Below are 72,089 nucleotides of genomic sequence, written 5' to 3'. Positions count from 1 at the left end.
GGTTACTGAAAATCATGTGCTGTGCAAATCAGAAATATATTACTGAAAGGTCAACTGTTATCCATTTACTAGCAATGCAGAATGACTGGGTGGGATCATTGTTCTTCATTTTATCACCAGAAATATTTAAGTATAGTATGCTTCTCTAATGGATACTACCAAGACAGGTATCACTTAGGTAACAGTCACCATTGCAGAAACATATTTAAATCTACCTTATTCTGGACATCAGACAGAAGATAATTTAATTTTCAGAGGTATTTATTTAAAAAGTCCTACACATTTTATCACAGGTCTTGACAAACAAGGATATGTATGGCCTTCTTGAAGGAGAGGGGAATAATTCAGGTGAAATGATCAAGAAAATACCAAACAAAGTCTTAAAAATGCCTTTAATCCAGTACAGTACCTATATTTTTTCAAATGAAAATACACATTTGATATAACATGCTGTGTCATATTATGGAAGGCACCCACGGTAATTCAACTAAAATAAGATATTTACAATATCTCTCTAAAACAATGACCTAAAAAAACATGTACGGCTGACTGAAAACATTTACTCAAAATTCTGTTCCTTTAGTGAAGAAAGCCATACCTCTTTAGGGATTCTTTGAGTTCTGGCACAGAGCGCAGACACTGGACAGTAGCATTCATGTAGCAAGTATTTCCTAAGTTTGTCAGTCCACTGGGCATCTCCATCTGCCACCAAAATCAAGAATTTGGTTAGTTAGTTTGAAATCACAACACAAACTCTACTAGCCCAACAGCAATGCACTGAATCATAAAAGACAGCATGCCTCTGATTGCCTGTACACAATAGCCTAGCTGCCTCAGCTGGGCAGTCAGTGTACAGTGAGTTAGGCGTGCTGAAAAGGAGAATATATATGCACTGATCAGCAGTTACACACACACATTATCAACAGTCTGTCTAAGTGAGGGTAAGTCTTAACCACCCAGCTGCTTATCCCACGATTTCCCTTGAGAATAGCGAGCAGGTGCTTACATGTGCATCTGCAAAGTTTATCAAGTCTTTTTACAATGCTTCAATGAAAAAATAAGAAAACTGCATTGTAAAAGTGTATGCAGTTTTCTTTTTTTACTGGCAGATGGCAGCAGTGCCTAAGAAATGAACTTGACACACCGGGTCATCTGTATACACACAGCTGAAAGTGAAAAGTTGATGCCTGTGTACCTACAGAGAATAAAACTAGATGATTTCTTTATTTATTCGTTGGTGTTACAGGTTGTAAGGAAGCCTTGTCAGGTTTGGTACTGGTTAAAACTATTTATTTTTTGTACCTACACTTCACAGATACTAATTCATATAACAGCGCTATACACCCCTGCCTGAAACTGGAGAAGATACTGTATATGACGCGATCGAAAATTTGTGACGCAAGTTTTGTGATGTATATGAGCTAGATAAAGACGTTAGCATTGATGAGAGTTTGAAGTGTGTCTGCTTTGATAACCATCATGAAAAAAAAATTTGAAGTGATATGCCTGCACAAATATTATAATGTTACAATATAATGCTGCCATTGTAAATAATTGTTATGTATACTTATATAATGCTGCAATTGGGGGAGAAAAAATGATGGTATATTGTGATCTATATTATAACGCTACAACTGTAAAAACATTGTTATTTAGTTATTTAAGAGTTCTACTGAAATACTGTATTTCCGCTTATCATAATCACAATAAAAAAGCATGTATTTAAAAAAAAAAAGAGAGCAAAAATTGTTTTGAAAACTGTCCAAACTGTTTATTTGAGGATGAAAAATCTGTAAAAGGCATTTGTAATGTTCCCCTTTGTTGGACAACAAAATCTCAAGAAATATTTATTGAAAGCCGAGGGACGGGGGACGGGGGGGACGGGAGCAAATTCAATTTTAAGCGATATTCTACTAAGATAATGTACAATGGCTAAACAAGTAACCACTTGAACTGCAGTTATAACTACTGGCAGAACATGGGTGTCCAGCATTGGGGGTCAGTTAGCAATGTGTAGGCTCCACATTGCAGTTACAAGAAAGCAAAACTAACTGAATAAATAATTAACAAGAGATCTCTTGTAATTCCCAGTTCACTTGCAATTAGTAATGCATTAATAATGAACAACCTGTCATTAATGGACTATGGTACTTCTTTTGTTTTAAAATCTTCAATAGCAGCGTTTAATGTCTCCATCATTTAGCTAATCTTCCACCCTCGGTCACTAGCGTTTACTTACCGCTGATGCTAGCTGTTCTTCTGTCATGTCTTCAACAAAGACTGGCCGAACTACAGGTTCTTCAGGCAGAGCCTCTGCAGAGCCCATCATTAACAAAGTCATTCCCTGGAGAGGCAGGCCACACACAGTAAGGCAAGCGCAGGGCTTAACAACTCTTCTTGAGAGCTAAAAGGAACAACACAACTCCAAACCCTTTTCTAAACAATCAATGCTGAGCATTTCTTTTTTTTACAGCATTTAACACTTTCAACACTGCAACAAGTAAGCTTTTGTTTTATGTTTTGTATAAATCACACACTACTTTGTTAGTTACCCAAGGACAGTCACAACTGCAATTCTTTCCAGAGAATTTCTGCAGCACCAGACTATTGAGGTTTTGTAGTCACGTGACCCCAGCATACACCACCATACTGGCGGTCAAAACAAGCTTGACGGCTCGTGCAAAAACAGTATCTTCCACACAAAAATGTTATGTATACAACCACACAACACACTTCTCACCTCCAGTCACATGAACTTGAAAGATATAATGATAAGTGCCAGATACTTGGAATTTGCTACCCCTACTGTGCACCCCTGGTGCTTTTTACTACCCTGAAAGACAGCGATAAACTCTTTTTAAGAAAACGTTACTTATTATCAATTAAGAAAATATACATTTTCAATAGTTTGTTTAAAAATACGGTACTAATATAAATTGCATACAGTAGTTCTATGTTTGGTAAACGTTTTACATCTTTCATTACATAAACTCGCAATCAAAACAATGTATATGGCATTCTTAGTATAGACTAGAGTATCATTTGTTTGGGTTTTTTTTATTTAAAATCAGTAACTGGAACCTGTAGATTTATTGTTCCTGTAAAATCAGCTTCTGCGAGTGACAGCTAAGCAGGACTGTACTAAAGGACTATGCTATGCAAAAATGAGACAGCATCAACAGTGGGTTAAGGTATGTCCACAAGGATTTCTGTTCAGTTTTCAAGTAGCGTAAAACTGCATGTAAATGAATACATTTTTCATTATTGTTTGTGCATTTAAACGTTATAGACTGATGGTTCCATGATTTCATATTCAGTAAAATAATTAATCTTGCTTAATGCATGGAAACCATCAATCTGTTTAAGTGTATACAATTAAGCGTGTTACACGCGGTGCCAGTGCTAGGACTTACTGGGCCCTAGTGCCCCCCCCCCCCCCCCCCCCCCCCCCCCCCCCCCCAAATAAATAAATAAATAAATAAAAATAAAAAACAGCGCATCTCAGCTCCAGCACAACATAAATAAAAATCTGAATCAAAACTTAGCCCATGTCACAAATGCATTCATGGCACTGGTTACATGCATTAATAATAATGAGAACGTAAGACCAGAACTAACTTGTGACTGAGTTGGAGTCCAGTCTGTCTTCTTTGACTTTGGTTTACAAAAATCTGTTTTTGCTGTCCTGCTAATGGCTTTAATCCACTTTGCCCTCCTGTCTGGTTCAGCAGACAGGAGGGCAAAGTTGTTCTCCTCTTGTGTCAGTGCATCCACCAGCACAACACACACCTGGCATTGTAAAATAGAAAGTTTAACGACCGTGCTTAGTTAAGTTGCCTTTGCCACCAATTCTTTTTGACTGCCAGTAGGGCCGGGCTGTGATGACATCACATGAAAATCCTCAAAAAAAGGTGGCGTACTTACATTTTTTATTTTTATGTTTCCCCACTCTTCATCCTTAAAAAAATAAATAAATAATAAAAAAAAATCAATCAACTTCAAAAGAAATATGAAACAAGGCTAATGCTCTCAAAGCCTCAGTGTGTGCTGTGATTACTGTGTTTTTCACTCCTGCTACCCAAAGCATGTGCATTGCTGTTTATTAGTAAGTCATCTTTTATTACATACAATGTATTAATCTCGAAGCTGCTTAGTATACCTTGACATCACTAGGAGTGGTGAAACCAAAACATATAATTTGTAAAAAAATAAATGAACAGACATCACTGACATAAAATCGTACTGTTCCCTGGGTTTGTACCTTCAGCGTTCCTCCTTTCACCATGACTTTCTGTCTCTCAGGCTGAACTCCTGTCAGGGCAAACAGCTGTGCTTTGAAAACCATTGGGACTTCTTCTGTGTTCAGCTCCACGGCATCAAACTTCTCTTTCCCCCATTTCACATTTACTGTGAAGAAAACAACCAATAACCACCAGAATCCCTTACACTGGCATAAAACATAAACTGTGCGAAAGTGTGTATGGCACATGGCAACTTGTCAGTACAATGCCCTCCCTAATCATGCACAGGTGGGGATTTTAACGATCAACGGAGGTTCCAAACATTAGTGTCATAACTGGGCGTACCAGTCCTACATTAAAGTAAGCATAATTAACAGACAACCTGCACCAAAAGGTATTAAGAGATTCTTTATATTTTGAAAACCTAAACTTCGTTCACCTCGGGATATACAGTGGGTGTAACTGTGGAGTGACTTGCCTGTCAATATTTATCATTCATCCTCCTTGGTGTGACTCAGGATTTTCAAAACAGATCTGCAGTGGCCCCGGGCTCCCTGTACCGATTCTCTTTGTATAAGCTGCAGTCATTTTTACCTCTATCCCTCCCTTATTTTTTTCAAATTAAAACAATTGCATAAAGCTGGAGCATAAGGCTAACTTCCCTGGCACCTCATGTTAAAAATAAATAAATAAATAAATATTAGAAAATTGCATCACACAACACACCAGCTCATATTATGTATCTTAATATTATGTACTGTATTTCATAAACAATAAACAGACGGGGAAAAATAATGAGATTCCTTATACCACAGTCAGAAGTTCTGAACGAAGGCCTCTCCTGATACAATAAAATATTTGGTATGGTAATTTCAAGATCTAGTTTTGACAAGCTTAATTAGTAATACAATTAAGAGCGCTGACACGAAATGTAAAATAACCTGTTTGTTTTATAGCACAAAACACCGATGTAAAACCACAACATTGTGTTCAGGATGAATAAGCAATTAAAATGCATTACTACGTTGCTAAAAAGTATTTGTTTTGATAAATAAATAAATACATACAAATATAACGTATGAAGCGGCAACATCATTTGACGTGGAAAATAAATAGAACCGTAAAGACTGTATTGCATCCCTGCAATCTGATTATTCATTATTGCTTTTAACGTTGTCTAACACAAACCTCTTCTTCATACAGCTGCACTAGTAAGGTTCTTGTGTTTATGAAAAGAGTACGGAATCTCTGATGATGAGGCCTAGCCGGAACCTTTCAACACGTGTGTAGCACTGGTTGCTACAAAACGAGCAAGTGATGTATGGTCCAATCAACATACCTGTAAACGTGGGCATTTTCTCGTTTTGTTATTACTAATCGCCGATTTGCTTGTTTTGATTTGCAGGTATCTCCTCTCACTTCATTCAAACAGCTCCTCACGATGATGACGCTGCAACAACACACCGAGCTCAGACAAACATCGACTGCTTCTGGCTGCAGCTATCCTGCCTGCACAGAAGAGGGAGAGTTTAGGATAAGACATACACTTGAGCCAGGATACAACGAAACATCTCACACCAATCCATCAAAGCGGCATTGTGAGGGTGCTGACATTGTACACTATTTCAGAGAGCCCAGGAGTTAGATAGGATTTAGCTTGGATGCTCTAGTTATAAATGGGTAGTTTATAACAATTTAAATTGTGTGTGTGTGTGTGTATATATATATATATATATATATATATATATATATATATATATATATATATATATATATATATATATCTATCTATCTATATATATATACACACACACACACATACTTTTGAAAGGAGCAGGAGGTATTATGCTTAAAATAAAAACTTACAGAAGAAATGTGAGATGCAAAAAGGCTGGTAGGACAGCTCTGTATGTTTTTGAGATCTAGTTGGGACTGGGATTACAGTAATATAAAATAATTCATGGGGTTATATAATGATGTTGCACTTTTACCTGCAAGATGAAGGTGTATTTCAATGGGAATAAAGGACTGCCAAGTGAATGACATTGTTTTTACCCAGGGTTCTATCAGTATAAACAAAAAAAGATTGGAAAACAAAAAAAAACTTCAGGCTCAATTGCAGCGTATCACATTTAGTCCACTTGATGCGCCCACGTTATTGCTCATCCCAATTGCAGTGCACCGAAAGTTGATTAGATCACCGGGATCATCTGCTAAACAGGTTGCGTTTAGTACTGGTTGCAGCACAATAAAATATCCACATTAAGTGGATTAATGTCCACACTACAGGGAGGTCTGGCCACAAAGTTGTCTTACCCCCAAGTTTGTTTCTACAGTGCATCACCAACAACTGAAACATGTGGAAGAATGATGATAATTGTATTTAGAAGTACTTAATTGTATTCAATACAAGTATTTAGATGTCCAGAGGACTGGTGTGAGCACCATCATTTTCGTGGCAGATACTGATCCGTCGACATGTTCGGTGCAACATTTTCCGTAACGGATCGAGTGACAGTTCTCTCTGAAGTTCTGATTTTGAATGATTTAAGTGCTTCAGATATCAGCAAGAGCTTTGATTTTGGCATCTGACCAAGTTCCTCCATAAGCCACCATTTTACAACATAAGCCTAAAAAATTGTATACAGTGAAGCTGTATTGACAGTCATTCTCAACTCCTTCAGGTGCCTATATTTGCAATGTCCATGCCCCAAACACATTGTAGGAGCAGTAAGATCCCAAGCTGACAACTTTTATCTTCCAAAACAGACAAATCCTTTATTAGGTGAGAGCATACACACACAACTCCCAAGCTGGCATGCAGCCCGCTAAAACCCCAGTCCCTTCAAGTTTGTAACATTCATATGAATTAGACGATAGTCCCGTTCAGGTTTAATCCAATAGCAAAGGCTGGGCTATCCTGGCTGACCAATTAGGGTGCCTGCAACACACCTCCTTCCTTGGTTTCCACCAGCTGAGCCCTGCATTCCCTGGGGAGCTTTTCCAGTGTGCGTCAAGGTTAGCACAGGTGTAGAGTGCACAGCATAGCTGCAGACTGCAGAAGCAACAAGCCAGCGACAAGTGATCTACTGTGTCAAGCCAGTCCCAGGCAGTGCTGGATGCTCTCACCACCCACTCTGTGACCCAGCTGAAACATCACCTCCCATAGGTAGTAGAGCACCTCATAGAAGTTGGGCGTGTGCCAGCAAGTACAGCGTTGCAGCAGAATCCAGTCCAGCACTTTCCCAGTGAGGCGTTTAAACGTGGCAGGGGCATTGCAGAGGCCGAATGGCATAACTTTAAACTGCCCCACCCCTTGACCACTGGAGAAGGCCTTCATGGCCAGGCTTTAGGGGCAAGCTCTACCTGCTAACAGCCGCTCTTCAGCTCCAGCGGGCTGAACCAGGATGACCTAGTGACCAAATCCAGTGACTCATCGATGCAGGGAAAGAAGTAGGAATCCTTGCAGATAATTTCATTCAGCCGCTGGTATTCCACACAACTGCCATTCTCGATCCTTCTTGGGGACCAGAACAACGGTCCCAGTCCAAGAGCTGTCAAGCAGTTCGATGAGGCCTGCCTCCTGCATCTCTCACAGGATATTCTCTGCTGCCTGGGTACAGCATCTCCAGTGTCAATGCTGTTTCTGGTCTGGACACATTCACTGTTCTGAAACTCCAGCAACAGCTCCCGCCAGTGAGCATTTTGCTCCAGGCTAAACCCCTCACAGCTCGGGTGCAAGGCCGCATTCACTGTTGCTGGAGTGGTGTCTCGACTGGTGGGTTGCTGTGGCGTTGCTGGGTTGGTAGGCTGAAGGGCCGCTGGCGGTGGAGCTTTTTGGTTCATGTGGAGCCACCTGGAAGGTTGGAAGTTCCAGACCCTTCTCAGGACACCAGGTGGTGGTACACTGGGAGCTACAGAGCTGAAAAGCCCCTTCCAAAGGTCCAGTTGGCCGTCGGTTAATCTTAGGAAGTCCAGTCCCAGAATACAGAGGTCCTGGAGAGCCACCATGCTGTGGATTTTAACAGGAGTTTATAATTTGTTTTCCAAACAGTATATATTGGTTCATGTTTGCAGCTTGGGTTCTGTAAAGTGAATTAAACCCCATATATTTGATGTTCAGTTTGATGAATAGTTTATGAATAGCCAAAAGTGTTTATATTCCATACATGGGTACCTCTAGTTTTATTGAGACTAAATGTATATAAAATGCAAATCAAACAAAAGATGCAGAATGCATGGTGACATAATTTGCTTGCTTGAAAAACAAACAAAAATGTAAAAACAGGACATATTTTATCAAATAATAAATGCATCTAAGTGTAATCTGAAGATAATTTAATAATGGACAACCTGCCAGAATCAAATTAACCTTTCTGTGACCCCCCCCCACTTTGTGAGTATTAATCTGCATTTAACAGCAAGGTTTGTAAACAAAACACTTAAAATGCTACTGACAAAGCCAGACAGCAGATGGCACTGTGCTTTAAATATATGTGGGTTTGTTTGTATTGGTGTCACTGTGGTAAGCACACGGAACTCCAGCAGTATTAATTAAGACTAATAAACATGAAAGCGTTCAGCTAAATGACTGATGAGGCACAGTGGCATTTGTTTGGAATCTTTTTTTTTTTTTTTTTTTTTATCACTAGAGTGGTATGGGAAATCATCTTGAGCCAGCAAAAGAAATAATCTTTTCAATTTGGCAACAGGGTTGTGCCCAAAAAGATATACAATCATGTGTTCCTTAATTTAGTAGTGTCAAAACAACCTTCCAATATGCATTGGGCCAGATGAATAAGTGCATTTGTTGCCCATTATACACCACTCAGAAACCCTGCAGACAAAATATCCTTAAAGAGATATGCTTGGTAACCTGCGTCACCTTATATAAAGTTGAGTGACTCTGGGATCCCACTACTCAAAGATATTTAACAAGCCTGTATTCTTATTGGCTCAATAAAAAAAAAAAAAAAAAATCTATAGCAATTTGGTTAATTTGTCAGTCTTCGAGAGAATGCCATTAAAAAGTTTGTATGTGCTATAATTTGGAAGTTCAAAGTAAATGCTTTTTGGTGGCTTCTGTAGGTGTGCTTTAAAAAAAAAAAAAAAAAAAAAAAAAAAAAAACCCAAAACAAGCACACGAGAGTTAAATAACTTTGAGTGTGGTTTACCATTGACTTACAGCAACCCATGTTCAATTCTGAGGTAAAACACACTGTTTTATGACTAATGGCAGTAGAGCTGCTGTATGGCTGTTGGGAGACAGGGTTGTTTTGAATTCAAGCCTGAGCATGCTGTCTTTTGATCAAGCCAATATTGCTCGTGCACACACCCTTCTGTGGTTTCTTCTACTGCTGAATTGTGTGAACAAAAACAAAGCAGCCCCAGTAACAAGAGGATGTGTCAGTCTGAACTGTTTGAAAACATTAATATGGACATGTGAAAAAGATCTGTATCCTTGATTAAAAACACTGTGGCAATGGTGCTAGAACTAGTTATTTTCCATAAAAACAGGTAACTTAGGCTAGCTCAGCCAAAGTGTCTTTATAGAAGTAGAAGCCAACATCCTCCAGTAATGTGACACTATTTCCTTTGGTTTTGTTAGCAATACACTGCTGTGCAGTATGTGGTGCTGCCGCACATTAAGACATTTTGGCTGATCTTGCCTACCTTATATGAGAATGAGAAAAGCACATCTTGAACTCATATTCAAAGCACCTTTAACACAAAAAACTCCACACAATATTATAGTTGGAATGAGAACCACTCAGAATGATTGCAAAGTAACAATGTAAGGAAAAGATAACTTTGAAAAAGTAACATGAAGCCAGTTGCATTTTAATTAAATCCCAGTTTAGGGCCACGTTGCATTTAACTGCCTGTGTAAGCTGCCTCCAGGGGTCACTTCAATACACATTTCTATACTGCAAATGACAAATTATATCAAGGCAGCTCGTCAGCCTTGGCACATGAAAATTGATTCATTCAGTTTCAGGTGGTTAACATAACATTTTTGTATGACTTATTTCCAAGGCACTGAGGGCCAGTTTTTGATGAAACGCTCCCTTTTCGTAATGGGGTCACCTGCCCCTGATTTCAATCAACCTTCCCTTGCCAGATTAGACTGAAATGCAGGTGTTCTACTCAACGCTGTCATCAAAATCAGTCAAAGCTAACATGCAAATGAGGCCACCGGTATCAACACAGACGGAAAAGGATGAGGCAAAGCATGTCACCAGAATCACAATACAGGGCAAAGGCAGTGTGCTCCCGTTCATCAAAATCAGGGGCAATCGCTTTATGCCCTAGCGTTCAAAGTCTGCCCCCTCATTAAAATCGACACTTTAAGTTGTTAAGTTAGCAATAGAAGGATTTGCTATAAATTAAAATAAAGACATTCAATCACAGTCAAGGAAGGTGAACATTGCATCCATCCTTAACAAAATAGTTATATTGTTTTATCAGCGAGTTCTTTTAAAAATGATTTATTTCTGATTCAACAAGTACAGAGTCTTAGTCAGCAGATAGATATGTTTATTGTTACACATCCATCAGTGCGTCCAATAGCATAAAAACATGCATTTCACCCTAGAAACAAATCAGATTTCCAGTGCTTTTAAAAAATAAAAATAAAATTGGATATAAACGACTGAACTGTAAAGCCATCATAAATTAGGTGTTCATTAAAATAAACCGTAACATCCATACCATACTTCCCCTCCTACAGGCTAGCAAGAGGTTAACAGCATTTACAACCCAATGATTCTCTTATGTAGAGTCTCAAATAACATACTGTAAGTGTAACAAAGATTCTCGAGTTGCATTCCATTGCTTTCTGCAGCTCGACTGCACTGCAGCAGTTCCTGGTTCTGCTTCCTATGACTGACAGTAACAGGTAGTTTATTGGTAGATTGTATTGCATTTATGAAAACACTTCAAAAGTCTACAAAAAAAACAAAAAAAAAACAAACAAAACTAAATCTATGTAAAAGTTAGATAAAATCTAAGTGAAATGTAAAAAAGACGAAAGTTGTTACGCATTTTTGAGTTTTCAAACAATATGGCAGTAACATAGTTATCCAATGTTAAGGCACTAAATGAGCCAAATTCTACTCCTGTTCAGGGTTCTATAATAATTTACATTTCAAACAGTGCAGGTTTTTTTTTTTTTTTTTTTTTACATTTTTTTGTTAACTTAATATTTTTTTTCAACAACTTAATTATTATAAATCATTGTAAGGCAATACATTACAAAACAACAATAACAACAATGACGACGACAACAACAACAACAACAATAATAATACAGAAATGATGTACCCAAAACTCAGTCAATGGTTATTTTTACTGTTAGTCTCCTAATGCCTCTACAATAACACCAGTATGGCTTGCTGCAAATTATTATTTTTTTTTTTAAATGCATACATTAAAATGATAATCTGTTCACTCCTGCATGCCCCCCTCTCCTCCTGCCTTCACCACCCCACAAAGGCTATTTTACTAAAACATGAATCAGTCATTTTAAAACATTTTGCAGAAAAGTAAGCTTTCTTTTCAAAGCTGATGGCTTGACAGCATTAAGGCAAAAAGTATCCTACAGTGAAGGCATCAAAAAAGTTCAAGTTTGTACAGCACTGCTCCCCAATGAGGTCTCTGTCTTCACACAACTGCATTTTCAAGAAGCTCCTGCTTAATTGCCCCCCACCTTCCCCCACTAAAATCTCTAAAAGCCTATCCAATAAAATTGCTTATATGAATAAAGTCAAATTGCACCAACCACTGACAAGAACTTCCCTTCCAAAAAACAAAACACAATTAAAATCCTATGAAAGAGAAGTGCTTTAATATGTGTTTGCTTGATAAGGCAAACCTAAGGTGAAAGCTGGCAGCTCTCCGGGCAGAGCTGTGAAGGAAAAGTAAGAGGAAGTGGTGCTGGTGGAGGAGGCAGGGCTTCCAAACACTGTACCCCGTGATATTCTGTGTCATTGAAGGAGTCCATTATCCTGCTGTTTTGCAGAAAGAGAAGCTCAGTTTCTTGTGACAACTAATTTTTAAAAAAAGTCCAATGGTGCACACAGTTAGCTGGAAGAGAAAACAAAATAATGTACAGCTTAAAATACAAATTAAAAAACAAAACAAACAAAACACTCTGTACTTCTTAGCAGAATATTTTTCATTTAGCCTGCTCTAGATGGCGCTCTATGACCTGTTTGATTTCCTTCGTCACCACAGAAACATAATAAAAGCTAATTAACACAGAGCCTGGCATTAAGAACTTAACAGCCAGTCCTGAAGTACACAAAGAACAGGAACCAATTAGTAGGACTGTAGACATAATAAAATAGGGCAATAATAAATAACAAAATACATTCAAATGGCTTTTGGTCCCATTTACTTACGTTCGTGAAGATAACAGGTTTATTTTAATGATCAACACAGTGGTGTATCGTAGAGTAGGTTTATAGGATTATGAGTGACAGTATCAAGATCTTCTGCTGTTTAGTTCTCTAAAGTAAGTAAGACACTGCTCTGTTACCTTGGTTTACCAGACTGGCGGAAGGACTTGTTTGCTACAACAGATCTAGTGGACAGGGTCCGAGGGGAGGCCCGCAGAAACGTTGATGGTGGGGTCTTGGGGATCTTCTTCCCTAGGTGACCAATCCATTTCTTCTGCTCATCCTGGGACAATGCCAGCAGTAACATATCCCTTGCTGAGGTAACATCGTAGTTCACTGTAAGGAAGGAACATGGAAAATTGATCAAAATAAAGAAGTGATTTCAATATGGTGTGGATCAGTACAAGCACGAGTACTAAAGGGTCTAAAGAGCTAAGACTGCTGACAATTCAGCTTATCAAATCACCTGCCAGATGTTGCCTAACGTGGATGATCCTTGTACTGTGAACAGATGCACGCATAAGTTCTAGCGAATCAGTGGGCTAAATGGAACTCTCAAATTCCAAAGCACAAAGATCAGTAAAGATCTGTACCGTTACATTAACAAACCCATACCCCAGTATTTACAAGTCTGTAAGAATTACAAATACTTTTACAATATTAGTAAAGACACAGACAGTAGATCTGAAAGAGAGCTAAAGCCTACTATATTATTTCTAAAAACACTTTGTTTTCCCTCTTGTGTTTTTGTCCAGACTGAATTAGGGTGCTTAAAAATAAGCCTCCCAGTGGGACAGATGGCTTAACTCAGAATGTTACTGGCTGAAATCACAAGCAGTGTAACAATCCTGCTGTACCTTTACAAGGAGCAATCAATTCTTCATTCTTGTCCAAGTGATCTTTGTGGCACTTTACATGGCAGCGCCTGCACTCCAGTGCCGGAGGAGGTTTGAAGACATGCCACAGAGGCTTAGCACATGCCTCACAGTTTGAAGGGAAGTGGTAGAGCGTGGGAATAAACTCATGGCCCTTGTGAGCCAAGCAGTTTTTATCACCTGGAGGTACTGATTCGAAATCGGCTTCTTTCCTACATTCCCCTTCGTTGGCGTACAGGATCTGGAAAAACACGTTTCAAGTAATACCAGAGCAGAGATAAGTAAAACTCAAAACTTTGTACCTCTACATGAAACAATTATACCAACTTTTTTCTAAAATAAATAAAAAAATAAAAAAATAAAAAAATCTAAGACCTAAAATCCAAGTACAAAAAAACAATAATCTTATTGAATGTTGTTTAATTCTTCTATGGCTGTTGACACAGCCCCAAATCACAATAAGGCAGTCCACGATTAGTGGTTCAGTGAAACCAGCAGTATGAACGGTTTTGATAATAATTCACATGCATACACACCTGAAATATCCTGGGAATTTCATCAGTTTCTGCCCTGTATACATCTCCTTGTGTGACTGGCCGCACGTGGAACAATTTGCTGCATGAAGAAACAAGTTTAGAGATAAAACATTATATTATCAAAACATGGTATTTTTGCACACCCTGCATTTTAGAATATATTTAACAGAGCTACCTCCTAGTATGCCAAATTATTTACGGAGGCAAATGTAAAGCCTTAGTAACTGCCCAATCAAGTACTGCATATAGCATATAGATAACTGAGAAACATACTACAGAAGTTTCTCTCTGGTTAAACCCGCCCCTTCTTGCGTATTTGTATTTATCTGAAGGCAAACCTAAGTGGAGCACAGGAAATAGAAACAAAGACTTCACAGAAACTACTGTTTTAAACACAGGGGAGATGCGCAGTAAGTACTGGGAACGTCAAAGTCAGGAAGTTTTCACGGATGCTCTGTCCTTAGGATATCAAAGCACAGCGGAAACACATTTGCTGGTACAACTAATTTATTAAGAAGCACGGATAAACAAAACACACAAAAAGGAAAGTATCACATGATATCTAGTGTACTTACTCTATGTCAAGTACCATAGATGGGTTTGATTGTTCTTTATTCTGTTCATCATTGTAAAACAGAATCTTTTTACTGCTCACCACTACGTACTGAGGGGGAAAAGACAGACACCGTTACAATCTTATATTCTCTAAAAAAATGTTTCTTAAAATTTGAACAGTAAAATGGAGTGCTTCATTAAGCATTAAAAGTAACATTTTAAAGAGCCAGGAGCTTCAAATGACGTTTAGTAATTTCACTTTTCAGTGATGATTTCTGCAATCATTCTGACTGGTTATTACTGCAATTGCTCAAATATTGCTTTTTTGTTGTTGTGATAAATCTGTTAGTATGCTTTCACCTAAATTCTGGGGCCGCTCTTCAGTTCCAGTTGCTTGCCATAGTCTGGCATATTGCACAGGCTAAATTCACAGAAGATAGATACAATACCATCTAGTGAACAGCTCATTTGAATAAATGTTTCCATTTTTTCAGGCAATACACCGCCAGCTGAGGGTGCTACCACTTACTATTATAAATACACTTTGTCTGATCTGGTTAAAAGATGCGCTCTCTTGTCTCCAATCAGTGTTTATCTTTAAAATTGAGGCTTTGTAGTTTTTAAAGGATCTTGCAAAACTATACAGTTTGGGATTATCTTTCTCTATTATTTTTCCCCAATTCTCAGCTGTGTAAGAACATACAATTGCTTTATCTAACCTGTACTTGCATTTCAAATTAGCACACATGTAAAAACAAATTATTTTAAATTGCATTTCATATGCAGATGTAGTGTACACAAAAAGTGAATTCACAGTTCTGTTTAAAATAAATACCTGTTTCTTCCAACCGTATCTTTTTATATTGGTTCTGTTAGGTATTGACAGCCATCCTTCCAGCCTCGATTCTGACGGAAAGTACAAAAACACGTAGTTGGTACAAAGATCAAATTAATTATACAACAGCTTGAACAAGCCTTCGCTAAAAGCATGCTGTGTTTACAAGCAAGTGGAAAACAAACCTTTTAAAAAGGTCAAAATGATGTAACTGCATCACATTACATTTTAAGAATGCATGTTGGAGAAACATTTATATTTAAATTCAACAATGCATGCAAAATATTGGAAGTATTTCAAAATTAGCAATATTTCCCCTTGTGGTGTTTCAGTTAAGAGTTCACTTCACTGACAATTGCAATAGCACAAGATATTTTCAGGGCAGATGGACAGTTCTCCCTCTTATGCTTGCCAATTATTTATTAACCTTTTTTTTTTTTTTTTTTTTTTTTGAAGAGCCAGTAACATACTTTTGAGGCTTGGTAAAGCTGGAAGAACCATGCCAGTAAGAATATGGAAGCTTTCAACACATGTTTACCAAGATTAATAAATAGATGTTCTGTATTATTCACAAATATTTCTTGTGGAAGATTCTAAAACATGCTTTTTATTACACTATTTTTGCATCCTTTGTTGTTATTTTAGTAAATATATTTAGGTTATTTGTTCCTAAACCATATATTAACATTAACATGCCAGAAAGTATATAAGAAATAAAAAAAGGATTTAGAAAATGTTTCTGTCATTCAGAACAGACCACAAAACAGTAGGATGCATTCTCAACAACTGGAAAAAGGAGCCACATACAACTGACACAGCTATACATACACAGGCAAAGGTACATAGGGAGAGTCTTCGTTACTCACAGAGGAAAACAATAGAAGATACAAAGATAGGTAGAGCAAGGAGAACCAACTACACATGAGGAATAAGAGACAAGAAAAATATTTAACAGATTGATAGGACAAACTTAACAGTTAGGGTCTATCAATGAAAAATAAACAACAAAAAAACTGCAATTGATCATGAAAGAGTTATGCATTTTACTCTATCGCAGCTTAAGACTTTCAGATTCCATGTTTAACAGCAAGATCAAACAAAATTAAATGAAAAAGGTGCAAGTGTAAAAACCGCCTTTGTGCTAATGTCTGATGAGCCATGGCAACTGGAACCAGGATTTAACTGAACTGTCCTCTATGCTATAGAACTAAAAAACACTAAAAGTTAAAAGAAATATTAAGCAAAGAAATGTGTTTTGTGGTAAATTACAAATATGTAATGTTGTTCAGAATGGTGTTTTGGTGAGCTTTTGCATAATTTTTGAACATCATTTGTTTGCACATCTTTTGTCAAACTGAGCTAATTAATAACAATAACTAATAACAACTGTCTTTCCTTGCGTGTGACATCAGCAGCACGGCTCGGCTCTGCAGTGGAAAAACCACTCAGGCTCCTCTTAACCGCTCCGTGAGGGCTTGGTACGGCCCCGGCGCGGATTGCTTGTACAGTGGAAAAGAGGCATGAGATAAACCTACCTGTTGTTTACATGACACAGCTGCTGACACAGACAGCGGCGTTACTACTAAGATTGTTCTTCACAAACTGACAGTACGTAACAGTGAAGTGAATGGACCACATTTACTAAGTTTCTGCTGCACTGCAAATCTGCACTATTTATTCATTAAAAATGTATTTTTTTTGGAAGAACGAGCTAGTAGCTTATTCTTTTTATTTGGTTAATAAAGTCTGGTTAATAACTGGTATCTAAAAAACTGTGAAGAGAAAAGATTTTATATTTGAGCAGGCCTGGACAAAAATAACCAGACCGACTTAACTCTGACAAATGATGGATTCATATCAGATCATGAAGAAGCTCTTGGGTTATTCTACTACCTGCTAAGTTCCCATCAATCTCGTCCGGTTGGAGACTGGCTACGCTGGACGTGTCCATTCTCAGCTGTAGGTCATTCAGTTTCTCCTGCAGCTGTTCAATGTCACTTTCTTTACTGTCTAACTGCATTTGAAGCTCTGTGCGGTAGGTGCTTTCCTCTGCCAGTTGCTGTTGAATCAGACAAATTGATATAGGAAGGAAAATAAAATAATCAAAAAATAAACAGAGTCAGTCTTTGGCAAGATAGCCAGATTAGACGAGAGGGCGCATCTTCCTGTTGTATCAACTCTAATTGCTGGAAAATAACTTTTCCAAGAGAATGTGTGCTAATGCATTTTAGATAACCGAAATAGCGTCACAGTCCACTGACTCGAAAACAAACATGTTACAGTTTATGCCTTTTTGACAGGCTTCAGTCCTTTGGGAGCCTCCCAACCCCTGGACTATTTCAGATGAATATTTCTCAGAAATAGTGGTTTATTTCATAACTGTGTTGAGACCAATAATTTTTACACGTTTAACAAGTTTGTCAATTATAAGACCGTGTTTAAAATATCAAGTCATATCTAGAATAATGTATCTTTAGTTTACTATTAAATAAAGTCTGTTTTTGCAAGTAGTGGCAAAGTATGTGTAATCCCATAAGTGCACGGTAGAAAGACAGTTTCAAAAGAAAGAGACATGTAGAGCTACAAAGAGTATACAGGACTCTGATAGGTCAAGCACTACAATGGAAGAATGTGAACAACTGAACACAGCAGCTTTGAATCTCACTTTTGACAGGTAGAACCATTTTTATTAAGTGGTGTTAAAAATGGCCCTTCATTTAACTTATATAATCCTAGTTTAAGAGGCATGCGAAAACAATTAATAGTAAAACGAAAATATTAAACCAGTGTTTTTACAGAAAGTGGGATTATAGCATATATTTGACAACACTAAATTACATCTCACACCTTATATTTACAGTGGAAAATGGCCTATGATGAGCTTGTGCTTCACTTAATTTTTTTTTTTTTTTTTTTTAGTGGTTTCTGTTTTAGGAATAAGACCCTCAGGCATGGCCCCCCCAGTATAAACGTTTTCAGGTTTGGAGCTGTCCTTACCGCTTGCATCTCGTTCAGCTCTTTCTGGTATTTGACAGCCATTTGGTTGAACTTCTCCTTCTCCTGGTTGAGGTCCAACTGCAACTTCCTGTTCTCCTTCTCCTTCTTCCGCAGGTCCGCTGTGCTGGCCTTCTTTCTGTCCAGCTTCATGTCCTTGCGATTCAAGATCTCAGCCAGTTTGTTCACCGCCTACACAGCGCAAGGGGTTATTAAAATGTTTGCTCACTGGGACAATAAAACCAATATGCAGAAACACACTTACACTCATTCGCGTAATACATCACTGTTTCTGGGTATAACACATTGATCTTATTTTTTTGTACATGGACAACTAATTTAAAGCATAGTTCAGTTCATAAATGTGTACCTTAATATTTATGCACTTGCATACATACGCCAGTGATGACTTAGACTGCAATCTAAACTTAAACAATTATATATTATTATAAAGTAAAATAAAATATCATAAAAATAGTATTGAACAAACAATAGAAGGGTGATAATATTATATTTGTAATCAGTTACTACTTAATGAGTGAACTCTGGAACTACATACCTGTGTTTTGAGGGTACGCTCTGTGTTCAGGGTCTTCTCGTAATGGGATTTAACGGCATTTATTTCCTCTTCACTCCGGGCTGCGAAACCTACAAACAAACAACAAAAACTGTTTAAAGTGGTTCTCTCATGACATAGAGGGCAATTCTATGGTCCAAAGGTGTTTCGATCAACCACGGTTGACATCAAATGAATAGACCACGATTTGTTAGATCGAAGTTGTGTTAAAAAATCAAAATTATTATTATTATTTTTTTTAAAACAATAAGCATTGCTTATCAGGATCCCATTGCAGAAAAATTAATGATCTTAGCTTACCTTCCTGTTGTTCCCTCAGCTTCTCAACAAGCTCTGCTTTTTCCTTTGAGAGGTTCTCAACGTCTTTCGTCAAAGTTTTATTTGACTCTTCAAGCTGATGGTAAACACAATAACATAGGTCTGTGTATACTGACCTTAAGGCAAATACATCTCTGTTGGAATAAATCACATCTTCAGCGCTGTTAGATCCAAGAGTGTACTTTAACACTGTTGATGGCATTGAAAACACTTCCAACACAATTCAGGATTTCTAATGCATCAAGCAATCCAATTTGTAGAAGTGTATTAATTAGAGTGCTTGTCTTTCCCCGTTTTATTTCATCAGTGCAGCACAGCTTAGAAATATCATTTAGTTATATGTTATTAGACTTGTACTATTCTTCTTGATTAATTAACTTTTTTTTCAGTGATCACATCTTAATGACTTTATAAAACTTTATAAAAAGCACTGGTGAGCTTTCAGAATCATGTGGACAATTTACACCAAAGTAACTAGCTGTGGCGCTGAAAAAGTTTTTATAGTGGGGATGCTGAAAGCCATTGAACAAAACTGTAACCCCTGTATATGATGGAAGCCATGCAAAGCCGGGGGTGCTACCACACCCCAGCACCCCTAGTTCCAGCGCCCTTGGTAACTATGAACCTGAAAAAATAACATTTATGTTCACTTAGATTAAATCCACTAGGGCCAGAGCATGCAAGACGGACAGGTTAATGGTTACAATCTGGTGTACTAGATCTACTTCTGAGTTGATTTTCGAGAGCTCCGTTAGGCCACAGGGGTGCTTCCACCTTAAATTTGAAAAAGTTACCAGGTTGGGGTGACAAACAGAAAAGGATACAAAGTGAGTCTAAAACACAGCTTAAATATGTCTTTTAAGTTTGTTGTAAAATAGTGTGGCATACGGCAAACAAACAGAGGTGGCATGATAAAGTCAACAGCAAGCTGAAAATAGTTCTTTCTACAAATGAAATAGGTGCTACTTTGTCAGAATCAAAATTGTGGGTTTGGATATTAAAAGCACTATCCTACGGCCCATCTACCCTTCAAAGCTAACTAGAGAATGCTCAACTTGGGGTAGTGCTGGCATTGGGGTTTTAATCCCTCCTCAACCATTTGCAACTGCACTGTGCCATCCTAATGGAAGCATGTCGTTCAGGAGCATGTATTTATAGGTAAACTGACCAGGGCAATGGTGGTGTTCATCTCGGTGATCTCGTGCTTCTGCCGAGCTGCTGCCTTCTTGCTCTCCTGGCTGAGCTCGAAGTACTGCTCCTCCTGCAGCGCCCGGGCCAGCTGCTCTGATTCTACCTTCGTAATGGTCAGATCCAGCTGAGTGGAGAGGGAGTCTCTGCAAAACAGCACCGCCGTCACAACAGATCAAAGCTGCTTAACACTGGGTATAGCTGAGCCACTCCAGCTTTTCAGCTAATCCAGACACACCACAGGCCTCCTGTACAAGTCATTTTAAACTGCTGTGCATTGAGAATCTTAGATTATTCCTTGTCAAAGACAATCTGCAGAACCACTGACGACTTTGGAAAGTAACAGAATTGCCCGATTCCCCGCAAGCTATAATTTAATATTCTGAGCTTACCTTTCACTATTTAGCTCGTTCAACTTCTTCTGGATCTCTTGGTTTTTCCTATTCTTCTCTTCAATTTCCTCCTTCAGCTCTTTGACCTGAGTCTTGTATAGTGTCTGCAAAGAAATCAAAGCAAATGATTCTCAGACTTGTTTATTAACTCATGAAAAGGCATGTAGGAAATCTGTACAATAAATGTCTGTTGGGTTGAAGATAACAGATAAAGTACAAAATCAAAAGGTCAAATAATTCAATCCACACCTGTGTAAGTCACACCCCATTTTCAAGCTTGCAACTTTAGCTATATATTCTCTCATATTACTGAATTACAAATGGTACATTGAAATTTCGTTCTGTTCGATATTTTATTTTAAAACACAAATTCAAAATCAATTATAGTGTGGTGACATTGGTTTTATGTTGGGAAATAATTTTAAGATAAATAAAAAACTGAAATATCTTGCTTGCATAAGTATTCAACCCCCACACATTAATATTTGGTAGAGCCACCTTTCGCTGCAATAACAGCTTTAAGTCTTTTGGGGTAAGTATGTACCAGCTTTGCACACAGTGTCGGAGTGATTTTGGCCCATTCTTGGCAGATTTGCTCCAGGTTGTTCAGGTTGGTTGGACGATGCACAAGCACTAGCGCTTTGAGTTTTGGCTAGAAAGCGCTATCTTGGTCTCATCTGACCACAAAACCTTTTCCCACATCGCAGCTGGGTCACTCTCATGCTTTCTGGCAAACTCCAGACATGCTTTCAGATGGTACTTTTTGAGTAACGGCTTCTTTCTTGCCACCCTCCCATACAGGCCAGTGTTATGCAGAGCTCTTGATATGGTTGACTGGTGCACCATTACTCCACTCCCAGCCACTGAACTCGGTAGCTCCTTCAAAGTGATTGTTTGCCTCTCTGTAGCTTCTCTCACAAGTTCCTTGTTTGAGCGCTGAGTTTTGAGGGACGGCCTTTTGATGCAGCTTCCACTTCCTGATTATTGATCCAACTATGCTCACTGGGATATCCAAACACTTGGATATTATTTTGTACCCTTTCGCTAATCTATGCATTTGTATTACTTTATCTCTAACTTCTGTAGAATGCTCTTTGGTCTTCATTCTCCTTCAGATTCACAGCCTTACCAATGATCCTTCAACAGTGGGGTTTTTATCCAGAAAATGTGACAGCAACTTTAATGGTTCACAGGTGGAGGCCAATGGTAAGGTAATTGTGTCCTCGTTTGGGCAATTTCTTTCATCGGTGCAAACTGGGAGCTTCCACAGCACAGGGATTGAATACTTATGCAAGCAAGATATTTCAGTTTTTTATTGTTCTTAAAATATTTCTCAACATAAAACCAATGTCACCTTACAATAATTGATTCTGAGTTTCAGTGTTTAAAAATAAAATATCAAACAGAACGAAATTCGGTAATATGAGAGAATTGGTCAGGGGTCTGAATACTTTTTCAAGTATACACACACACACACACACACACACACACACTACCAGTCAAAAGTCTGAGTACACCTGCTTGAAACCAGGTTTTTCATGATTACCTATATTTTTAACTGTATAAACTTGTCTATAAACACTTAGTATTTCATTATATGATTACCTGTTCTTATATTACATGTACTTATATAAGCTGATAATCATAAGTGAATTGCATTCAAAAATTTAATTTTTAAATGAAAATGTAAATCTTGTCAATTTCAATGAAATGGTCACCCAAAGCAAGGGGATTTCAGTCTGAAGCCCAAGTCAGTTAAAAGTCTGAAATGTGTACAACACGGTGTTAGAACACTGGCCTAAGTATAAAAGTGTCTTTGTTAGATGTTCTCCGAGTTAACCTAACTAACCTTTTGTCACCAATTATTGTTAACAGATGAGGGTCCATGATACACTATAAATATAGGTAGCATAGGCACAAGTTTGTCATTCCTGAATGTAAGGGAGCAGAAAATTGCAAAATACGCTCAGTTAAGCAAAGAAAAAAGAATGTAAAAAAAGTCTAATTACTTTAAAAAATGAAGGTCAATCTTTAAGACGAATCGCAAGAACTTTGCAAGTGTCTGTAAATGTTGTGGCCAAGACCATCAAATGATTTGAAGAAACTGGCACTCATGAGGACCGAACAAGGTCAGGCAGGCCAAGTGTGACCTCAGAATCAGACAGTAAGTTCATTCGAGTCACAAGTCTGCGAAACCGGCGATTAACTGCCCCTGAAATACAAGCTGAGCTAAATGCTACTAGAAGTACAGATGTTTCAACATCAACTGTTCAGAGGAGATTGAGTGAAGCTGGCCTAACTGGAAGAATTGCTGCAAAGAAACCATTGTTAAGAGTGCAGAATAAGAGGAAGAGACTTGCCTGGATGTTTGAGGAGTGGAAGTCGGTCTTATGGACCGATGAGTCAAAATTTGAAATATTTGGGTCCAACCAAGTATTTGTAAGACACAGAGAGAGTGAACACATGAGTTCTGCATGTGTGGTTCCCACTGTCAAGCATGGAGGAGGCAGTGTCATAGTCTGGGGTTGCTTTGTTGGTGACACAGTTGGTGATCTTTACCAAGTCCATGGCAAGCTCAACAAGCATGTCTATCATAGCATACTTCCATTCCATCAGGATTATGGCTAGTTGGGCAGTACTTCATTCTTCAGCAAGATAATGACCCGAAACACACCTCAAAGTTGTGCAAGAACTATCTGGCAAAGAAGGAAAGTGAAGGACAACTCAATCCAATGACCTGGCCTGCCCAGTCTCCAGACCTCAATCCCATAGAACTTGTATGGGACGAACTGAACAAAAGAGTCAAAGCAAAATTACCCACAAGTGCCCTACATCTCTGGGAATTGCTGCAGAAGAGCTGGGAAGACATGTCGGAATGACTCGTGTTTGTGAGGCTGTTATTAAGGGAAAGGGTGGCTATTTCTATTGTAAAATGTGTTTTCATTTTCAAGTATTTACAGAAACGTATACAACGTAAAACATTGTAAATTATGAAAAAAAACTAGTTTCCAGCAAGTGTATGCAAACTTTTGACTGGTACTGTATGTTGTTTTTTCTTTTTTTATATGAAATCAATTAATTTCAGGGATTTTTACCTTGGAGACTTTAAATTTCAACAGACTATGCTTCGACGCAGATTAATTTCAAACCCTGTTTATGGTGCACCGTTACCAGTGTTAACGAAGGTGCTACAGGCTGATTGGATAAGTCAGATGCAGGAAGATCAGTAACTGACGAAGGTGCTACAGGCTGATTGGATAAGTCAGATGCAGGAAGATCAGTAACTGACGAAGGTGCTACAGGCTGATTGGATAAGTCAGATGCAGGAAGATCAGTAACTGACGAAGGTGCTACAAGCTGAGTGGATAAGTCAGATGCAGGAAGATCGGTAACAGGCATTTCTTGACTAAACTCGTTCAAGGAAATCGAAGTCCAAATCAAAACAATGGAAATATACTTCAGCAGTAAACCGAATTGAAATGTAAGCAAAAACAAAACTCAAAACTAGTCCCAGTAAGCATAATACACATATACACACACACACACACACATTTTATGTTTATATATATATATATATATATATATATATATATATATATATATATATATATATATATATATATATATATATATATATATAAAATCTCCATCCATTTAATCAAGAAAAAGCAACATTGTGCTGAAACTTGATGCCCTTTCTACATCTACTGCACTGTGCCCTGAATTATAAGTAACATTTGCATATAAGCACCAGCACTATAAGATTTGCCAGTATTGCCATAGCGTTGGTGTGAGTCACATACAGACTGCACTACAGGGAACATATTTTTACGTTATTAAGCACCAAATATATATTTAGTCCTATATAACAATTGCTTTTTCTTGTTTTTAAAATCACATAAAAGGTACCTGAAGACGCTGCTAATCTGTTCCTTAACCTATATTATGTATATTAACCTGGGTGTGTGGAAGGGCTTACAAATAAATCAGACACATAATTATTACTACAAGGGGTTGTTGCACTTACTGAAAAATATTGTTCAGCTTCCAGCTGATCCTGTAGTTCACGCATCTGCCCCTCATTTCCTCGATATTGTCTATAATTAAACAAAAATAAATGCAATTACTTCTGTAGCTGTCTGAAGCTGTTTCCATGCAAGACTACCGCTGAGTCTGCAGAGTGCTAGCAGCACAACAGATGAGATTCAGGTCTCTACATCGCCTCTTGTACTGAACCCCAGCACAGCAACATTGTGTTGAACGGACTCCATAAAGGCTAAATTTATGAAGTATGAGCCTTTGTTTAACACATGCAAGACAGAGAGAGATGGATCACCTCAGATCTCATGTCACAATGTTTGTAAGGCAATTATAAAGTCACTTGCCCTAGGTATAACTTCTGGTTATGGCGATGTTATCCATCAAAGTTCATAATTAAATTAAGGATGTGTGTACAAGTTACTTTATACAGGGTATTATTGCAATTGAGTTTTAAGCATGTTTCCACAATATGCCAGTTCACAGATTCTATAATTGTACACTTGGCATTCAAAGCCTTTTGATATTGTTTCTAAAATTCAAACTTCTGAAAACCTATTGTCTTAGTTTTCAATTTCACTTATTTAGTATCAGAAAAACACATTTCACTTCATTACACAATTCAGTGGAACATACTTTTTTGCTTGATAAGAATGTTGGCTATTATTTTGTTTCCTACTGGTTAAGTATCAGCTAGAGCGCCTCTTCCAAACACACTTACTTGGTGAGCTGTGTCAACTGGAATTCTAATGATCTCTTGGCCTCCAGCAGAGTGTTAATCTCCTGTTTGAGCTGCTTCTCAGAACCCTTGACTTTGTCCGTTTCCACCTCCCTTGACTTCAGCTCGCTCTGTGTCTGCACTCGCTTGTTCTTCTCATGATCCAGCTGAGCGCTCAGGTGCTGGACCTGTTATTCAATTCAACACAAACCTGAGCCACCAGTGCTGTCTCTGTTTATGTATCCTAATATTCCACTGTTATTGAGAATACCTCCTATTTAGAAGAATCCACTACAGAAAACTGCAGAGCTGTGGTAGGGTATACAGTATTTGGATAGTCTGCTATTAAAAAATAAATCGTACATTGAATGTTTTCACTTCTGATTTTCAAAAAAGTATTTTTCTCATATTAAAACTATGATTTGTTTTGTTCACTTGTGTTGTTTAAACAAGCACATGTGTACAAATGGGATTTGCTTTTTTAGAATAATTCTCAGACATTTACTTGATATAAGTTACCAACCAAAAAAAATACTAAACAGAAGGACATGCCACTGGTCTCTACTAGACCTAGGACTACCTAGGCTTACTTGAAGGACCATTACAATCTGGGTTTGGAATTGAACATTTCACCTAACCTGCCATCGAAGGGTTAACATATTAGATGATTTTCCTGTTTAAAAAAAAATAGTGAAATGGCACCATGTCTTAGCAAGTTTAAAAAAAGAAAACATTACCTCATCTTCCAGTCTTTCCTTCTGCTTCATGAGCTGCTCTATTTTCTGCACTGACTGCTTCAAGTCAAACTCCAGCATGGAGCACTGCTTCTCCACCTCCACCACCCGGTTCTGAGCTTTCAGCCGCGCAGAACTTTCCTCCGACATTTTCTGCTCCATCGCTGAGCGGCACAGACAGAGGGGTTACTTAGCAACTAATCATGGTGCAATCGGCAACCGATTTCTTAAATTGATTATCACATATGCATTTAAAAATCAACAATAATAGATCCATCAACATTTTCTTTTTTTCAAAATCAAGAACATTCATATTTTTTATTAGATCAAATTACTAAAAACTCTGCTGAGCATAACATCACACACACACACGTTTACAAAAGTATTCACTCCCTGCAAGGTTTTCCCATTTTATTGACACCTGAGCGTATTCCACAATGCTTTCAAAGTAGACTTTACATGTAGAACCTACACAAACTACTCCACATTGATAAAGTTAAAACATGCATATACAATATAAATAAGAAAGATCTACAGAGAAAAACAGATTAAATCTCAGCTGCATAAGTATTCAACCCCTTTGCTACTGCAGCACTAAATCAGCTCAGGTGCAAATGATTTGTTTAAAGGTCACAAAATTAGTGAAATGGTTTCAGCCTGTGTGTACTCAAGTGGTTTAACTTGTAGATAATTTCTACTCAGGTATATAAAGATTTTCAAGCTGCAACTCACATAGTGATCTAACAAAGCAACCACGAAGACCAAGGAGCTTTCGAAACAAGTCAGGGATAAAGTGGTAGAGAGGCACAGAGTAGGAAAAGGGTATAAGAAAATTTCAAACGCGCTGATTATCCTTCTCAGCACAGTGAAGTCCATCATTAAGTAGAAGATGATGCATCATACCACCCAGACACTACCAAACTGAGCAGCCAGGCAAGCAGGAAACTAGTTTGGGATGTCACTCTGAATTCAAAATAAGCTTGAGAGATCTGCAAATTTCTCTGTCTGAAATGGGAGTCAGTGTTCATACATCAGCAAAAAGCCAGTCTTTACACAAAACTGGCCTGAATGGACGGGTGGAAAGAAAGAAGCCATTACTCAAAAAGTTGTATCTTAAAGCATGTATGGAATTTGCGAAAAGACATGGAGATGATACTACAGTCATGTGTAAAAAGGTTTTGTGGTCAGACGAGACAAAAAATGAACTTTTCGGTCTAAATTCAAAGTGTTACGTCTGGCGCAAACCCAACACTGCAAATCACCATCCCAACTGTCTAGCATGGTGGTGGCAGCATCATGTTATGGGGATGCTTCTATTCAGCAGGGACTGGGAAGCTCTACAGGACAGAGGGGAGAATGAATGGTGCAAAGTACAGGTGAACCCTTCAGGAAAACCTGTTTGAGTCAGCCAAGACTCTGAAACTGGGGAGGAAATTAACATTTCAGCAGGACAATGACCCAAAGCACAAAGCCAAAGCCACACTGGAGTGTTTGAACAAGAAGAGAATTAATGTTCTTGAGTGGCCCAGTCAAAGTCCTGACTTGAATCCAATAGAAAATTTATTACGAGACTTAAGATTGCAGTCCATCGACGATTCCCAACAAACTTATCAAAATTGGAGCAATTCCCAACAAACTTATCAAAATTGGAGCAATTTTCCTGTGAAGAATGGGTAAAAATGTCACCATCCTACTGTGCAAAGCTAGTAAAGAACTATGCAAAACTCACAGCATTAACTGCTGCAAAAGTTTGTTTGAAAAACTGTGCACACATTATTTGTAATTCAACAAAATGTGACATTACTGGTAGGGGTGAACACTTCTGCAAACTACTGTATGTATGTGTGTGTGTGTGTGCAAGATTAAGAGAGAGAGAGATAGAGATATAGATATAGATATATATATATATATATATATATATATATATATATATATATATATATATATATATATATATATATATATATATAGTCTGCACAGGTTAGGCTTTTTAACACCAAAATGCTTCAGGCTTTTCAAACAGTTAGTTATTAAGACACAGCCGCTAGAGAGAAGCTCTTCTGCAGTCCTGAAGAAGTTGCCAACGGCAGCTGCACTTAATCTGTTGGCTGGATATAATCATATTATGTCTCAGTGCTGTCTGTTATAAGGGATCTGGTCTGGTATATGTTAAACTATATTGTCATAATAGTGCTTATTCACAGATGTTTCATCTTAAGAGGCTAACCTGGTCAGGGTCCAAGTATGATTCAATAAATCATGACAAATGTTATCTTCAGCAAGTGATCTTAGCAGAGAACTATGGGCTTTTAAACAGACTCGATTTTAAAGACTACAGGGGCTCGAAAACAACCCAAAAAACCAAACACCAAAAGCAGAAAAGTTGACACACAAAAAAAAAAAAAGCATTTAAATGGAAACTAAATAGTTTCAATACATTTTGATCACCTACAGGATTCTACATATAACTTTACTGTGATGTCTTGCTGCTTGCGTACTGTATTGTGTATATGCACTTCACGCTCTGAGGTAGTCTCGGGCTACACAGGGACAATTGTGAAGGGTGAACGTAAGCTAGCCTCTCCCTTGCGTTTTCTATTTTGTGTATAAACAGAAGGCTGAAGTCCAAATAATATAATATTTTCTAAATATCCAAGACACATCATTTTAAACAAAGGATAAAACCTTGCACAACTAAAAGAGACAGAATATGAAGGCTCTCTGGGTCACACGCTGCACAAACACAAGTACCTACCGTGCATTGCAGCCGATTTTGCCTCTTCCATTGATTTGTCCGTTAGCTGTGCCTTGGTCACCCTGTGCTCCATCATCTCCTGTTCTAGCTGCTGCTGCAAAGTTGTCAGTTTGTAGTTCAGGTCTATTTCAAGGTTGTTCTTTTCCTGTAATAGATTGAATTTAACATTAAAAACAAAACTACTGTAGCTTATTTTTCTGTCATGCATTTATTCATTGTAAAGGGTAATTGGTCAGGCTGTAATTTTCAATATTCTGTCCTAAACAGTGACAACGTTTAATATTTAAAAGCAATATTATATAGAATTCATATAAGAAGTATACATGCATCTTCCCTACCTTTTCCAAATGATTGCTTCTCTCTTGTGTCTGTTTCTTCTCCATTTCCACTTTTGAAAGGATGATCTTGAAGTTCTTGATGTCTTCTTGTAAATCATTTATCCGTGCTGGAAAATCAAATGAAAGTAACCCACTTATTATCAACAGTTTTCTACACCATCTGGCCTTTCTCCACCAACATGAAAACTGGACATCAAAAAGGGACAGGTTACTACTTCAGTCTTCCCTATAAAAAATGGATTTATATTATTGAGACTATATTCAATTCTGTGCATGTACAGATTCCTGAATTATGAGCCTCATTACATTAAATCAGCCTAAAAAGGTCTCCACACACTGGATACGATGCGACAAGCGAACATGTCGTACGACATACCGCACTACGACAAAAAAACATGTATTTTTGTTACGAGACGTTCACACTGCCAGCAATGCGACGGGCTACACTGAAGCGACACGAAAAAAGGAGGATTAGTGCTAAATTTGTCAGGCAACAGCTGGGGAACTGACCAATGAGGAACAGCTTCCCTTGCATGCCTTCGATAAACAATGGTGGAAGAAAAGAGAATTCTTGCAGCATCAAAATACCTGGAGCTGTACAATAAAGACATGACAATGAGGGAAAACATCTGGCAGTATATTTCCAGATAACTAGATGTAGTTGATGTGTATGATTTGTTTACCTTTACTGCAATAAGTAGTTTTTAAATAGTAAAAACTAAAATATATGTGTGTTTTTTATTAGTATGTAGTCATAAATAATGTTGATACTATTCTTGCTTTTGTTATTTATCATCTCTGAATGCTTTACATTACATTGATTTGCATGTGATTATCATAACATTTACAGTAAAACAAACAGAACATAAAGCATGGGTTAATTATTATATATGTGCATGTGGCTAAAATTTACATGTAACATTTATTTGTAATATTCTATTGAAAAACCCAAATCTAAATAGAGTACATTAACTAATTTTGTCTCATACAGATACACCAACAGTGCAGGTTGTTTTGACGCGTATTAATTAAAGTTTGTTAATGTATTGTTATGGGTGTTTGCCATGACATCGCCACTGATGTGAAAGGTAGTGTTGCTGTGAAAAGACCATTTTATCACCAGACAAATCGCATCGCGTCTGGTGTATGCAGACCTTTAACCTGAAGAGAACCTTGTGGTTTACCTCTCAATCTGAAAATGAGCAGATAGATTTTACTGTGTGGTCCATTTATCAGTAATATATGCAGTTATGTGTATTAACTGTAAAATTATGTAGTGTATAGCTGGATACACAAAGTATAACTATGTTAATATGTGCATGAGATGTGGCATGCTTTGACTGGCATCCTGCTTATGCAGCTATGGATCGAAGTCCAGGATTTTAGTTGGCTGTTTTAGAGGAATTTCGACTGTTAGTAAAAGTAAAATCTCAGTTCACAGTTTACTTTTATAAAAGGGCAATAGGCCAAAGCCATTGTTTGGAAACTGCCCTGTGTAATGATCATGCTGTTTAATCAGCTTCTTGATATGCCACACTGTCAGGTGGATGGATTATCTTGGCTAAGGAGAAATGCTCACTAACAGGGATGTAAACAAATTTGTCCACAAAATTTGAGAGAAATTAGCTCTTTGTGCATATGGAAAATTTCTGGGATCTTTTATTTCAGCTCATCAAACATGGGACCAATACTTTACATGTTGCATTTATATTTTTGTTCAGTGTAAATTGGAATCTGAATTCAGTATTACTACTAATACTTGCAAAGGACCAATAAAAGGTGTTACAGAAGCCTAGTGTTACAATATCATGTGATCAGGCATTTTGTAGGCTCAGTAATTCAAGTTGCAGAACGTACCGACACGTTCATACTACTCAAAAGGGTTAATAATCTCCTAGAAATCTTGAATGAATCTCAATAAAGTCAAATGCTGCATCACTGATCGAAGGAATTCATTTACAATTACCCTGCTGTTCTCTGATCTCTTCGGACCCGTGGCTCCAATTCCTCTGTTCCGACTCCAGAGCTGCCTGTAACTGGAACAGTTCCTTCTCTAGTTGGAGTTTGGAGTTCTCCAGTGTGCGGCTCCTTTCCTGCAGTTCCCTGTTGACGGTTTCCAACTGGCTCATTGACTTGGACATCTCTGTCTGGCTCTTTCGGAGCCTCACAGCCGTGTCCGATTCTACCCTCAGCAAATCATTGGCTTCCTCCAACTGTCAGCAGACAAAAGCATTACTACTCTGCCACAGGCAGCACTGCAACCCCGCGGTTCACCCAGAGCAGCAATATTAGTTCAAACAGCTGGTTCTACAATGCTGTGGCACCATATTATTGGTCATGAACAAGCAGAAAAAATGCATATCAAATATAAAACCAAACAATATCATTCTTTATGTGTCTGCACTCAAAATCATCCTCTTTCTAGCCCTCTGATTTCACAAAATGTGGACATTGCACAGATCACGTATGGCACTGTTTATGATGCTTTTAATGGGCCGCTATTTACAGTCTCTATTATCACGTTGTCTGAGTGAGCTACTTGGTACGGGTTATTAATTGTAGTGCAAAGTAGGGTTGCAATGACTCATTGTGTACTGATGAATCATGATACTTTCTTTATATGATATACTGTGGTGTGTATCATGATAGAAGACCAAAAGCACAGCATAGCTCATTGTAATTCAGCAAGTGGTTCTTGGATAAAGAATAAGTGTGTTTTAGTTAGCATACATACTCTCCCTGCCTCATTTACTCTCCCTGACCTGCATATTGTGATATGTATTGTATCATGACATTAGTGTATCATTACACTCCCAGTGCAAAGCAAATAAATAATCTAAATGTAAATCTATTACAAGCATCTGAAATGTCACAATAACTGACAAAAAGCAGTCTCCTTTACAAGAATTCTGCAAGGAACTTACTTGCTTTTGTAACTGTATTATCTTGTCGTTTGAAATCTGGGAGTTTTGGCTGATTTTCCTCATGTCCTCCAGCTGCTCTTTTAAAGTAGATACTGTTGACAAAACATCAGTGTTTTTTCCTTGCGTACACACACACACACACACACATTATATATATATATGTGTGTGTGTGTGTGTGTGTGTGTGTGTGTATATATATACACACACACACATTAAATATATATATATATATATATATATATATATATATATATATATATATATATATATATATATATACACACACACATACATACATACATACATACATACATACACACACACACACATTTTATTTTTCATAGCAGTGACCTTCTGCACAAGCATCAAAGACAAATATTAAGACATCCAACATCCGTTCATTTTAAAAATGTATTCACTCTGGTCAGGTTGATAAGCACACAATTCTATAGCCAAGGAAAATGTCATTGAATCATCAGCGCACTGCTTTGTTAAACTGCATACATAGGCCATATATTAAACATTCTTAGGAGAGGTGCACAGATTGGTAATACACTCCGGTCATGCTGCTCCTCTGAAAACAAATAGCCTTCTGCATACACTGAATGCTATAAAACAGCAGAGAAATAATTACCAATCTTAAAAGTGGTGGACTTAAACCTTATTGGTGTTTAACTCTAAAAACCCAGTTGAGGAGATTTACAGATAACATTACTAGATACAAGAAAAATACAGTGAAATAAGTTTTGAAAAATTCAGGTTTAAAAATTGCAGCATTAGAATATAATGTGTACATTGTTATAATACATCCCAATTACATTTTTACAAAAAAATGCAAAGAGTATTACTGAACCAAACTATGAATGAATGAATAAATACATAAATAAATACAGTGCCATGAAAAAGTATTTGCCCCGTCTGATTTTCTACATTTTTTCATATTTCTGACATTGAATGTTATCAGATCTTCAACCAAAATCTAAAATTAGATACAAGGGACCCTGAGTGAACAAGTAACACAATTTTGACACTTATTTCATTTATTTAAGAAAGTTATGCAACACCCAATGCCCCTGTGTGAAAAAGTAATCACCACCTTTAGAAGCAATAACTGCAACCAAACACTTCCTGTAGTTATGGATCAGTCTCTCACAGCGCCGTGGAGGAATTTTGGCACACTCCTTCATGCAGAACTGCTTCTACTCAGTGACATTTGTGGGTTTTCAAGCATAAACTGCTCGTTTCAGGTCTTGCCACAATATCTCAATGGGGTTTAGTTCTGGACTTTGATTAGGCCATTCCAAAACTTTAAATTTCTTGTTCTTCAACCATTCTGATGTAGACTTGTTTGCGTGTTTTGGATCATTATCTTGCTGCATGACCCAGCTGCGCTTTAGGTTCAGCTCATGAACGCATGGCCTGACATTCTCCCGTAGAATTCTCTGATACAGAGCAGAATTCATGGTTCCTTCAATGATAGCAAGTCATCCAGGTCCTGATGCAGCAAAGCATCTCCAAATCATGACACTACCAACTCCACGCTTGACTGCCTGACAACCAAGGTTCCACCTCGAATGACACCTTACTGTGGAACAAAACGAAAGTGTTTTGCTTTTCTACAGACATGACATGTCAAGTTCCACTTTTGACTCATCTGTCCATAGAACATTGTTCCAGAACTCGAGGATCATCCAGGTGCTTTTTGGCAAACTTGAGACGAGCATTCATGTTCTTCTTAGTGAGCAGTGGTTTCCGCCTTGCTACTCTGCCATGAATCACATTTTTGCACAGTGTCTTTCTGATGGTGGAGTCATGAACACTAACCTTATCCGAGGTGAGAGAGGCTTGCAGATCCCTAGATGTTGTTCTAGCGTTCTTTGTGACTGCCTGGACGATTTTACACTTTGCTCTTCGAGAGATTTTTGCAGGACGGCCACTCCTGGGAAGATTCACTACTGTCCCAAACATTCTCCATTTGGACAATATGGCCCAGGAGCCTTAAAAGGCTTTGTAACCCTTTCTAGACTGATAGGCATCAAAAACTTTTTTTCCAGAGGTCTTCAGGAATTTCTTTTAATCGTGGCATGATGTGCCTCTAGAACCCGTGTACTGACAACTTCACTCTGATGGTAAGCGCCAAAGTTAGTCAGATCTATATTGGGCAGGGCTGGCCCAAATCAGGCCTGATTGTTAACCAAAGTATTCAAACAGCTGACCCTAATTTTCCCTTTAATTGCATTGAGTTAACTAGGTGGAGGCAATAACTTTTTCACTCCTGAAGATTGCATGTTTGATTACCTTGCACACCAAACAAATGAAAGAAGCACCAAACTTTGGTGTCATTTCTCTGTCAGACTCCCTCTATATGCTACTACAACCCACAAAAAGATCTGACCAAATTCAATATGAAAAATGTGCAAAAATGCAGAAAATCACACAGGAGGCAAATACTTTCACGGCACTGTAAATAAAAAGTAATAAGCCTCACCCTCATTTTCTACATTTCGCCTTTTTTCAGCCTCCTGGTCAGCCTTTCTTTGGCATTCATTGGCTCTGTGCTGTGCCATCATTTTGTCCTTTTCAAGAAGTGATACAGTGGACTCCATAGCCTTTCTCTGGTTTGCCTTGTAAAGAGATTTGGGATACACTCAGTCAATTTAAAACCATTGTTTATTCTTCATTTATTTATTTAAAAAAATAATAATAATAAAAAAAATCCTTATGGGAAGTACAGACTGTTCAAATGGGATCTGTAGTGAAGGTTGATTTCTACTTTTACAAATGACTCTAATGCATGGATAAAGTCACAATTAAGCGGTTACATCAAAAAATTGGTAATAAAGCAGTGTGACGACATATCACCTATTTATGACTTCCCAACTATTTTCCTTGTAATTCTCTTTTAAACTGCTGTCATTTTTATTAAGAAAAAACTCCAAGCACTGAAAATGCCAGCCAGTTTTGAAATTCCCACACCAGAAGCTAGAGAATCATTCATCGAAGGCCAAGAAAACAAAAACACAACATAGAAAACTGTCTTTGATATAAACCTTCAAAGTCTTGGATTCCATATATAATAAAAAAAAAAAAAAAAAATGGGCTAAAGTGAATTACTTTGGGTTAGAATTACATCTCTGGGTTCTGGTAAACTCATCATAAACCACTGCAGCTTTGCTCTTGTGGTTTAGGTTGTCACCATAACCCTTTGATGCAATCATAACCTTGTAATTTACTGCAGCCCATCTATTATTCTATATGTAGTCAGTAACCACAGTTGAGACAGTTCTATTTGTATTCCACATTATAACAAGTGCAAGTAGAATGGCATAAATAAGCCAAATGAGAGCCTTGCATACTTCTTTAGTATTTATAAAGGATATCCATGACAGATTGCATGCCTAGTTCTATAGAGCTGCTCTCCCCACTGATGTGTGTGGGGACTAACGTAATCTTTTAGGGTTTATTTTTCATATTTCATACAGCTTCTACCTTGTACTCCTAAGCTATTCCAATTTACCCATGTGGGATACTAATATTCACAATCGTTCATAAATTAAACCATCCCAGTGCATGCACATTTATGGCTATTTCCTCAGCGCTGGGAAGGCCAAAGCAGGCTCTATTTTGCTGTCCTACTGAGCAGCAAAAGAAATTGCAGACCCAGGCATTTCCAGTCAATCATCCTGTTCCTTACCTCGTCATCCAGCTCTTTCATAATCTTTTCCAGTTTTGTGCTGGAAGCCCTGGAGATCAAAATGGACAACACTGAAACATTCTGACCTGACAATGTATGTCTGGAGATCAATCCTGTCTACTGTTTGTTTTTCTATTTAATTGTTGTCTCTTTCCATGGAAACTGCTTATTTTTACTTTATAGAACTAATTTCATATTTTAAATTCTAGACCATTGTTAACTAAAGTAAGAATAGGTAAACAACAACATCAATCATCAAGCGATACTACACAGCCACTGTTTACATTGGCCACACTGACCTGGTTAAGGAAACCAAGCAGACAACAGTTTGGGGACATTCTGAAACATCTCTCAAAGTAATTACCTGCACTTCTGTTCCATTTCGTCCTTCAGCTGCATTTCATTGTGGAGCTGCTCTTCCAGTTGATATGCTCTTTTTTGCAATTTGTCAAGCTTTTAAATCAGAACAGAAACAAGAGTAAATACACCCTTTTAAAGTTTCAAATAGCTAGTTACACTATAAACTCAGCTATGCTTTTATTTGTTTAACTGTTTTTCCTCTAATGATAACTTTGGGAAGACGACAAAAATGCATGGAAGTGTCTAACAAGCCCCAACACTCGCACAATGCAAGTTATAACAACTTAAGAAATTCCCAATTCCCTCACTTGCAGAAGGTTTGAACTGTACCGCAGAACTGTCATAAGCTTTGCAAACTCAACCCTGCATTACAGGCTTGTCATCAAGTCAGATGAGTTCTAGACTAGTTTATTGCTGTGTAGTTGGCACCTTCAAGTCAAGGATTAATCCTTAGGTTAAAAGAACATTAGGCAGCACTTACATGACTTTTATCTATGGTGTCAGAACTGCTTATTGTGTGACTTGTCCTTGTCCCTGAGCCAGAACCAAATCTAAAAGAGAAAACTCATTATACAACACCAACAAGTCCCAAAGATTCAGCTTTCTTTTTAGTGGGTGGTCTTGGTGCACTGTAAATTAAAATACTACCTCCACTTGAGGATGACATTTTAACCTTAAAAGAATTTAGACACACACTCACAAATACAATTTTCTAACCCAATCAAAAGGAGCATCACTTTAAGCCATGTTTCCCATGATCATTACACGGTCACTGTTGTGCGCATGCTAGTGAAAATAAACACTGCTAGTTATAAAAAGTGACAGTCTTTCTGATGTTTACTAGTGTTCTTCTGTATGCCCTCAACTTTGTTCCAACCTCATTGTTCTCAGAACTACACAAATAATTTAATTATTTCATGGGTCGTCATTTCAGTGTCACAATAGACAATTTTTCAAAACCATTTTAATGTCGGGATCATAACTGCTTGTATGGGTGTGGTGAGAGTGGTGATCATGACTGCTTGTACGGGTATGGTGAGACTGGTGATCATGACTGCTTGTACGGGTATGGTGAGAGGGGTGATCATGACTGCTTGTACGTGTATGGTGAGAGGGGTGATCATGACTGCTTGTACGGGTATGGTGAGAGGGGTGATCATGACTGCTTGTACGGAATGGTGAGAGGGGTGATCATGACTGCTTGTATGGGTGTGGTGAGAGTGGTGATCATGACTGCTGGTATGGGTATGGTGAAAGTAGTGATTATTGACTATTTGGCCAGTGGTCCCGTCTGTTTGGAGAAGAAGAATACACCGGCCTCTGAAAGAGGAACTAATCTGGAGATGCCAGGCCAGCAGGGTGGACCTGAACTGATGAGACAGCAATTATTCAATAATCCTAATGAGAAAGCAATCATTCTTCCCCCGAAAGTCAGCCTAAGATTGTAACTCATGTTTTCATTTACTAAACACTCACTGATGACTGCTGTAGTATGTAAACCCTACGAAAGGTAGCTGGTTGCCAACAAAAGCTTTAGGTATTGGAAAGGTTTCCTCGTCGCCCTTATCCTCCTCAATATCATCAAAGTTGCTAGTGTCAATGTCACTGCTCAGCTCAGGCACAACAGGGGCTGCAGCTGTAATAAAAGAACACAGAATTAGTTCTTCCAGGAATGGAATGCAAATGGAGCATGACAGAACACATGCATGGAATAATTGCTCCACAATGAGCCACCTTGTGTCTTCATTCAATGTGCTTTAAGACACACAGACTGTGCAAAGAACTCCCCGAATCCGCAAGCTGATAAAAATACACAGTAAATGATTTGTGGGATTTTATTGCCCTGCCAATTAGTATTCAATATAGTAACCACAAACATAGGCACAGATTGCTGTAACTGCACCATTTCAATTGTAATGTTTTATTCCTTTTGTCTCTACTTTTCAGTTCTCACTTGAAGCTGGAGATTTAAAGACCTCTATTTATCCACAAGCAGTGACACTCTGAGCTTCTCTGCATTGCTCCAAGAGCTTGACCTAAGCCTCTTAGCAGGGATCACTCTTTAGGTGCCTTTACAATCCCAGGCCAATTTCTTTCATACTGCCTAAAGGCACAATGAACAAATAGATGTGACAGCTGGTCATGACAATATACAGTACCTACAAAACGTATGACTAGCAGTGTTTAGTAATTCATGTGAACTCAGCAAGAGACTTGTGCCCAGAGGAATTAGCATGCACTATCACAGCAAATCCTACTCCATCTGCTACCGCGCTTGATCAGCTGTTTATTATGAAAAAAATGTAGTTTACTTTATACCCATTATCAGCGGACCATGTGATAAAACAAACGTAAAAGTAAAACTTAAGAATAATAAAGACAAACATTCTTACTGGTTTCTCACTTTCTAGCTCATACAATAAACCGTGGAGTTTTTTAGATTTTTTATTTTTTTTTCAATGTAACTGTTTCCATAAAAACACAGTTTACAGTCTAGGTTAATCTACAGTATGTCCAGCAAAGCCGAGCTATGACATTGTGTTCGAACACCACCCAGAATACATACTTGACCTGGCCTTCTAGGCTTTGCAATGTTTTTAAACAAACACTTTGAGGATTTGTTTTTTTGTAATCAGTATGCAAACTTATGCTATAAATGAGCTTGAAAATCTTAATGTTTAACTTATATAATTCCAAAATACATACCACCTTCAATTGAACTAAAATGTTACTTACTTTCTCTAATATTCTCCCATGTCCACTGATCATTCTTAAAGAACGGGTGCTGCTTGATTTCTTCAACTCCATTGCGGCCTAACCGAACCTCCCTGTAGAACGGCAGCAGTAAGAATTAAAACACTGGTCTATACTGTACACTCACACAAAGTTACAGTGGCCAATACTGACACGTTAAACAACGTCTCAATTGAGCTTAAGGACGCCTAATTTCACCCTTGCTTTATATGGTAGCACATTACTTGGCTTAAAGTAATTGTCACTAACAATAGTTCCATACATTTTCTTTGCAATTCTTGTTTTTTTTTTACTGGCTTGCCTGGGTCGTTTCACCTGGACAGTGTAGACACCTTCCCAGGCTTTCTTCCTGCCAATAACTAGCTGCTTCCCCAATCGAGTAACATGCTTTAACCCAGAAGACTGCTTAAAAACTGCACATTTCAGACCAACATAGGTAGTGGAACTGCAAAATGGGTAAGATTTATGGGAATATTTTTTTTAGCTACAATTACTTTAAACACCATTAAAAAGGAGGGACACTTGCTGTGGGCCAGGACACAATCAATGCTCCCAGTCCATTCATTAGAAGGCAATTTATACCAAGAAATTTCATACTTAAAAGAATACCATAGTTCTGTTTCAATAAGGAGCAGAGGCACTAACTCCAGTGTCGTGGCCATAATATTAATGTAACCGCCACAATTCCCTAAACCCTATATATGAGGACTGTCCATTCCTTAAAAAGATATGTAGCAGAAATAAAAGGTACTTTCTGCACACTGATTAGAAAATCATGCACTGTGTTTTCATACCTGTCAGTCAGGAAGGCGCAGATAAGGTTTTTAGCATCTTTCGAGATACCGCTGTCGTCTGGGAAAGTCAGGGCATTCTTGTGGTTCATAATTTTACTGTATGTTCCCACCAGCGAGTCTGCATAGAAGGGAGTGTCACCTGCAAACAAACAGGAGCCAGACTTATAAAACAATGCTGAAATACAAACAAATACAAAACAGGAAGCCCCGTGCCGTTTCTTGATTTCTGGGATTGCGGCCATATACAAATTGACTGTAATAAGGTTTCTGTCTGTTTCCTCCAACAGTGGGCCACATCCACATCAGTCCACATCAAATGGATTTGCTATTCAGTAACAGCCCTTAAAGCAGCACTTCCCAACCTTTTTCAATGCAGGGACCACTTTAGTGTTCGGGTGGATTTTTCCCTCGGACCACTTGCCACGCACTTTTTCACAACAGCATTTTGAAACTAGTTTGTATGTGTATATGTTTAAGTACATGTAAAAAGTAAAGTATTTATATAGCATACCTAACAATGTGATTCCTGGGCTTGAATCTTCGCTAGCAGGTCAGCAAGAAATTGTGTCATTTTATGCTTTGAAAGTTACTGATGGCAAAGTACCTGTTTCTTTTGTTTAAAAAAAAAAGTTACTTTTTTCACATTATGAATGCTTTGTAGATAAATTAATTAGATTAAGAGTTTTGTTTTACAAAACCTCCTGACAAATAATGCACTGGAGCTCGGGTCGTCCTCGGATCCAGTTAATGGAAATACCAGTGCTGGTCCCCGCCACCGTTACCTCATGTAGCACACTGATCTATCCATTGCACTCTTATTGTACTCACTGAGTCGCCAACTTCCCTCAATGTACATATAAAAAAAAAAAAAACACCGGAAATACGAAGACGTTGTGGGTGGAAAGCAATTTGAACATTTTTTTAAATGAGGGTACAAGATGTTACCACTTCTGATGGGCTGTGATGTGTAAATTAAATGGGACTGGTGGCGCACAGTCGATAGGATTTATAGCATTTTGGTTAAATGTGTCTTACACATTATTTCCAGAAGTAGTGTCAAGAGAATCCTGGCTGAATAAACCCATATGACCAATGTGGTTTTAGTGGGGTTTTTTTGTTTGTTTGTTTAATTTAGTCATTCCATTTTATTTAGGAATATTCAATGTAGTGCGCTGCTTTTCTGTGGAGCCAAATGCCTGATAGCGCCAGATTCTGGTTTCTTTTCTTGAACATTAGAAAGACGTGCATTTAGAAAGTTAGATGTTTTTTTTTTGTTTTGTTTTTTTTTTTAAATAATGCTGGCTTAAAAAAAAAAAAGAAGTTTGTAATTTTGACAAGACTAATATGCCTTCATAATGTGTAACAGTTAGTATTTGTTTCACATAAGAAAGCTGTTTCAATTAATGGCGGCTTTGAAGGCGTTGCTTGATATTGTATCAAAGGGAGCAGTATTATTAATTTATAAACACTCCCGTAATAAAAGAAAAAAAAAAATCAGATAAAAGGGGGAAAATGCAGACTGCATACATATCTTATAATTATATATAATGTGGTTAACACTTTAAGGACCAAGCATTTTTCAGTGGGATGCTCTACCAGGACTAGGGTTTTCTTGGCTGTAGTTGACTCTCTTCCTATAAAAATGCACTAAAAATCAATTTTTTTACAGTAGCATCTTGGAAACGGTGTCCTTTTTTCAGAACACTGGGGTACATTTAAAAGTACTTCAGAAACCATATAAAATATTCACCTTTTTTTTTTTTCAACACGATATTAAGTATTTTTTTTTATTATTATGCATTCTGCTTAAAGACACATGCATGTTATTCTAGGACCCGAGGAACCTTACAATACTTCCTGGAAGTTTTATTTTAAAAATATTGATGCTTTGGGTCAATTAGACATTGTTTCACCCGAGCGATTACAATGACATAATACACGTTTATTCTCTTGGTCTTTAAAGCATTAATGAACTCTACTCTCGATTATTTTCTCAAAATAAATATTTACAAATATAATAATAGTTAATTTATTCCATATACTGACCAATTTAGTTCATGAAATAGTATCTGCTTATATTTCACTAATTTCTTCATTTATAAATGTTGTAAAAACATACAAATAAAAACACGAGACAGAAAATATAAGTCAACTACATCGGAGTTAGTATTTTTCTGTTTTTTTCTTGGCTGTAAACCAGTCCTTGTGCCATTCTTAGTTTTTCTCTGCTGCTGAAAATACGAAAAAACAAACAAGCAAGTAGTGAAATTCAGTTCCTCCCCTATCCAATGATATTTGTTAACAAGCTGTGCTGCAAATTATGGTGGTCCTACAAATCAAAAAACAGTGTGTTTTTTACTGTGTTTACCTGATCACAGGCCCCTATTAGTTTTATATTGTTTTAATGTACAACTGAATTTCTACTCCATACAGTAAGTGAAGTAGTTATCCTGTAGTAAGTTAAGGCTATACAGTAGTGATCCCATTGAGTATTTTTTTGCTGTTCCTGTTCATTGGCGATTTAGTTTATAGCTTTCGTAAGCATCTTATTTGTGTTTTAGTTTAGCTTCCATTTCTGGTGACAATATAACAGACCTCAGTCTTCCTTGCTTCCCAACATTTTGCCAGCCCATCCGTTTCTAACATTTTAGAACGGCACTACATTTTCACTCACCTACGAGCATTTCATATAAGAAGACTCCAACTGACCACCAGTCACATTCCCTGCCGTAATACCCATCTCCACCCTGTGATTTCAGTACCTCCGGAGATATGTAGTCAGGCGTTCCCACTGCCGTATCACATCGTACCATACCATCCTGAAAGACAAGATATAGACTTTACAAAAAACACAAACGTAACATAAATCTAATGCCATCAAATATTTTAGGCAATATAAAAATTTCCCTTTATTTCTTTTTTGTAATACAGCTGTTTTGCAAAGTTTTGAAAAAACCAAGGATTGACAGCTTGTAACCTATCACCATGGAAAACGTTCTCAAATTTGCCACTAAAAGCCAAATCAGCTGTAAGTACAGTGAAAACGTAGGCCCTTGTGCCATGCACTCTAAACGTGTAGAACAGGAGAAAAATAAAGCTATCAAATCCAGCATCATTATCTGAAATCGGAACCTTTCTAATCTTAACTTGTGAATAAGAATTATACTAATTGTCAAAATGTTTGCTCTACATAACAGGGAAGCCAAAACGTCACATGACTGTAGTATGTTCAGAGGCACCATCTGATTTTGCCAAAGAGGTTAACTAATTAGTACAAAAACAACATTACTAGAACACAATAAATGTATGTTGTTTGTAAAATATATTTGATATTATGGTAAATCCTTATGAAAAGGGCTACAGCATTTTTAAATGTGTTCCGGTCCGTGATTAGGCACAAATAAGAACTGCCAGTAAACTTGACTTTTCTTTGTGTCTGTCTAATTGGAACCCAAAAATCAACCCCTTTATTTAAAATGTTTTCTGAGCTATGAGGTGTTGAAAGTACCAGTGTGTTATCACATGACTTCTGCCAAACTTTTTTTATTTTTTATTATAGAATACCCAGTCATAGATGCATTGAGAGAAGTGTCTGAAAGCCTGTTTAACAACAGGTAAGAGTAAAGACTTCACAAAACATATCTGGTTCCCTATATAACTATGGAAAGAACAAGTGCAAAATGTAGACCTTATTTAATGCATTTTTGTTGCTGATGTGGTACATTAATGCAAGAGCCAAGCAAAATGCATGTAAACATGTTCACCTTATTCATCTTCATACATGTACCAAAATCAGCTAGTTTCAGGTGCCCAGCTTTGTCAAGTAACATGTTATCTGGCTTCACATCTCTATAAAAACAAAAAAGAACAGCAATGCATTTTAACCTTAATGACGGTACTGAAAGACACACCTGCAAACTAAAAAAAGAAATTCTGAATCACTGGGTCTGTTTCTCTGGCTTTGCTAAATAAAGTATGTTCATGAACACAGCACAGAATCTGCATTCCTTGAGTATGAAAGCACAAGACACAACTTAAAAAACAAAGCAAGGTGTGCACCAACTACATACTTAACAGAGGATATACACACCACATTATTCGTGGTTAATAGCGTGAAAAGAGTCTACATCACTGGCAACCATATCGTGTGGAATATCTCCTTTTACCAAATGTCCATGCAAATCAGTTACTAGAAGCATAATTCAGTAACTAAACCTGATTAAAATATAAAATACAAGCAAAAATAATATTTTACTTATCCAAAAATATAAAAAAATGTATTTCAAGCTGTAAAGTGGAAAGTAGAATTTCCTTAACAAAACTCAGGGTTTCAGTGTTTACACAGAGACAGTAACAGTACAGCGAGCTCATTTCTGTTGTGTGAGCAAGTAATCTTCTGCAGCTAGTAGCTGTATTTCTTTACCTGTGAATAAAACCCATAGAATGGATTCCGTCCAACGCAAGGACAACTTCTGCAGTGTAAAACCTGGCCCACTTCTCAGGCATGTCATAGTTACTCATCAGATTGACAAGGTCTCCCCCAGGCATGTACTCCATCACCATGTAGAGATAGTGGCTATCTTGAAACGCATAGAACAGCTTGAGAGGAAAAAAGGAAAGACTTTAGAGAATTCTATTTACAGTCTGCATTATAACAGCAGTAAGAACCTAGGACCTGGATCACACTTGTTCAATGGACATTCATTTTTCAAAAGAATCCTAACGAAAACTCTAGTCTAATCCTAAACTCTTGCTGAAACAACAAACAAAGCACTAAAATATTTGTAAAAAATATGGTAAACTGCAAATCTACTGTTGGTTTTCCTGTGAATTGACTCTTCTGTTTAGTGACAGCAGCATACCATTTTTTGAAAGTATAAAAGATCTTGTCAATGTTACAAAACTAGTGAAACAACTAAATGTTCATTTAAGGACCCCAATAGAGATAAATGGTTTCTCAATATTTTTGCAACATTACTGATGTGTTTGTCTTCCAAAATAAATAAATAAATACAAACTGCTCCTGGTTGTAAACAGCTGGGAGGTCAATGACATCAATGGCTTAGTCATACATTTCCTGCCATATGTCAAAGGCAACTTAGCAGTACAGCAGATGAAAGAAAAAGATGGAGATATCATACCTGAACTACCCGGGGACTGTTAGCAAAAGCCATGATGTCTCTCTCTTCCCAGAAGAATGCAGAATCTGACCTCTTGATCATCTCAAATTTGCTGAGGAGTTTCATTGCGTACACTTTTCTAGTAGCTTTGTGTCTCACCTACGAGAGAGTGATTCAGGCATTACTGCAACTGAGGAGTATGCAAACACTGTAGGATTAGAAGAGAGACCCCACTGACAGATCTGCCAGTGTTAAATTAAAGAATCAGATTTTTTTAACCATGAGGCAGACCACCTCATATAGATGCAAAGGCTGCTTTAAAATATACTGCCAACTGTTTTATCTTGTGAAGCATTCAGACAGACTAATAGAACCTAAACTGTAGCATCATTAAAACTAGGCAAACGATAGAGGAAAGAGCAGAATATAAGATGGATCATAATATGAAGATCAAGCTACTGTACGTATCTGGATACATGTTATGGTCCTGCAATGCTGCATCAAGTAATCAATAAAGCCCGGTACACACTTTCTGATTATTCAGAAGCACTGGGCAGTGTGTTATGCTTTGCGATGAGAATTTTCAAGATTCCTCGCATTGGCTAGTGTGTACCATACTTAAGCTCCAGGAATTGATTCTAGGTGCTCCATATGCTGTTCCTATTGCAAAGCAAATACAGTGAGCAAACTAAAAAAGTTACATATTGGTTATTTTTCAATGGAGAAGGATTTGTAGTGCATCAAGTAAAAGTGCCATAGTTTGATTATGTTCTTCTGATAACAACAAAACCCATTAAGATTTGAACTGAACACATCAAAGCAGTGAGCCAATTCTTAATGTCAGCTCTTATATCAAGTACACAAGTGACAGTTCACTGGACTGCACTGGAGAAAGATGCTGTAACAGTGGCATATTGTCCTATTAGGGAGACTCATGAGATATGATGGGAATGCATGCATGACAATGTTATCTTCACAACATACAGAACACCCCATGACTTGCTCACTGCTGTTACAGCCTCTTGTGCTCTACAAATAGTATATTTACAAGTAATTTAACTGGCCACCACTAAAACCAGCTTAGGAAACATCTCTATACTTATATTCAACCCTTTCAACCACCTCTATTATTTGAAATGAAAACACAAAGAAGAGAGGGTGTTTATTTAAAACTATAGCACAAGGCAAAAACTCTTTCTGCAATTACACCTTTTAGTTTTACTTTTAAATTACAATTACATTCATCACCATTTTTATGTCCATTAAACTGGGATAGACCATTTTCATAAAGCTTTTTAAATAGATAAAGCTTTGTTAATAGAAATTCTAAACCAGTAAAACAGATGTACTAATATAACTTACCAACTGAACTTCACCAAAGGCACCTCTACCAATGACTTTAACCACTTCATAATCTTCTGCCTTCATGCGCAGTTCTCTTATTTTACTAATTGTGTCTTTATCTGAGTTGGAAAAAAAACATTTGCAGTTAATACAGTCATGTTCTTTCCTTGGACTGACCAATATGATGACTCAATACAAACTGAACGGAAATCACACACAGCATATAGTTATCACCCCAGCATTTGACATGTGATTGCAGATTGTGCAACATCAATGCACGCACGTTTGTATTAATGCACTAATGTATTCAGATATGTAAGACTGTAAAACGTAATGCTTTTATTTAGCCATTTGTTTTCCCCAGTTGGGTGGGACTGAGGTACTAGGAGGCTGTGTGATTTACCTGGGATTAAACAAGGAGTCAGTGGCTTGGCCGAGCATCATAGCAGTTACTAGTATTATACCCTACAGTTGGCCACAAATGAAGGATTGCTGCATCTGACCAAAAGGACTAATTACAAGGGTTGGAAAAAATATGAAAAAGAAACTAAATCACTAACTGAACCACGATTAAGAGTGCAAAAGAAAACGAACGCCTCTAAAAGGGGGTTAAATTGCCTGACAGGAAATCAAAAATGGTTTGAAAAAGTACAGTATAGAAAAAAGGTTGCTTCTCATAAAAAGGTTGCGTGATCTTTCGTTCCTTATGATTTGGTGATTAAAGCATGTATGCAGTGTGGATTATTGGTGAGGACTCTGGACTGTTCACCAGAGTATCCTGGGTTCAATACCAGGACACTGCTGCTGTACCTTTGAGCAATTTTTACATACGCTCTGGTACCTTTACAGTAGGGTTTTTACTTCAGTAAAAACCCTACTGTAAAGGTACCAGAATGTATGTAAAAATTGTAACTCACTTTGGAAAAAAACTTCAGCCAATAAATACATTATCATTATTAAAGTCGAAGAGAACGTCAGTAAAATTATTCCTGCAGATTGGATTTCACATTCTTGTGAAATGAGAATACACAAGCACAGTTTCTGCTTTACAGAAATAAGTATTTATAGTTGGTATGTATTACACTTATTTATATAAGCTGGGACACTATCAACAGAAACCATTTTTAGGTTCCCTTGAGGGAAGATAAGATTCAGCCAAATTTGGGCATGGCTGAAAAAAAGGAGGGATTATTTTCTATTCACGTGGGTCAGCTCTGGCACTGGAATGCATGGAAAAAAAACATCAAGTTTAATTTATCTAAAAATAATCCAAAAGGACCATTAAAAACTGGGAATGCGAGCGACTAAAATACAAAACAAGTTCCACGATCAGCCCGCTTTGAGAGTGTTTCATTGTTCTAAAATGGTCATTGCTGGAACAGAAATAGATTTTAATGGTGGTACTGTACAGTGAAGAATAATCTAATACAGCTTATCTAACTTTTCTGCACTTATTTTTCCCCTCAATGTTATTTACAGATAGTAGCCTGTCTCTTATGCTGATTTGTTTGTATATATATGCCAAATTAGATTTGTTTACTGGTCGACAGTTGAGTGATGTTATCTTTCCTATATACTAGAACAGTCTTCCCTAGTCCTGTGTAGAATTTTCTTTTGTTGATCAGAATCCAATTTTCAAGACCTTTAGCCTGTCAATCAGGTGCTAGTTCCTTGTTACTGTAAGTACTGCAGGTCAGTGTGGTCTATATTCAGAGTATGACAATGGTTAAAAAGATCCATGGAAGTTAAGAGTAGGCTGGCTTTGGCAATGCACCTGCACAAGTAGCCATGACTTTGCATGAGACATTTTTCAAAGTTACCAAGACAGAAATGTAATGTTTTAAAAGGCTAAGGGGAGTATTGACTCCGCAAAAGTATTGGGGTACAAAATGGGCCCTTAAAACATTAGACTATCTAGAAGACACTAATGTCCACTGCAGCTTTAAGATTACAACTGGAGTACAGTATATCAATGCTGTGAAAAAGTCTATTGAAGGCATTGCGGAAAAAACAAGCTGGAACCTTTTTCTTGTCCATGTGAAAAAAGAGTAGTGTTCACTTACGCCCCTTTGCAGAAGACCACAGTAAAAGAAGAGAAAATGATGTACTTACATCTATTCAAGAAGTTGTCAATACTTTTGTTTTTTCTCAAGGCGGGAAAATCCAAGTCGTAAACCAAAGCATCCAAACCATCCTGTAACAGGCAATTCATTTCATTAGGGCATTTCATACACTTGGTATCACGTTCACATAAAAACTGGACTCCATATGAAATAAGATGAATAACTTCACTTATCATTGTCAAAATCAATAAAGTCTGACATTTGCATGACAATTTCAACATCTCAGCTTAACAGCATCCAAAGAATGGTGTGACATTACTGTGCTCGTGAACGTCGGTACCAAATGTGATCACAATTGAATGAGTCAGTGTAAGTGCTTACAAATGCAGAGACTAGAGGTGTCAAGTTTAAACATTCCCAATTCTATATTTACTTAATTAGTGTAAACATTTACAAACATAAACTTGGAAGACCTAGTACAGACACCTTAAATGTACCGCATTCCTCACCCTCAACTTCAGGAAAATAAATAAGAAAGTGACTTATGGAGACAATTTGCAGCTGCCTGCTCACACATTACATTACATTACAGCTTGGCAATTAGAAAAATACGGGGGTCTGATTAGAACTGAGCCTAATAACAAAATACTGCTGCTGTGGTAAACAGGAAGGCTTGCCTGGAGCTGAGCGAATCAGGAGGTCCTGTTTGGCTGGGGTGGGTGTGCCCAGAGAGCCTACACCTGCTACCATAGCTACACAGGCAGAAGCCAAGTGAAAGCTTGCTTTGTTTACATCGAGGAGGAGAGTGTCCACAGGATAACTACTATGGAACCCTTCAACTGCCAGTCAGGTACGTTGCTATTTGTGTGCTCGGGCAGTCACATCATTTGTTGGCGATTTTAACACACGCATCACTATACAGTACTTGAATTTAAGACACAGGCCGTTTTTAGACAAAAAAATTGGGTTAAAAAAGTGTGCCTTAAATTCAAAGGAATACGGTAGGTAGGTCTGTGGTGTTTGACTAGGTCTCTGTATTTGCGTTTCTCAATTGTATAGCATCTGTACCAATAGCTGTTCAGAAAAAACACAATGTTTAGATAATGGGGAAATCAAACAGCGTTCCTGAGGATACTGTAGTTAAATCATTTTGTTAGTAGTTCACTAATACAAGCCTGCAATTACACTCTACCAAAGAGTTAGTCAGTGAAACATATGACCATCAAATTAAAAAACTTTCCTCTTTAAAATCACTGTGGGGGAGGCTATTTCACACTACCATGTATCAAACTGAAGCCACTGAGGAACCTGCCTAATCACAGCCAGATTTTTACACACCATGGAAGCAACTCCCCCCCCGAAATTATTGATAGTAAAATAAATAAATCAATAAAAAAATAAACACACTGCTGTTAATTCAAAAATTCTCCAGGAGGGAAAACTGAACTTTAACGTCGTACAGTATATTTTATTACAAGCCCATTCAATTAATATTCTGTTCTTCAGAATAACCTGCAAAAAAGTTAAATGAGATAATATAATTGTATCCTTGTATTTGTATTAATGTTTTTACGATTGTTTCAACTGTTTGAATGCTTTATTGATTTTGTAATGTTATTTCTTGCTTCCTCTTGCCATTACTCTGCATTTTCCTTGACCCACCTGAATGAATCCCAGACTAAATCTCCTTTTAATATACCGTAGCTCAGGTTGGGAGCATGATGTCTATTTTTTGCTGTACAGTGTTAGAGAAAAAGCCATAACAGAGCCAAAGACTTTACAGGTCGCATCAGTATATTATTGTCTGCATAGGTTAAATCTCAGAGTTAGTTGTTGAGGACATTACCTGAATGTACACTGCAGTGTATCAAGAACCAGTGTATGTTTCAGCCTACCAATTGAGCGGCCAAGATAAAACCAGAAGACGATACCTTTGTGTATTTCAAAATTACCATTACATTCCATGCAGTCTCTATCTAACCTCAGAAACTATCAGCTGTTCGTAACCACAGAGGTTTTGCAACATTAGGAATGGAGATGTTACCATAAGAGAATGCCTGTAGTCAGCTGTACATCTGAGGAGTTTGCCTTGATTTAGAAGGATAGTTTTACACTGGCTCGAGATACAGTATGATTCACTATGACCTAATATTACAGTCACTGATAAGCTGTACACTGGCAAAGCATGACTGGTTTTATAACATAAAAACACAAATACAGTTGTTTGTAAACAACAGTATATGGTGTTGTTCAAAAATTGAAGACTGTGTATCCAATCATTGTTGCCGTACACTATTGCACATAGTTTGTCTTTAGCTGTATGCCAAGCTAGTCATGGTGTACATTGTCTTACCACATTTCAAGCAACATTAAGCTTGATATATAAATACTACAGCAGTAGCCCAAACAGACTCCAAACACAGCAACAACAATACAGCTCATTTAAGCCAAAGCTGTTCTTCATTTCATGACTGACGTTATGGGTGCGATATAGAAAGATATAGACTTTAGCTATGTTAGCATGGTCGTTTCATCAACGTTGTCAGCGTTAGAGGAATTGAAGGTACTGCCAGGACTTAAAGGACTTTGAATCCACTGTGCCAGCTGAACCAAGTGGTAGCTTTGAGTGGTCCGGTCACTGAATTAAAGGACAGAGGGCAACATTTTCAAAAATTAGTAACACAATTGCTCTGCAACCTGTGTGAAAACACACGAACGATTCGAATCTCAAGAAATTCTCTGTGTTTTCAGTATTTGACTCGAGACATTTACCTGCACCAGCATCAAGTGAATTCCTCTCCTACTGGGAAAGTGAACTTGTAAATATTTGTGCCACTTTTTAAAGCAATTGTTGAAGAATGAGTGAAAATTACGTAATATGTGAGTGGAAGATGCCACGCTAAGCTTTAAAGCTAGTTTTCCTTGCATAACTAAAATCACCTCCATTATAAATGTAGTACTGATGTCAACAGCTGACTGCGAGCGTGGCTTCAGCTGCTACAATTTAATAAAAACAGATATAAGAAATCGCTTAAAGTGACACGTGTAAACCTGCTAATGCAAATGTCTGTGGACACGTCAAACCATGACAACATTCCTGAATTTGCCTTTGAGAAGGCTTTCCAATATTGGTGCAGTGACACAAAGAGCAGGGTTATGATCTGAATGTATCGCAGAGCTGTTGAAAATCTGCTTCAGTTTTAGAAAGGTGAAGCAAATGTATATTGTGCCAGACAGTACATGCATATTGTTAAAAACAAATGTTATTTTTAATGTGACATTTTAATTTTATCAACAATGGAAAAGTCTAATTTCTAGATTTGTTTTTATTATTGAGAATAAATTAATATTTTGTCAAAAAATAAGTACATGTATGACTACATTAGAAAGGAATGTTATACCACACACTACTATTTTTTTAAATAAGATTTTAGTTACTGCCTTGTAACAACTAATATACTGCACTACACCTTTTATTTAGAGAAGGAAAACCTGAAACGAATAGGATTTCTTTTTTATATGAAAAGCACTTGACAGGCTATACAAATGATAATGGTATCCTTGTTTTAGTTCAATGTTATGTGTTTTATTGCCATGTTATATGGCAAAACAACTGCAAAAGTTGCAAAATAAACAAGTTAACAAAATACATTGTTATGATGCATGAGTAATTTTACACAAGTGTATGTACAATGTATCTGTCTCTCTATATTATAGTAAATTAAGGTACACGTGGAACAAAACCAGGAGTCGTAGCACCCCTTGAGGACTGTGGACTAAAGTTTATTGAAAGGATTTGTTACTAGTGATTATAAAAATATAAGCGCTAGGAAAACCCTGGCAGACATTCTTATTTTAATCTTCGCAGCCTGTTCAATATCATATATACTTCTTCTCCCTTGCCTAAGGTTATTGTTTCACTCAATGCGGAAAAGGCTTTTGACCGCTTCGAGTGGAATTACCGGTTTACTATTTGTTTCAATGGTACACGACAAGGCTGCCCTCCTCTTTCTCTCCCCCCTTCTTTTTGCCGTTGCCACTGAACCTCTTTCGACATCCCTGTGTGGAAGTCAGGACTTAAGGGGAGGAAAAAAGGACACCATTTCCAAGATGCTACTGTAAAAATTGATTTTTTAGCTAATTTTTATAGGATGAGAGTCAAACACAGCCAAAATACGACTGGTCCTGGGAGAGCATCCCACTGAAAAATTCCTGGTCCTGAAAGGGTTAAAAACTTTTTTTTTTTTTTTTTTTAAATGATTTTAGACACGTTGTGCATAATAGAATGCCTCAAATGTCTGGTCTTTCCCTATTTTCAACATAAATAGTTCCCTTTCTTTCAGTGTTTCTTTAAAGTACTGTTTGAACATCTAGTATACAGTTCTTTATGCAATTATGTATTTTAGCCTAATTTAGACAGACACCAAGTGATGATTTACAGTAAAACATTTCTCAACCCTGTATACTTACTCTCATATCTGAGCCCAAGAAATAAATGTTATTCATCAAATTATGAAAAGTGTCTGCAGTATTAGGCAGTAGTAGTAGTATTTAAATTTGTTCTCTTGTAAAGTCAGACTGGGTTTAATTATTACCACCACTTAACATGTATGATGGCATTAACTTCCATTATGGTATGCAGCACTCCAGACAAGCTGCATGAACAGCTTGAGTTTGCATGTTATCTTTCTTCTTGTACCAGAGTCTTAATTATCACTTGTGAATATACTGCATGCGGTAGCTAGAGAAAGGATCAAAGAAATGACGGGACAGACAATTGTACAGTAGCCTGTCTGGGAATTTAGAAAAGTGATCAAAAACTATTGAACAGGTCATGTTGAATTTTACACAACCAAAATGCATTTTACTCACATACTGTAGCGTCTAAATTGGAGAATAAATTACTCAATGACCCAAACCCTTATCTGGAGCACTGATGGTATGGATACATTTCTAATCCATGTCATAATACCCTCAAAAGGCTTTACCTTGATCTTGCAAATTGCACCTGAGTGACATTTGAATAGTTTTTGATGAACTGCATTTTGGTGTAAATTCAAAAAGATGCAAACTCCTTGTTAAATAAGGCCATACTTTACGTAACTTTTAAAATTAAACTATTCCTTAAAACTGGAAATCAAACAGTCTTCCTTCCAACACAAAAAAATATTACGGGTCCCCGAGTAGCTCAAATCGGGGGTAAAAAGAGTTCAAGTTCTGTACATTTTTTAAGTTCAACCAGAACTATTCTAAACTCTGTCCCCAAAGAGAAAAGTTTAACATTCCAAAATACCAGAAGGATTCACTGCTCCAACTCCAGACTTCTCTAAAGCTGTACATTTATGGTAACAACAACTCCCTTTTTATTTGCAGATACTGAAAAAAAAAAAAAAAAAAAAACAGAACTTAATTAGGACTGGCTAACAAGACTTATTTTGCAGGGTTTCAGACAAGAGCAATAAATCACGTAAACTGTGCATCCTAGACCTGTGGTTCTTACTCAACAGAACGTTGATCGCACATCGAGTCTGCTGTCATACCAGCAAACTGTCTCTGATCAGCACAAACAGAATGAAATTAGGCAGCTGACTATCAGGCTGGAGCTAAACAACCTATTCATAATGTTGACTAATAATGAATTATCTGTTGTGAGAATAGCTTGAATTAAACCTAGAAGGGCTCCAAGAGCCAAAATGCTGATAGCAAAGAAAGCAGATCATTCCACCTACCTCCTGTCTAATGCTGCTACATAAAGAAGTTTCACTGACGCTACCAGCAATGGGATCGTTACCATCTTATGTACCTCTGTACTGCAGCAGGTTGCCTACTGTAGGTGAGCCCTAAAAGTTTTTACAGAAAACAACCCTAATTAATGACAAGCTCCAAGAGCCATATTGTACAGTACAGGTAGACAATCAATTCCATACCACTTTTTAGTCAACCTTCACGCAGTTCTTTTAATTGACCGCAGTATGGTGCTGCTGCAATGCAAGCTTACTGTGTATATATATATGTATCTCAAGCAGCATCAATTTCGTGTACATAAACAACGTACATTAATGTCTCCTTGGGACTACGAAACAAATATGCAAGTCTCAATCTGGGGAGGTGTGTGTAAAAACGGAATAATTTAAATTAAAATAAATTTCTACAGTAATTTATATTTTGAGATCCTAAAAGTCAATACAAAAGCACCTACGTATGCTTACAAGTCATACCAATGGCAAGATCACCTGGCTTTAACATTCTAATCGAGGGGTCTCCAATCCTGGTCCTGGAGGGCCGGTGTCCCTCCTGTTTTTTGTTCTAACGGTACACTAAATTAATTAACTGGTCCAATTAAGCTTCTAAAAGTAATTTAGGGTACCGCTGGAACAAAAACCAGGAGGGACACCGACCCTCCAGGACCAGGATTGGAGACTCCTGTTCTAATCAGTTAATGCTCCTATTTACACTTACTTAGTGCCTAGGCCACCTTTGGCAACCTAACATGGACTAGACCTCACTACACACAGAATGCAAAAAGCACATCAGATATGCATACCGTAGTGTATTTTCTGTGATTTCAAATTATTCAAAACACCTCTTTTTATGGTTAATTTTTTAAGGTCCTAATTTGGTCACTTACAAAAAATACACAATTTCTTACGATTAGCTACGGCTAATTTTTTTTTTCCCGAATGTGTTAAAAAGCTCAAAAGTAATGTTTATTTCTCTACCATAATCATCAGGGATCAGCTGTATTTTTGTTGTAAAATATTAGACACACTGAGGGCTGTATGACACCTAGGGGCACTTCCCATGTCGACTCAGGAACAGGGACAGTAAAGCTCCTCTCAAGCTGGTCCAACTTTAGGTTGACTGAGTTGGATTTCTGCGCTTATACGACCTAAAAAAGCTTTCCAAAGACAGCTTAGAGACATCAGAACAGTTGCAAGTGTAACCTGGGTATTAAAACAACCTGACATCTTTTCAGCATGTTGTCAGAACATGTATTACTACCACATAATAAAATAACCTTGAAGTAGGTTATTTATATTGGCTGACTAATGACAAAAGCTAAACATACACTACAGGATGCATCATTTAGATTAGTTAAGTAAGTATAATGTGTACAATGCATACTACTGTATTTATACATGCATTAACTGAGCAACACTAACTTACACAGTGCAGTTTGTGACACAGCATTTAAGTTTTCAAAATCGACAGCTCAGACTGCTCACTGCCTGCCCTGAAATCAAACACTCGCCCTGCTCAAGAAGTACATGATGTCTGCATAACTTCCAGCTACAGTTTGGTCCGAATTGCTACAGCAACATTCCACAGTAGGCAATCACTCGTCAGAGAGCTATTTTAACTATGCGACCAAACAAGTTCCCAATGAGATGTGAAAAACCCAGTTGAGAGTCGCAGAACGGATTCTGTTTTCAATTATGATTCCCGGCAGTGCTTTGAGTGTTTACTTTTAAGAACAGTAGGTCCCAGAAGCAGTTTTTTCTGGGTAACAAAAGACTCCCTTTTAAATTTACAACATTTTAACCAACAATGTCTTTCATGAAGCACACACATTAATTGTAGTTAATATGGTCAGGAATTTCATATTCATCCAAGGAAGACCTTACAGTTGCACTCCATGCTCATTTTTTAACAGCTGTGCAACATTGTATCCCTTATCGTTCAACTTATATGCTGTAAGTGAAGCTCAATACTTCATTTACAATCTACACTGATACTAGTGTGAATATAGAAAACCTGAAATATCATAGTGGAAAACCCCACAACTGCTTTCAAGGTTGCTGTGGTGATGTTCTATGCAGAGCAGGCCTTCCCAATTGACGAGCTGTATTACAAATTCCTAGTTGTGCAAGACCACTGGACAAGCATTAAAATCAAAAACTGAACTACATGTCCACATGTATGGTCTCACCCAGAAATCCATGCACTCTTCCTTTTAACTTGAGGCTTCATTATATAATAATTCTTTAAATAATAGAAATTCACAATCACTTCCATATGACAGGCAATAAGCCATCTTTTCGCCTACCCATAAATTAAGACAAATTAGCATTCTTTTCATTTAGCACAACAGTGGAAAATCCCACTTGAACAGATAAGACGGCACCTAACATTTGGCATATAGCCAATTAAAGATTTAAGTATAAGCACACCTGTACTTCATTCAGCTCTTTCTAGTAACTCAGATATGTTTTTATTATTTTAAAGCCTGGAGTATGCAATCATAAAAGATAAGCATTTTTTGAGTTGACATACTTGTAAAGTAAATCTGTGACACTTTCAAACCATTACTCTTTCTAAAACAGTAATGTAGAAATGTACAGTATCCCGTTTACCTTCCCAATAGAGATTTTACTAGATCAGTAATTTTGACAAACCAACACCCATCTTGGTTACAGCTACTGTATGTACCAGAATTGGAACAAGTTATATTACTGCTAATAATAGTCAGAAGGCACGCAAATGCAAGAACGTTTCCCTGAAAATCACTTGATTTCCACTGGCTGTTGAATCTGATGTGATGCACCAGTTACTTGCGGTGCTGCCAAACAAGTGCATGTCCCTGTTGCTGCCCATGAATTCAATTACAGCGTTTCTGCTACACTGCTTGAGAACAGCAAGAAGTCTACCTTTTTTGCTCCAGGAAATGGACATGAACTGGATTAGATACGTTCAGTACAGGCAAGCTCTGTGTGGGTGCACGGTGCAAAGGGCTGCGCGACCAGTGCAGGGCTTGTCTCTGCTTGTCCGTGTCTTGGACATCTGCATTGTCTTTCTACACTGGCTGAGTTTTCAAATAGGCATGGTCTTGGCTTTCTACATATTAATGCTAGGAGTCTTCTTCCGAAATTAGATTTGCTAAAAACTTGTTTTATAGTAGCTAAGCCTGATGTTGTAATTTGGTTAAAGCCCTCTAAATTGATGTCTATAATATCTATAGAACTGATTGTAAGGGGGGGGGGGGGTGTTGCCATATACATAATTGATAAATTCCAAGCTACTGTATTCTGTGTTGTTGACCTTTTTCCTTCAAAACCATTATCAAAATGCAGTATCAGTTCACAAAAAGATCTTCCTCAGACACTTTGCTAAGGCTGCAAGTGCCATCGCTTGATTTAGAAGACGCGCGTTTGCAGTTGAAAAAAATGCGTTAACCGGTGTATAACCGAATTACGATAATTTCGGTTTAGAATGAAAGCAACGGTATTAATACCGTAATGTACCTAAACCGCGGTAAACCGAAAAACCGGTATACTGACCCATCCCTAATTAGATTGCATACATTTTTTAATTTCATGGGCCCTAAAGTGCGTACAGAGGCTGCTAAAAGATAATTTGCCTATTTTGCTACCGTGTTTTATTGTGTTGCTGCTGTCTTTCTTGGCTAGGTCGCACTTGTAAAAGAGATTTTAATCTCAAATGTGCTTGACTAGTAAAATAAAGTTTTGGTTTTTTTTTATATATAAAAAAATGGTCATTCAAGCTATTTGGCTTCCAATTAAGTCTTGTTTTTTTATTACACCATTTAAAAACTTACTGAAATTCATAGCCACATAACTTACACTTGAGGGCCAATATAACATGCTCAAGCAAGGGCAGAGACTGGGGCACCAAGTCACTGATAATCAAGGCCGTAATATAAAAATAGAAATACAACACAACTGGAAAATCATTGGACAAACAGCATGAATGGCTTCCTTTAAAGTGATATAAAAGATACAGTAAAACCAAAGAATTTCAGTGTGCTAAAATAGAGGAGCACATCTGTTTTGCTACAATGCATTATTCGAAATAAGTTACAATAGTTGCCTTGTTTTCAACAAAACCATTGGAACCCTCATTACTTTAATATAGATCTTTAGGCTCCAGTAAAAGCATCTGATCACTGCTAATGTATCTCGTTTACCCTTCTGCACACTAAGTGCTAACGAGTTCAACCTTTATTGAATAAAACTGGAAATCAATGGAGCCTATGCATGTTTGAAAAAATGTTTTGAAAAATGTCCTATTAGTAGTTTTGTACTCATTTTCTTTCCTGTGTTCCTTTCCTTAGCTTGGGATCTACAGTATGAAGGAATAGTGCTCGGACCACTGATCTGTCAATTAGCAAATGCTCCAGATCAAATAAGTCATAAAAAACATCTGGTCAATTCTGAAACTGCTGATCAGTTTAAAAAAAAAAAAAAAAAAAAAAAAAGCGCTAAATGGAAAAGTAGTTAATAATTTAAGAAGCACTGGTAAAGTACTCAGTTAGTAGACAGGCTTGCATCACAGCTTACCCTGTGAACTTTTGGGAAGCTGCTTTTTAAGCATGCTTGTTACCTTCCTAAATGCAGTGTCATCAAGAACTAGTAGAGCAGGGAGAGGTTCATAGTGGGCAACAGTACAACAAACTAGCTTCCACATTTACAGCAAACGTTCTTGAACCGGAACTCTAAACAAACACAAGACTGTTAAAACAAGCACTGCTACTAATTTGATTTGCTAACCTCCATCTTCAAGACGATGCCGTAGTGATGAGAACGTCTACTCAGTACCTAAGGTGTAACAATACACTAAGTTCCCTACATATAAGATCTGTATCACAATATAAACGCAATGGCCCTGATACCTGTTTGTATGATGCATAATAAAATGTAATTCTTCATTCAAGAACCACTATAATGGTGAATATTGTACTTTTGGTAGTGATTCACAATACATAAAATGCAACGACACAGCATGTGAAAGAAAACATCATGCTTCATCGATACATGATGAATTGTTACACCCCTACTCACCTGGGGGGGGGTTCTAATGTTATTGAAATACAAAAGTAAATAACAACTTTCCCAAGTTCAAGAATTTTTTCAAGTCTTTCTGTCAAAGCAAAATATTCATTATATTTCAAATATATGCATGGTACGCCATTCAGTATTTAGTACAGATCTCTGGAGCAGCAGAACATACACCAACAACCAGTGTTGCCAGGGGGCTGCAGTGAGAAAAACACGTATTTACAGATTTACATTTAAAAGCATTACAGGTTTATGGCAGATTTAATATTGCCAACTACTGTATGTGAGTATGTAAGTCCTTCAGATGTATTTGGGTTCAGCAGCAAGGTAAAGTTCTTCAAAGGAATTAAAAAGTACCAGTAATAAGCCTCACTCCTACTGTCATAGCTAGCTAAAGAATCTTAACTAGTGATTGTACGAGAAGGCTATATACGCTACAGGTCAAAAGGTAAAATTGAAAAAAAAATTGAAAAAACATAAAATTAAAAAAGAGAAGGGCAAACAGAGGGAGGGGCACTGTTAGACTGTGCTTCCAGGAATTTTCAAATCACACTTGTTCACTGACAGTGTCACTCTGTGATTTTTCCATCTCAACTCAGAAATGTTTAAAAAGAAAGGATTGACCTAATGTTTTGATTTAAAAAACAGTTGGATTTTCATCACTGTGACTTCACACACCATTTCCCCCTTACTCTGTGATTTTGAACAAATTTACGTGACTGCTCTGTGATTTTTAGTATAAATTTCTGTGACAAAATCCCAGCCTGAACTATAAGCAATAGCCAAAGATGTGTCTGGTACATAATGTCTGTTTGGAGTTATAAGTAGGCCTAAATAATCTGCAAGTCCCAGTTCTCACATATCATAAAACCCATCAATCAGACTAAATTCAGGATAAGAAATTGACAGATTCAGTCAATTGCATTAGTTATGCCTAAAATCCAAATAAGATTAATTTAGGCCTGAGTGTTTGTCCATCTACTACAATCTATATGGCACACACCTACATTTAGACATACAAGATTTTCTTTCCTGAAACTCATAAATTACAGTGGTGGTCGTAATAAGTGTTTAAAACTAATGTTGAGCACCAAGGGTGATCATCCAAGACCTGTTTAACGAAAATAGGCAGAAACAGGTTTCGAAGCATTGGAAAAATCTTGGACAAATAAATCTTGTAATAAAGACTTCTGCAGAGCAGTTTATGGAATTCCATGTTTTACTATGCGCTTAATTAGGCTTCAAGTTTGACTTTATGAAAAAACACAATCACAGTGAAGTAGAGTAGTTGTTACATCTTATCTGGTGTACAGATTGCATCCTGTGCACCGAATTTCAGTTTTCAAAAAAACACAGCACCTGTAGGCCTACACACATCCTTCAGGGATTGTGGCTCTTTATTTTGAACTGAAATATTTCACGACTGTGGTGAAGGGTGGGATAAAATGTTTTAGCAAAACACAATTATTTGTTTTAAAGCCACTCCTGAGTACAGTTGTCATTTGTGTCATTTATCATGAGGTAATATGTCATGTGTAGGGCTTCTTACTATATAAGAGACGTAATTTCGCACATTTTTTAGTGGTCGGAACAGTTTAGCTTTACGGTCCTCTCGCCCAAACTCCACGAAAAGACATCTGTTATACAACAATAAACACCCTACACAAAATGTACTATAAAAAACTTTTAGCTAAATCTGGAGCGCCTTAAAACTGCTAAGCAATTGGGGTGTTAATTTTGCTCTCTTCACTTCAGAACTAGGAGGCAAACAAGCAGCTAGTAACTTTTGACTGGCACAGCTTAAGGTAAGCTGAATCTCAGGCCAGAATAGCATGGACTAGTTCACAGAACCACAGCCTACCAGGAAATCATGAGGCAATTACATTTACTCAGCAGCGTTAATTAATAGACTGCCAACTTAACCTGAATGAATGCATTGCAACTGAACTGCTAATCAGTATCTCCTAGGCATCTGTCTGGCCACACCTGACCAAAAAGTTTTTACAGTGTTGGGGCCTTCTAGTCCAGACCAGTAAACTGATCTAATTTTCTCTCTATGACAGTTCTTTATTTTTAAGAGTAGAGTAACACACCAACCATGTCATTAGTTATCTAAAGGAATTGTTGGCTGTAAAGTGCTGAGACAGTTAGTTGAGTTTAGAAATTTATGTCAGTAGTGTAAAAACTTCTAAGACAGACTGCCTCTTTAAGAACCATGACTGTGATGTGCAGGGTTTGGGGTGGAAAGTTTTACTGATAAAATAGAAATAAAGTACAGTTTACTACCTCAGGGAGTTCCTTTCCAGAAGTAGAGTTTCATTTATTTACACAGAGGCCTTAACAGCATAAATATGGGGGGGGTTTCTGGGCATGGAAAAAAAAATTGTCAATTATAAAATGCATTTCCCTTTGTTTATATTAATTTTCCAAAAGTAATTTTGTCCACCAAGTATTACAGCTGGTATGATAGCTGATTTGTCTTTGGCAGGTTGTGCATTTTACCCCTGGTTTGGTCAGAACCAAGTCATGAGCCTCAGAGCTACCCTCAATTATTATTCAGATGATCAGGAGTTTGAGTTATCGGGCCCGTTTGCTCCGTTCTGTTTTGCAAAGTGGCATGAAGAGACAGATATTCTCACTTCAAGGGTCACACACGGCAGGTTTAACGTCAAAGCAAAAAACACTATTCTTCAGAGCAAAACAGGAGGTGGAAAAGACATTGCAACCTTCACATTAATAGACACATATAGAAATATGTTACAGAAATAACACATTCTTCTTAACTGCAAGTTAACATTGGTCAATTCATGAAAAAAAAAAAAAAAAACATTTTCTGCACTGCTTAGCAACAAAAAAGCTTGCAAGTGCTTGTTACACTATACAACACCCTTTAGGTTTCTTCATGAGCTGCGCGTTACAAGTTGGATTTCCCTATCTGTGCAGTGGCTGTGTATTGCAGTCACAAGGCAAGTGTTTTGGGGGTCTGTTACTGCCTGTGGCATTCATGAAGATATGCTTATTCAAAAGTATGATCATACTCTAGCTCAGTCACAGACAGTGCTTGATGACGAACAGATTTAAAAAAAAATTCTTATTATTATAACAGAAAATGTACATTTGGTTTGAAGTTACTGCAGTATTTCCACAGGTCACCCAATAAGGCCTTTAAGATCTCTTTCAAAGATAATCAAAGACCAATTAATTAACCTGCAGACTAAGAATTTAACATGGGTGTCAATTGATCATTTTTCAGGAGGTGTAGCTCATATGAAAAAATATATAATAGATCCCACAACAAAATAAATGGCATCACTGGGAAGATCTACTTCATGCCTTTCTGTAGCTGTTCATATTCATGACCAAATATGGTCATTCCGTGCAGGCAGCAAAGGGTTAACCTACAGAGTAAGACTTCAACATGGATGAGAATGTTTAACCAGCACTTCCACTCAGCACTTCCACTCACAAGTCCACTTTTGAGTCCGGTGTAAATAAATAAATAAATATTTGGGATATAGGTTGCTTTTCTGTTCACACATTTCTGAATTGCACATGCCCAAAATTTTGCGTCCCATCCATCAAATTTATATTTTAACACAAAGGAAGAAACTCCACGGATATGTATTTTGGTCCATTTTTATGACAGTTTAAACTCTATGGCATATAGTAGTTTAATAAATCTCTGTCTGTGTATAGATATACATATAAACAGACACACTTTTTCTGTTATATATACTAACAGTAGACTGTTCGCATGACAACGAGACAGCGTTCTAAGCATTGTTTACTGCCTTAAGTTCATCTACGTGCGTTTTAATATTTTTCTGCATTCCAAAAACAGCATCGCCGTGTCCTTTAAGCGACGAGTCACGAAAAACTGTACAACCGTGCAGATGTTTTTTGTTTGTTTTATTGACCAGCAGCTCTTTCACACACAGTACATCTTGCTGTCTCGATACACAAGCCACAAATACTTCATCTCCCATTCAAAATTCTAAGAACATATGTTTCGTTTGAGTTTTTGTGCATTACTACTGCTTCAGTTACTGCAATACTCATATGTCAGAAGTAGATGGCTGAGATGCAGATGGGTGATCTTCTTCATGAGAATCCCCTGGAGATGCTGACTGCTTAGCAAAAAAACTTCAGATTGACAATTGGGGACTTGCTGTCAGTGTACACTCTGCAATAGATATTAATTGTTATGCTTGAAAAAAATCTGTAAGGGCATCCCTTACTAGTGCGGAAAACAACAAAAGCTCAACGTTAAATTAGGCGACTGCAAAAATGAAATGCAGGTTAAAAGTAGGATCAGGGATCAATTTGTCAACTTGGTTTGAAATAAAATTAAAGGGACCAGAAACAGGCACTAGCAAGATATTAAGGCAAAAGCAAAGATTGTTTTGCAATTAACAGCTTTTTCTGAGTTTAATTACAAAACGGAATCAGCTAAATTTGTCACCCGATTAAAAATAAAACCTGAAAACTTCAAGCCCTACTTGTGTGCGTTCGCATTTACTTTTCCAAAATACTTGTTTTATTTCTCAACAATATGTACCTCTGTTAATATGGGGCATAACACATTATTCTAAAATAAAATACAATGCATGGTGGGATACTATCATATTAATTTCCAATGTTCATTGCACTGCTAGGAACTGAAACCAAACCATTCTAATAGCATTAGTGTGTGTACGCTTGCGTACGCTTTAAGTTCGACTAAACATGAAACAGTACTTCAGTGTGGACGCTAAAGTTTGCGCTAGATTAATTAAAATGTTTTTGAGTACGGTTCTCGAGATCGTGATGTAATCTGGACAGGGCCTAAAAGTAAATATCCTTAATATTGCTGGCCAAGCCAAATATGAGGCTTACTTCTGCCACCTACAGGACTGGAGTGTACCTTAATCAATGCTGTTATATAGCACACAGTTTTTTTTGTTTTGTTTTTTTTTTAAACAAGGAAGTATTTTACGGTCATTGCTGCAGTGTAATTGATTACCACGAATATGCATGTCTTTGTCCCTTTCCATTCTGTGCACCTAGTGAACGCAAGACAAAATATTTTTTCTGTCCAATGGATTTATTTTGCATTATGCGTTAACATGACCTCTGAAAGGTCCAAAGCTCCATTTGAAATAACCAGAAACAACACACACACTCCACACATTGCTATTGTATGCCTAAAACTGAAATAAAAAGGTGGGAGGAACACAGCAGTACAGAGCATGTGAATTGCTTCTTGAATCAGGAATGTCTTTTCCGGTACAGAATGCAGCTTGGAAAACAAGGCACAATCAAACGCACAGAGGCCCCTTGTTCTAAACCAGTTGCCACATACTGTACACATGACATGGCAATTGAAGCAAGCACTACCGAATACTCTAGCTAATATGCGCTTTATCTACAAAATCATTTTGCATGGGATCTCATTCAAACCAAAGGTTGAACATAATCACAGCACCACAATTATTTGGCTGCTCAATTTAGTAGAAGAAAATTAAAACAAGCACAGAGAAGACAACTGAAAAGTTAGATTCTATAAGAATATCCCTATCTAAATTGAACAGAACTGTCGTTGCCAAGTCATTGCAAAAGTCCATAATCAATGCATGTTTGTCATACATACATAGGTCTGAGACACTCAGTTTAATAGAGCATCTTAAGGCAAACTCAGGAGACAAATTTGAAGTCTTACACTCCATGGGTATTGCAAAACAGTTGAGTTAACTTCATGCAAGACTATTGTCAATGAAAACTTAAAACCAGAAAAAATTAAACATGGTCCCCTAGACACTGCTTACAGCAGATAAACCAACAATGGTTCTTTCCAAACGTGAAATACAAAAATACAAAAGTGGTTATTTCAATACAATCTGGTAAACGTAGTGAATTATTTCCACAACAGGCAGTTTTTTTTTTTTTTTCCAGTAAGAACCTCAAAGTCTAGACTAAACTGACAATAAAAATTGACCGTGTGTCACTAATTGACTCGAGTTCAATAAATTTTCAATTGGCAATCAAGTTGCCAGAATAGACCACTACTCTATTTCAAGCAATTCAGTTGTCAATTTTTCTACAATGTGTGTGTGTGTGTGTGTTCAGCCAATGATATTGCATATTCTATTCACCTCACTCTCCATTTTGCTAAATAGGAACCTTGGCTACAGACAAGTGGACGCATGAAGAAACTTTGCAATGGATAGTTTTTTTTTTTCATGATACAAAACGTTTATGGGATGTAAGATGAGCGGAATATAAAGACTGCAATAAAAAAAAGACAACAAATCAGGAATTAGCTAATACTTTCAGTAAATCACCAGCTGAGGTGATAAAAACCTGAACAATGAAGGACCTCCGAATGCCATATTTTGCCAGGAGAAAAAAAATCTGGAAAAAAAAAAAAAAAAAAAAAAAGATTTTCCAAAACGTTTTTCTACATTGACCTCTTTTCAAAATTATTCCCATTACTACAGAAGCTGCTGAAACATGTTTACTGCAAACAGACGCCATCTTAAAATTGCTTCAAGTAATTGTGCATTTTCCAGTGCGGGTGTGGCACATTTAGCTACAGCAATTCAGTTGTCAATTTTTTTATTGTCAACTAGAATTGACAATAAAAACTACTCACCCATCTTCAGCCTAAGAATGGCAGTGCATTCTAAAGCGTGCAATCTAGAAGGCACTGGGACTACTATAAGGAACCTAAATGACAAAAGGGGCCAGAAAAAGTGTGTGTTTTCAAGCTACGTGGAGCAATTAATAAACATTTTAAACATTATACTGATTACTTTAGCCTTTCAGATTCTTTGATTCTGGTTTGGATAATGTAAATTTGATTAATGTAAAATGTGTGATAAACCGTATCACTGCAGTACTACAGTAGGTGTACTGAATTCCATTTATGTTTATTGATTATTTCTGGTACATAATCAGACCTTTTAACAGAAAAGGAAGTGACCAGCCGAGTACTTTGACTTGTTAATCCAGGTACAGTATGCCAGTTATTAGCAACCCTGATAGACAACTTTCGGTTATTAACATTTTCCCAGGAACCAATCCTGTCCCATACACTTTAATATTAATCAAATTCTGATATTAGCAATTGCACATCACTTATGGACAACTTTATTACTAGTTGCCAGTGCAATAGAGCGCACTTGCATGATTTACGTGCATACTGCATGCAGCTTTTATAACACACTGACTTAAGTATTTCTGTATTTCCGTATTTCTGGTGGACCGAGGCAAAATCGTGGTTTGAAACTGGCTACGAAGCTGCATGCAAAATTGAGACAGATTTATAGCGGGAGTGGTACATTGTAAAAAGCAGACAACGTTGGACTATTTCTTATTTTAATACTGTGTTCTTGCAAGTTCAACACATATTTATTTTGTTTGCTTTACTCATTGTAAGGACAATTGCAGTACATCGCTGTGTGGTACTATTTAAACCTACTCCTTTTTTTTTTTGTTTTACACACGCGTGAAGTAAACAGTTCTGTTTGAATATTTCGTGTTTCTCATGTAAATTTTTTAACACTGTAACATTTAAAACACATGCATTTCAGTGCCATATTTGTGCAACTACAGTATATATTGTTGTTCCCTACACTTGAAAACTGGTTTTTCCACTTATTATTTCCACTGGGAATGGAGAGGTTGTTAATAAGTGGCATCTACTGTACTTCCCTTTTTTTTTTTTAAGTTTTCTTCAGTTTTTTTTTTTTTTTAATCTTTCATAGTTTAGATGAGCAGCTTCATCTTTTTCCAGTTCCCAGCTGGCTGGGAAAGAGAAAAGAAGCACAAGGAGGTGAGGAGACACACCCCTGACCACACTGGCTCACTCATTGTACTGCTCAGGAGATCCCTTCAGGCAGTAAAAATATTTCTACTGGCAGATCCTGCAGAAAACCAATGGCCCATGATGAAATTCAGCAAAGTTTTGTTTACCTGAACCACTTGTTACTTAAAATAAAACATTGCAGATTCTTTATGTTACAGTTCAGGAAGAGCTTACTGCAGAATCTGAAAGTTTTTTCATTCATATTTGATATCAAGTTCCACCTGCAGTACACGTATTCTAAAATCTCATCCATTCACTAGGTTTACCTCCACTTTAATTGGGTGTTTTTAGGTTCTATTTATTAACTCTTGTATGCATCTCTCACATTTTTGGAATAGGGAAAAAAGCTGCCAGTGTTACAAGAAAAGCAGAACGATGGTGCAGTATCGGACAACCAAAGGATCTGCTGACCCCCAAGTCCTGTTCACTAACTAAGCTTTTTAAATTCAACAGTACAGTACAAAATGCTGTTAAATGTCTTTGGCGCACACACACACACACACACACACACACACACACACACACTAAGTTATACAAGCTGCCAGCTTTTGTGAACTCACTTAACTGTCTAAGTTAAATGCAAAAAAGAAGACAAAAAATCTGAACATTGCATGTTTTTTTCCATCAGGCACAGCTCGGCTAACAATTTCAATTCAGACATTCCAACAGTGGCAGCAGCATGGTTTAGTCTTGTGCTGATTATGATGTAAATAATCACAATTTAATAAAACAAGTTAAACAAGCCTCAATTTTCTGAGCTACGCAGCTGTTTTCCAGGAAGGGGAAAAACAGCCCAAGCCACAATGCACTGTGTTGCAATGTAAGGAGTGGGAGAACAACTCATGGCCATGGAAAGCTTGCACTTACCAGTAATTTAAATCCTGGATTGCTGGACACAAATTCCAAATAATGGCAGCTGGATGACCCCTCGGTTCTTGTCCAATTTCACATTTCAATTTCGTTTTTAGTTCTAGTATATCTTGATCGGGTAGCAAGTTAAACTTGGCATGGGTCAGTCCCCAGCATCAGCATCAGTCTACATGCCAATCAAGGGTTTAAAACAGTGCCCAATGCACAACTGAAATACATTCTTTATTTTTAGTTCTTTATTTTTATATTGGATGGACACAAGCAAGCATAATTGAATTGCATGAACTGCATTACTTTACATGGTTACAGTAATAGTTTTAACCCTTATGATAATGACAATTGCAAGTGGATGAGGGAAATGGGACAACTACACCTTATCACCTTCCAATATCTGTGCAATAAATTATAACATGGGAGCACTGTTTGTTTTCAAGCTGAGAAATGAAACAAACATATTTGAACAGAATAAGCACATAAAAGGTTAACATTTTAATAATTTGCTTATTAAATCTGTCCAGGCAAGAATGTGTGTATCTTGTTGCAGAACAAGTCTGCATGCAGCACAACTGCAATAAAAAGTACTCAGCAAATTGCTACAAGCCACCAGGTAAATCTTTCCTCTGGCACAATGTATCAGATCTGTGCAATTAAGCGCCAAATAAAGCAATGAGAAGCCCAATGAAACGTGAAATAGATCAATGAAGTATGTGTTGAGTCAATGTAGCAGAGAAAATTTAATTAGATTACACCCTACACAAACAGACAAAATACAGAAACTTTAAGAGAAGTGCTGTTTAATTAAAATACGTTCATACGTTATTCATTTAGAGTATCTGCGTTCATATGTAAAACTGAAATAATTCTTTCTTAAAATGTTTAGTAAAAATAAAAGAATAGCTTTAGCAGCAGCCTGCTCTTGATTGCTTCATAAGTACCCCATTAGCACTAGGACTACATAAAGTTAAACTAGGTAAGGAGTGCTAATACTAGGCGTCTATAACCAGCCCTCAATTCGTCTTGGGCTTCTCTTCCATGCGCCCAGGAAGGAATGGTTTTACAGTAACAGTAAACTCAGGCTGCTGGAAACTTTAGACAGATGTTGGTTTGCCATTCCGGGAGCTTGATTCTTTAACATCAGCAAATTTTAAATTAGTCAAATGATCTCAACCCTTTTTTTGTGCTCCGCAAGTTACTGCTAGGGACTATGATAACATAGGTTAACAGTTGGTAAACTTGTTCACCTGATTTTCACAAGGCAGTGACTGGTTTGTTTTTATTTGCCAAGTCGGTGTATCTGCGTGTCTCGCAGGCTTACATCCTCGCCTTAAATGAGGGACAGAAATAAGATTCCCGTTGCATAGCAGTTTGACCCTTCCTGATTTTACTGAGTTTAACAGAAAACCTGTTACTTATACATTGTGACTAATAATGCTCAAGGTAAAATATGGAATGGGTAAAACTGCTATAAGAGTCTTCTTTTCATCTCTGGGGCTTTAGATCATTTGACATACAGTCTCACATGACCGAATCTTTCATAATTATATTTAATATAGTTCAATATAATACCAGCATGAACAGGGGAATAAATAAATAAGAAAAAAAAAGATTAAAATAGACTGTTATAACGGATCTGAAGGCAGGTCATACACTTTAATCAAAATGGCTGTTTATTTTTATTTACTTATTTATTTATTTTTTTAAGGCGAGCACGTTTGCCTGTCGAGAGAAGTTCATCCTAAGTATGCGTGCACACCAACCTCATTTTAAATACAAGCAAGCCCCTCCTATTTCAGGCACAATGATTTAACTGTGCCGTTCACAGCGGTTAGCAATAACGCAGTCATGAAAAACACTTACCAGTAAACAATTTGTATTGACTTCAGATTTAGGATCCTTTAGCATGGAATCGATTTTTTCAAACCGAGCCTCCAAACTTTCTCCCGCAGACATGTTCGCTGCCAACTTCTTCTACAGCAGTTTTAAAAAAAAATCTACTTCCTATGTGGTTGACCAAGCTGTAGCAGTTAACAGCCGACCTGTGTAATCAAAGAAACTTCATATACCTAAGCACTTTATCCGCCAGTTGTTCAGTGCACCCTTTAATTAGACCCTGGATAATCAGATGCCACATCTTAAGAAAAGCACCAGTCCACCTTTTCTTGATGTTGGTCTGTTCCTCAGAATTTGGTTTGACTGACAACCTCAGGAACAAAACAAAAAAAAAAAAAAAAATGCAAGTAACAGCGTCTTCACCGTTTCAAATTGTTGATTTTGAAACCCGACCCACACATAATATTATAAAAATGTTCTTAAAAATACACATTTGGTAATCCCTGAAAATGCTCGTTGTTCGGCCTCTTTCTGGGTTGATAGTCCTGAGGAAAAAAAAAAAAACGACAAATGAGTCTGACAGCTGCAAAAGTAGAACTGACGAGCAAAAAAAAAAAAAAAACTTCAGCAGCAAAATTCTGATCAGTTCAAAACACAGCCTCGATTAAAACTCTCGTTTGGTTTGCTACCGATGATCAGTCCTCGTATTCCAGGTCCAAGGGATGTAGAAATAGGAAGGTTGTTTGTTCCTAAAGTTTTTGAGAGGGGGGAAAGCAGATTTAAATCGATTTATTTCTTGAAGTGTACAAAGTACCAGAATTTCTCTGTCTGCCCGACAAACATGTCCGCCTTCCTGTTCAAACAAATCGTAGTCAAACGTACGACCTGTGCGCACTGCGCAGGCGCATACCTACTGCCGCAGGCACCACAGAATGTGTGTGACACAATAAGTAATTTGGAATAAACATACACTACTCAAACCAGACAAAATGTACATTTTCGTTGTGTACTAGCGTATACATTCAAAATAAGAGAACTCTGCGTCCCGCAGAGATAGATATTTTTTACTGTTGCTTGCATACGTCTTTTTTTTTTTTGCAACATTCTTCATCAAATCGTGCTTATCATATTCGTTTTTCAATAAATGCGATACATTTAATTCCATGCAATTCTTATGAACAATCAGACAAGTTCAACTTCCATCCAAAAATAATGAACATAGGTAAATGTGTAATTCAAAAGGGGATTGACCCAATAACAAAAACTTGGGCTATGTAGATAATACGAAACTGTTGGCATTATAAACTGGAATTGATTTAATTTCCATTGTACAACGAAACGTGCTATCATTTAATATTTAAAAATTAACATTAATATAGTTTCCAACTTCTCTATTAATTTGTATTTTTTATATTGTATGTTTAATTACCACCCATGAATGCTGCTATTATTTAGTTAATCTAGTTAATCAGCAATACCGGTAGCATATGAAATTGGTTGTCAAAAATTATACTTTCTGAATGAACGATGCATTTAGCTTTCCATTGCATACAAAACAAGCATGTCTCTGACATTCACCCCATGTGAGTCAGCAGTAAATTCAAAATTAGACCTGTTGCAGTAAAAAAAAAAAAAATAAATAACTAGGTCACAATACTTACATCCAATGTATGTAAAAATATAAGTATGACATACAGACAGATGTCTCCATATGCCCCCTGATTCCTATAGTCTTAAAACTTTAAAATATGTCCATAATCAATTGTATTGCATACCCCTAGATTAGAAAATACTTAATAATTTGACCTTATGAAGGTCCTTATCACAAATGGGTCAAGCATTACCTATGTGTTCCAAGTGGATAACACTGTACTTTAATAACAAATCTCATACATTTACCATGCCCAAGAATGGTCCAGTTTACCATCTAGTGCTGGTGCATTGCTTTCCATTGGTGTTAACTACATTCTCATTGTTATGTTTTACCTGCATGCAGAAATGAGCTAAATGGTGGTACTATTTACATTTAACATCAGTCTAATTGGCAGATGTAATTTCTAAAAATTGTATCTCCCTTTCTCTTCCTATTGAAATTCATTATTCAATTCATTCAATTCATTAAGCAGGGAAAGAGAAATAGTGACTAGCAATACTGCAGTAAATAGACAGCAAGGAATTTATTTAGCACTATTGTGGAACAT

General features: G+C 37.3%; 2 protein-coding genes across 2 annotated transcripts in view; both read right to left on the bottom strand.

The window, feature by feature from the left end:
• LOC121313517 (ubiquitin carboxyl-terminal hydrolase 14-like) overlaps positions 1–5,756 on the bottom strand; it is a 12,340-nt gene extending 6,584 nt beyond the window's left edge. The window contains exons 1-5 of the mRNA XM_041246166.1: positions 5,581–5,756; positions 4,262–4,407; positions 3,925–3,957; positions 2,240–2,344; positions 599–702 (exon numbers count right to left, since the gene is read on the bottom strand). Of these exons, the coding sequence (XP_041102100.1) occupies positions 599–702; positions 2,240–2,344; positions 3,925–3,957; positions 4,262–4,407; positions 5,581–5,596 (404 nt within the window). The 5' untranslated portion in view covers positions 5,597–5,756. The remainder of the gene's footprint in view (positions 1–598; positions 703–2,239; positions 2,345–3,924; positions 3,958–4,261; positions 4,408–5,580) is intronic.
• A 6,541-nt stretch (positions 5,757–12,297) lies between these two features.
• On the bottom strand, positions 12,298–70,752 carry LOC121313516 (rho-associated protein kinase 1-like). The gene is made up of 33 exons (XM_041246165.1): positions 69,916–70,752; positions 48,596–48,677; positions 46,502–46,602; positions 45,161–45,298; positions 44,443–44,618; positions 43,784–43,868; positions 42,694–42,838; positions 40,020–40,158; positions 39,208–39,299; positions 37,948–38,107; positions 36,953–37,022; positions 36,476–36,564; positions 36,112–36,160; positions 34,906–35,041; positions 32,418–32,509; positions 31,460–31,706; positions 29,494–29,600; positions 29,156–29,300; positions 26,404–26,564; positions 25,670–25,854; positions 24,938–25,007; positions 20,911–21,014; positions 20,499–20,664; positions 19,313–19,406; positions 18,995–19,083; positions 18,439–18,627; positions 17,335–17,500; positions 15,442–15,512; positions 14,627–14,715; positions 14,052–14,130; positions 13,498–13,756; positions 12,781–12,976; positions 12,298–12,326 (listed from the first exon to the last, which is right to left on the bottom strand). The coding sequence occupies exons 1-33, from the start codon at positions 70,006–70,008 to the stop codon at positions 12,323–12,325; spliced, it is 4,068 nt and encodes a 1,355-aa protein (XP_041102099.1). The 5' UTR covers positions 70,009–70,752; the 3' UTR covers positions 12,298–12,322.
• Positions 70,753–72,089: the final 1,337 nt, after the last annotated feature.

Source organism: Polyodon spathula, chromosome 3, assembly GCF_017654505.1.
Source record: "Polyodon spathula isolate WHYD16114869_AA chromosome 3, ASM1765450v1, whole genome shotgun sequence".
NCBI lineage: Eukaryota > Metazoa > Chordata > Actinopteri > Acipenseriformes > Polyodontidae > Polyodon > Polyodon spathula.
Note: the sequence above shows the minus strand (reverse complement) of the source record. Positions and strands in the feature narration are given on the sequence as shown.

Coding starts and splice junctions, on each gene's coding strand:
- LOC121313516 (XM_041246165.1), bottom strand. CDS start 70,008: ATGTCTGCGGGAGAAAGTTTGGAGGCTCGGTTTGAAAAAATCGATTCC. Junction 43,869..44,442: donor TCTATGGGTTTTATTCACAG/GTAAAGAAATAC, acceptor TTGTTTTTATAG/AGATGTGAAGCCAGATAACA. Junction 14,716..15,441: donor GATACGGTTGGAAGAAACAG/GTATTTATTTTA, acceptor TTTCCCCCTCAG/TACGTAGTGGTGAGCAGTAA.